Here is a 58,867-nt window from a genome sequence, read left to right as displayed (position 1 = left end):
TCTTCAGACTTTGTAGACATTTAGTTGAACACGCAGGACTGTAGTTACTGATGGCATCTGTTAACGGAAGCACGCCCTGGTGCCTACTAGATGTCGGTGCAGTAGTTTACACAGCTGCGTGTGTGTCTGCGTGTGTTTAATGTATACATTCATTTCCCTTCCTTTTACTCTGACCCAAAACTTGCCCTAAACCCAGTTCTATACATTATAAAAGAAGAAGTGAATGAATGTCTATAAACCGCTAAATTAATTTTCAATAACAACACAGGTAAACATGCTTCTACACTGAAAATGTTTGTCTTCGCTTCAAGTTGAAAATAACATAATAGCACATAACCAGCTGTAAACGTCCTTCCGATATTGAACCTGAGCGCCACCCTGTGGCCAAATATCATTGCAGAAAACAATCACTCGGGTGGAGAATCCCATCCCCCGAGGGCTTAAATCCCGCGGGGTTTTCCGTCCTCCCAAGTTGAACGAGGCAAGGGCAACCCAGGTGAGACCCACCAGGTAAAGAAAACTTCCATTTCTCTGATGGACTCTGCCGCCTTTGATTTTGTGGCTCTCTGGTCATTTTCCCTCTTTCACTCGCTATCAGCAAACCAGGACACCTTCAGCAGAGCTGGATGAAAAGAGCAATCTGTTATGGAGAGAGGGATAAAAGGGGAGAGCTGAGAGAGCGGATCCGTTCCTCCGAGGACACCAGTCGTGCACCTGTCTGCTTCCTCAAGTCATTCATTTCCCGGAGACGGATGATAATGCAATTATAAAATGGGGCAAGTAGACTCGGAGGAACAAGAGGCGATGAAGAGGACAGCAAAGCCCTCAATCATCGGTCAACACAGGAAGTTGTTGAAGATGTGTGTTCTTGTGTTTTTGCTGTTTATTTCTAAGTGGATTCTTTCACCATGGACAGAACTGGTGTTCCTTAAGCCTCGCTCTTGAAGTTGGTTTAGAAAAGAGCAGAAAGGTGAAATTACCCCTGAAGCTCTGCAACGTGGCAGCGTGTTGCCGAGCTACAGGGATCTACAGGTGTAGCTGCTCACCTGCCACTCCGATACACCAAATATCTGCATGATCTTCTGACCAGAACCGTCAGGAGGAAGCACTTCCTGTCTGCACTCGTCAGGCAGAAATCTGCGGGATTACAGTCGTCACTCTGAAATCATCAACATGCTGCACATAACAGGATTCTGGAGTTTGAAATTCCTTTTGGGTCATCGGCGTTTGTCACCATTCCAGGAACCTCCGGAGACGACAAAAAGGGGAGCGAAGCTGGACGAGTGTGAGGAGTACCATGAACCGTCTCACTGGGCTGACAAAAACGCCCTTTTAACTGTTCAAATCCTTTCAGCCACTTTGCTGAGTGCAATCAGCATCACACACACACACACACACACACACACGCAAACAGACATTCTTTTAGTGTTTAACAACACTCTGATCAACTCTGAAAGTGACATTTTAGTCTCCCTGCAGCCTCTCTGAAACTTTTGAAAAGGCGAGAGGTGGAGCCATTCTTGCCACCAGGGGGCGCTAAATACAAAAAAACTGGACATTGAGCATTTATAACCTATTGCCAGTTCCACATGGGTCATAGCCAGGGAGAAAGGGTCGGACATATATAGGGAGAGCCTCCTGATGATGGACAGCTGGGTGAAGATGGAGAGGGGGAGACAGAGCAGGGGTGAGGATAAACAGAAGAATAGAAGTAGAACTATACGTGCAAAAATCGTAATTACATGGGGGATGCAAGGAAGGTCGGAAGGGCAGAGTGCAAGAATGAGGTGGGCGATACCTGTAGATAGACACAGAGAGAGCGGGACAGAGACAGAGGGGGGGGCACAAAGATTCCTCACTTCTTTCTCCTACAGGCGTTTCAAACGTCAGGGTGTGAAGCTCTTCGCGCCTCTCTGGGATCATCGTGTGTCTGCCATCGCGGGTCTGTGACAAATTTGCTTTTGTCTGCTGTGAGCTTTAGCCAATCAAAAGGGAACCTCCAACCGCCGCCACGGGCTCGTATCCATGAAGACAAGCCCGTATAAACATACTCGACATGATGCGTTATGAAATTATAATCTGCCATCTTTGCTGATATCACAGTTTCAGGATTTATGAGCATGTTTAATCAGGAAAATGCAAATTTCAGAGGAGCCAGCTGTGTTTCTGAAGGACTACAGGGAATCTACCGGAGGAGTAAACAGCCGGAGGCTTCAAAACAGGAGCTCAATATTTAAATAACTGCGATCGTGTTGATTTTTCAACCACTTTCATTCGGGTTATTAATGCCTCAGCGACTCTGTGCCCAAACCACGGGCCTGTAAGAATAAAGACCAAAACAGCCCAGGCTTGAATGTACAGTCGCCTCTTAGCACAAAGGTTATGGGTTTGATTCCAGCTCTGTTCTACCTTTGTGGACGTCGCATGTTCTCTCATGCATGTGTGAGTCCTCTCAGAAGGCATCATAACTCCCCACATACACTTAAATCCCCTGTAGTTTATAAAACTCTATAATACAGAATAATACTGGTCCAAACTGGCTTCTAGCTGCTCCCATCCACCTCCGTCGGTCTCGTACCCAGCATAAGCTGCAACTATTCACACTGAACAATGAAATGGCGCATCCGTCATGCTGGACGTCTCGTGGGGTTCACCTGACACCATTCTGTTGTTGAAGTGGGCTGACGGGAAGTGCTGGAAGTGGTCGTGTGCACGAATGTGTCGTGGACATTATTATTTTTATCCTGGGGCTGGTCAGGGTTTTTTTTCAACTGTGTGCAGCGTTGCCAGGGTCCCACACACACATACACACACGCACGCACACGCACGCACACACACACACACATCACAATCTGATGTGGTTTGACCTCCAGTCTCTGAGCCTGCAGTGTTCATGCTCAAAATAGGTCATAGACATATTTTGAGTCATCATAATCACCACCATCCTTCAAACAATTAACCAATAATTCTGCCCTAGAACATTGTCTGTCTGTTTGGAGTCAATTAAAGAGCAACAATATGGTGAGAGGGTGGCGAGATGATGAAGACGAGCAGAGAGGAATAGCTGACTCTCCACATCTATAATCCCATTTATTGTAAACATTGTGGTCCTTGGGTGGAAAAGGATGGATTACCCAGTCCGGGGGACAGAGGACATGCTGCACCAAGGAAGTGGAGGAGGAGATGGAGAAGCATCCTGGAGATGCTGAGCTGGTCAATCTGCGTTCTGTCCCTTAGCTGTGGTCATGAGCTTTGGGGGATGATCAAGCTCACGAATACGAGTGAGTTTCCTATGTAGGAACCTCGATTGAAGAGCTCAGACATCTGAAGTAGAGCCACTGCTCCTTGGTGTTCTGAGGAGCCGGTTGAGGTGGTTCGACCATCTGGTCAGGATTCCTCCTGGACACCATTTTGAGGAGGATATGTCCATCTGGGAGGAGCTGGAGAGGAGAGGAGAGGAGAGGAGAGGAGAGGAGAGGAGAGGAGAGGAGAGGAGAGGAGAGGAGAGGAGAGGAGAGGAGAGGAGAGGAGAGGAGAGCCTGGAGAGACTGGAGAGCCTGGAGAGCCTGGAGAGCCTGGAGAGCCTGGAGGAGCCCAAGTCTGAATAAGCGGTTGTTGGACAGACGGACGATTTGACTCAGTTTCATAAACACATTTCAAATGAGGTTTAATTGCCTGAAGGTCTGTGTTGAGGGATGATGGTCCTCCTGCCTCTTCATCATTTATTTAGAAGAGTAATGACAGGATCGGGCTTCCTGCGGGAACTCACTGTTCATCATTTTCAACTAGTTATTTCTGCTGCAATGAAGTGCGATTTACTCAGCAAATTCTCCAAGTACTAGTTAAATACATCATTAATTTCATTTTTTCCTTGGCAGAGGAAAGCGTCAAGGCCAGCTTCAGCATCATTATCTCCTCTCTCTCCTTTATTTCGCCGTTTTTCTTGGGGGAAAATGTTTCTGTTTCAAGCCACCCGGAGCAAGAGACAATTAGTGTCCTAAAATCCTCACTGCTGACTGGTTGAAACTGGTGTTTGTAATTTAATGGTGCTGCATCCTCAGAGGCTCATTTAACAGGAGTGAAGCGAATCCTTTAATCAAACTGTATCGAAACTAAAGCTGCAAATAACTGCTGAACTACTGAAAATCCAAAGTCTCCAGTGATGCTTTACAAACCAATTATGATGATTTTGAAATGTCTTCAGCGTTAGCGGTGTGTGTGTGTTTACTGCTAGTTATTCTGAAAAATGTCCTCGAAGCTCCTGGATTATCAGACTTAGAGATGAAGGTCCACAGATCAAATTATTGCAGCTGATATGTTGGGAGTCAGAATCAGCTTTACTGTCCTCTGAAGTAGTTTTTATTGATGGGAGCAACGAGCCAAAGGCTTAGGCTGCGAGGATTAAACAGCCAAACTCAAAAGGGAAATCAGCCATTTTGCCAGAATTTCATTTATTGGATGTCACCATGTTTATTTCCTCTCCTACGTTTGATTTCCTCGTAACAAATATCTCTTTTGATTTCAAATTCTCCTTTAAGAGGCGTCTGACTGCCTCACCAGATCACAGGTGGTACTGCAGGAAAAGACGGGCCACTGTTGTGACTCTGCTCTCATCAGTAATGTCATCTACCTCTTCACCAAGCTTCGCTAAGAAAGGATACATCCATGTTAAAGTATTTTATTACCCTAAAATATCTATTCATAGCAAAAAAAGGAGGTCTGTGTTACTTTAAGAAACCAATTTCACTTTAAATCTCCGATCCTTATTGATTGTTTTCCTATTTTACCTCCGCTTGCACCTATATATGTGTCTCCACAAACAGGAAATCTAGCTCACCTAGTTCAGTCCCGCACTTAAATAAGGCATCAATTATGTTCTAAGTTATACTGTATTATTAAAGTGGAATTAAACAGAGTGGGGCCGAACAGTAAGCCTTGCTGCACACCTGATGTAACCAGTGTTGGGAACGGTACCATATATTGTACAGTAAAACAAAGTTAATGTTTCCAGGTTTTAACAAAAATGTAGTTGTGCAAAATGGAGGAGGAGGAACTTCCTGTCTGGTTACATGGCTAATGCAGCTACATTCAGTCTATATGACCAAACCTTTAAAGCGACCATAGCATTCTGAACTGCCCTGTATTTGTAAATGGCAATGTGGCATAACTGGTCTACAACTACTCTCTCTCTCTCGCACACACATACACACACACACACACACACACACGCACACACAGAGTTGCTTATCTCATTACCAAAGTTCCCAGGGGTCCTTATTCGATTTAGCCGCCTTCGCAAGTGCCAGCGCAGGTCTGTGGCAGCGAGGGAAGGGCAGATGGAGACGGATGGAGATGACGCAGGAGTTGAGGAGATGAGTGTTGAAAAGAGGAGCAGCAGATGAAATGTGGGGAGAGAGGAGACAATAGTGTTACTTTGAAAGGATGATATCCATGCAAATGCATGCTCCACAAACACACCACACACACACACACCACACACACACACACTGTTATGTTTGCTGCAATTGCCTTTTAGTGTGCAATATTTTCGGCCAGAGAAAACCACAGGCAGCTGGCTTCTTCATTTAGTAGAGGTAAATAGAGGTGGTGGTGTGTGTGTGTGTGGGGGGGGTGTGTGTGTAGGAGGAGAAGAACTCCCCCCCCCCGTCCCTCTCGTTCTCACTTGTCCCCCAAGGGCACCTTATTGATTCACCACTCTTTTATTTACACACAGGCACAGGAGGACTCAGCCAATTACCTATGCATTATTGACAAGGATGGTTCTCCTGGCTCCCGTCTCCACCCGGCTCTCCGTCTTCTCCTCTTGCCCCTGTTCTTCTTAACCACCCCCCCCCCCCCCATACACACACACACCATCATCGCTGCTTCCCTTAATCTCAATTGTCTCTGGAGCCATTTTACAAGTCGCACAGGGCAAATCTGACCAAAAACTCTTCTTCTAACTAAAGAGCAACACCGAAGACGCACAGTGGTGTTTCAGTTTTGACTCCTGCTGGGCTTCGACGTTGGCAGTGGAGGTTTATGTTAGAGTTCCACACAGATACACACAAACACACACACTGAGACGGGGGGGAGGTGGGTAAAATCCCAACCAAAAAGAGTCCAAACAGGAAGTAGGGACCACTCAGGTGTGTAAATTGCCGATTCTGTTGTCTGATTGGTTAATGTTTGCCGCTACGTATATGATATCATTCCATTTTACAACTCTGCCACATTCGCTGTCACTTTCTGGGGTTTTATTTTCAGGAAGACTTTAGCCTGGAGTTTCGGCGTGAGGGGGGTTATTTGGGTTCTCGCTGTGCACTTTATCATCACGCGATCTGTGTCCTTCAGAGGCAACGCCAGGGGGAATCCAGGTCCGTGATGCCAGCAGTGTTAGATGTTTCAACGTTGCACTGACATCTGACAGCTAAAGAGGAAGATGACTTTGAGTTTCTAGTCTCACATTTGGATCTGAGGTGTGTAATAAATGCTCATTCACTGTGATTCAAGAGCCTGCAGATACCAGAACTCCAGATAAGAAGGCTCAACACGGAACACTGTGAATTGGCTTGTTCAGTGCAGCTCCAAAGGACAGACAGAGTATTGAGTGCGAGACTGTATAATTTATCCTCCTCCCACTGAGCGACTCAGAACGGCGCCCCCTATAGGATGGATTTAGATCCAAACCAAGCCTTTTAATTCAGACGAATGAACTGATTAATGGGATGGCTTGTAATTGGATCGTAAAAGGAATAATGCTTTTTTTCACAGCAGTCATTCCTATACACACACACACACACACACACACACACACGCACACACACACACACGCGTGCACAAATTGATTATGTAAATTATTATCACTTAATTTAAATCAAAAGAAAAAGTTCTTTTTAAATAAATAAGGGTGGTGGTCGTTATAGATGACACACAACATAATATATTATGGAGTCACATGTTTTATTTAGCTTTTTCTCTCTTCTTCACCCAGACAATGCTTTAAAAATCCAGCTGGGAGCTCCGAAGGCCATTTCATTGAAAAAAACGAAACAAAAAAAACCCGCGTCCACTTTGTCTTTGTCTTTTGTGCATCCTTAGAGATTAAACTGAGTGATGTTACCTCAGTCTTGGGGTTCCACCTGGAAAATGACTCATCACTGGAGGTGGGAGAAGCAGAGAAGCAGAGAACCTGGGTGTCCGTCATCCTTTGTCCGAGCGCAGTGAGGAAATTGGATATTGACCCAGAGCTGCCTTCTCCAAGACGAGATTTTTGAATTCCCTGTCGAGAATGACACTGAGGTCTGAGTTTACTCGCCAGCTCTGGAGTGTAACTTTCCTGACTTTACCAACATAAAGGGTGAGACAGAGTTGCAAAAATAAAAGCTTTACAGCGCATCACTGCGGTATCCATGGTGAGTGAACGTGAAGGTCATGAAAGGATCGTCCATCCACCATCTGGCCGCCTTTTTCCCTTTACCGTTGTTTGAATGATCACAGACAGTCCCTGCACAGCGCCACCTGGCCACGCTGGAAGTCCCTGCAGGGGCAAAGGCGTCTGTATTTGGGGGAGTATCCTGCACAGCTGAAGAGGAGGGGTTCACGTTGGAGGCCGCACTCCCGTCGAAGTACCGAAAACGCTGGAAGGACGTGGTTGATTTCTGAGTCTATCATGTCGCACTGCACCTCCAACCTGAGAGATGACACAGAAAAGCAAAGGTCTCACTAGTTAAAAAAAAGAAATGAGGAAGAGAAAAGGAACATTTTGGTGACAAGAAGTGAAGGAATCCGTCAGCTCCAGCTAAATGAGGGAATAGAACACTTTCATAGCACAAAGGATATTAATTTGGAAAAGAATGGAAACATCCTGTGGAAAAGATGTTCAAAACAAAAAGGAAAAGAGCCGAGAGAAGTTTTACCAGCTTGAGCATCACAACAGCGACGGAAAAAGACACACAAAAGATGGTTGAAGGATGAAACAGGAGCAAAGAAAAGTAGAACGCTGATAGACGCCAGACGCGTGATGCTTGAAGAAGACTCGAGAAGCCCCCCCACGGGGCTTTGATGTCTCAGGGCTCCTGAAATTTCATCACACGAGGCTGAAAATTCTGTTGCAGCTTCCTGGTAAAGAAAAATAAATAACCACCTCTCCTGTGATCTAACCCAGTGTTGGATTTAGCCCAGGCAGTGGAGATTGGTTCCAACCCTTCAGAGCTACACAACCATGACTTAGCAACCCCCCCCAGCTGTGGTTGAAACAGCAAACCTGCAGTCTGTGATGGTTGTAACAGATTACCTGCGCAGAGCCTCCTTGTTGTTGATGAAGCTGAAGTGAGCCGGCTCGCAGACAAAACCAGCGGAGCGACACGCGTCCACGCAGGACTGGGCCTCCTGTGACACGAGCAGCCTGAGAGAGCTGAGAGGAGGCCAGACCGGGGGGGCCGAGACGTCGGACGACCAGCCGAGAGCTGTGGAATTTGGCAGGGGCACAAAGAGAGGCCCTGTTGTCCTGGTGCCACCAGCCGAGCCCGGTCTGGAGAAGTTGGCCGGGACAAAGAGAGGCTCCGTGGCACAGAAGTCCTGCGGGTGTAAGATGTGACGATTAGTACATTATTGTAGCGAAACAGGACGGTGGAGGAAAAAGAACTGAAACAGAAAAGTCCATTTAAGTGATTGATTTGGTTTCCCAAAGATGTCCTCATCCCGCCTGGTGGGATGTCTCCTGTATACAACTCAGATTTAACAAAAGGGAGCTTTAACTCGAGGTTATACTATAGAAATGTTACAACAAATCACACTGATTGGTGTCAAAAAGTGTTTATTTGCCCAGACTGGATGATTACATGGTTCGATAATGGAAGTGTGTTGGCTACTGGACATGGAACGCCATTTATCTGTATCCATAACCAGGTGACTTGATTCATTTACAAAGCCGTCCTTCGCCATGGCAACAGGCTGAGAGCAATATATATGAGTAAAGAGGAAAAAAATGACAGCCATACTGAAGCTTATTGCTAATACGCTTACACAACTTAATTAAATTCAAGCTTTAACCCGAGGACAATAAATGACTGATACCATCATCATCTTCATCAACACCATCGCCATCATCATCAGCTTGAACATCATCACCATCTAGTTCATCATCATTATCCCCATCATGTCTGTGTGTGTGTGTCAGCGGTCTGTGTCCGTCGGACCTCACCTGATGCTGTATGTAGGAGTGGACCTCTCCAGCATCCCCTCACAGGTGTACTCATAAGGCAGGTATGGCTCAACCTAGAGGAAACAAAACACCAGCCAGGTCTGTTAACTCCTCCATTTTTGTCTTTGCTGTCACTCTATTGTTCAAGCTAATTGCAGTCTTCCCCCCCCTTGGTAATTTCTTCGGATGAAAGTTTCTATTGTCATTCTTCAGTGTCCCTGCTTTGAAACCCATTAGGTTTTGTTTCCATATGAATGGATCGCCTCCTGCTGTGAGGCGCCTGTTTCTCCAGCACAAGTTTGATTGGCCTAATTAGATGTGAGCGCAGACAATATGCAAATAGGTTTTCAGTGTTTCACCCAAAAAGGAACACGTTAAAGACGCACAGAAACTCTGTTTCCAGACTCTCACTCTCAAATCAAAGCTGAAAAACACGTGAAATCAAACTTGGACCAATTCAAGAGAAGTAAGTATGCAGAGACATTGCAATGATAAAAAAAACCCGGCACTCTGTGATTCTGATCAAAGCTTTATGGTAATCTACTTTGCAAAGTGGAACAGAAAGTAAACATGGACACACAGAAGGAGTCACTGGATTTAAGCGGAAACTGCTCTTTTTCTTTCAAACGCAGCTCTCTCCCAGCCTTTCCAGAATAACAACAAGCCCACTTTTCATACCGTGGCCTCATTCTTCTGAAGTGAGAACCAGCTGAGTCCACTTCAGTGGAGAATTATTGTGGGGAGCAAAGCAGAGAGGCAAAGTGCAGAAAGGTATCTTCCTTTTTCCCCCAAAAAATTCAGAAAGAATTTTCTGCCAGTTGTTCACACCGCGTACATGTGAATCTATACATTTGAAACATGGCTCTGGCTATGTACTGGCTCATTTTTTCCCCCAATCGGGGCGACATTATTCCATTATTATAGTGAAACTAGAGGTTCAATTGACGCCCGGCTCAGATTTTCTCATTTATATTCATCCTCCCATTACAGTACAAGTTAATCACCCCAGTTGATTTCCTTTTTAACTGGTATCCCACTCATGGCCGCTCCCCATGTCCTCAATAATAATAACCTACAGTAAGCGTTCACAGGAAAGGAAGGAGTAGAAAGCATCAGAGATGCATGATGGGTAAATGTACCTTTGTCCTCAAGATTTCCCTGATGGCGGACTCAAACTCGAGCGAGTTGTTGTAGTCCACCGTCATGACATGCGGTCTGCCGATATACTGTTCTGCGTACGGGTGCTGAGAGGACACCTACGTAAAGTCACAGAGGGTGTTGTTGTTGGGAGTCATCACACGTATGAGGTGCGAGGAGGAAGGAGACGTGGTGAACGCACCTCTCTGGAGGTTGGCTTGCCCCTGAAAAACTCGTGATTGAGCGAGCTGTGAGGTGGCTGAAACTTGGGCTGGAGAAATATGCAGCCATTGGCGATGGCCTCCAGCGGAGCCGGGCCTTCGTACGGGAAGCCGAAGCCTATGAAGAGCTGAAATATAAACCAACCAAAAACGTTTTTTAGAGTAGAAGTGTGGGGGGGAGGTGGGGTGGTGATTTGAATGGACAGGACAGGACAGGACACAATTAGAGGCATCAGAATGTGTGGACATAAAAGTGCAGAGGATATTACAGACGGAGCAGCCAGGCAGCAGGCAAAGAGGTGATATATGGGTGTGGTAAAAGAGGACATGCAGATAAAGGACGTGCAGATGGATGGCGGGAGAGAAAACCATCCAGGAGACAGGGAGCAATAGAAGAGGATCATTTGTTTTGGTGCCCCCATAAAAGGACGTGCCTAACGTGGATGAAGAGGGAGGCTTCAGCTCGTCCCGGGCTTATTTATGGCTTACGAGACCAGACCCAAACTGACAAGTGTGCACTCAGAATGACCATGAACTATGGTGGATGAGCAGGGTGCCTCCTCCAGGCTCTTGCCTTGGCCTTGCGTAGCAGTTGTTGCAGCTCATGCTGGGGTAGCAGACCGTGGTTCTTCACAAAGGCCGGGACCTCCGGGGGTCTCTGTGTCTCATAATATACTGTGCCGTGCACCTCCATGTACCTGTGCAGGATCTGCAGGAAATCCTCCTTACCCTGCTGGGACAAGAGCAGGAACCAAGAAAGGAACAAATGTATCGAGACCAGGGGCAAAGTTCAAGGAGAGGACGATGGAATCGGTGATGCACATTAGTTCTGTATCTTTCAGTGTCCTGAATCAAATGTTAGCATTAAAGACACGATTCAGCACCTGGGCGTGTTAAACGTCACATAAACCATCCTCCACTTCCAGGAGCGGCGACTGACTGTGTCACGGCAGTTTAACCAGGACCAGATCCAGCAATAACCAGCTGAACCCGAGCACCTGGCCCACCGATCACAGCATCAGTTGACACATCAGTACATCAGTCTGATTATACACCTGATTTAACTGGCTGGAAAGCAAGCATGGTTCTAAAACATGGTCAGGTACACTTCAGCAGGAGAGAGAGGCAGTGGGATGGGATCAGATTTGAGGACTCGGGGATCTAAAGCGGCGGACGGGGTTCACCGCCCCCTGGCGTGAAGCATCTGGCTGCATATCCCCGCTCTGCGCCGTAACCCCCAGCAAACATAATTGGAGGCTGTAGCGATTGATCGCCTCCTTTGTGAGCATTTTCCCAGCCAATTAGTAGATTAGTTCAAGCTCTGAGAGCAGCAGACAACATAAATTAGCAGGAGGAAGAAGCAGGTTTGGAGTAAAGCAGATTCCTTAACCTGCGCTAACAATCCTCTGTCTCTTCCCCCACTGCTCTCACTGGATCTATTTTACATTCTGTCCTCCTTTCCCATCATTGAGATGCATTTCGAAACGTATAATATACAACATTCATCGATGTTTCCGATGCTGTGTAAGAGTCAGAAAAGCAACATATGGTGAAAATAACGTCTCTTACCTGAAGCTGATGAGAAGCCAGGCAGACGAGAGATGCAATATGTATAAAATAAAATAAAATAAGTTCAAAATCCAGGCAGACAACAGTTGTTTTGTGACAGAATTTAATCTGACATTAATTATATCTTTTTCTCTTTGGCCTTTTAGTTTGAGATGTTGCCATGTGTTGTTATTTTTATCGTCTTTCAGTGTCAATCATTGCTCTGTTTTTCCCCTTAAACTAGTTTTCATTCTCTGGAAAGACATTTTTAAAAAAAAACAAAAATAAATTGATTGATTGGATGACTGTAGATACAAAAATATGCAAAACGTTGTTTATCTTCTCAAGATTCTGCTGTGTGTTTCTCTCAGCAGTCGTGAGATCAGTCGACAAGCAGGAAGACAGACAGAAAGACAGGCAGACAGGCAGGCAGACAGACAGACAGGCAGACAGAAAGACAGGCAGGCAGACAGGCAGACAGACAGACAGACAGGCAGACAGACAGACAGACAGACAGAAAGACAGGCAGGCAGAAAGACAGGCAGGCAGACAGGCAGACAGGCAGACAGACAGACAGACAGGCAGGCAGACAGACAGACAGACAGACAGACAGGCAGACAGAAAGACAGCAGGGCAGCAGACAGGCAGACAGACAGACAGAACAGACAGACAGGCAGACAGACAGACAGGCAGACAGACAGGCAGGCAGGCAGGCAGGCACAGACAGACAGACAGACAGGCAGACAGGCAGGCAGGCAGGCAGGCAGGCAGACAGGCAGACAGACAGACAGGCACAGGCAACAGGCAGGCAGACAGGCAGACAGAAAGACAGCAGGCAGACAGAGACAGGCAGACAGGCAGGCAGGCAGACACAGACAGGCAGAACAGGCAGACAGAAAGACACAGGCAGACAGGCAGGCACAGACAGGCAGGCAGACAGGCAGCAGGCAGGCAGGCAGGCAGGCAGCAGGCAGGCAACAGACAGACAGGCAGGCAGACAGGCAGACAGGCAGGGCTGGTAAATGAGCTGCAGGCACAACATGACGTAATGGCAGGAACAGTGGGGCGTAGAGACGACCTTAGAGAGGGGTTAGTCTGTGTGTGTGTGTGTGTATGTGTGTGTGTGTGTGTGTGTGTGTGTGTGTGTGTGTGTTGTGATATTTGCACCAACCTTCCACATGCTGGCCTCTTTCCCATACACGACAACCATGTTGTTGACTTTGTTCTGCTGGATGCTTCTCTTCTCCGTCTCATCCAGCTCCTCAGATACGAAGCCCATGAAGGAGTTGTCTGGTGTGTGAGCTGAGTGTGTGTGTGTGTGTGTGTGTGTGTGTTCACAGGAGAGTGAGGAGGAAGCAGGGGTAGATGGATCAAAGGAGAAAACCAATGAAAGGAAGCGGGAAAAGAGAAATATTAACTTTTTCTCATTACTGGGCAGGACTGAGCGTCCAGATAATTCACTCACTCCGCTCAATTTTCTGTTTTTTACTGTTGTTTTAAAATATGTGTTGAAGAAAAGTCCTCAGTTATGCTGTCCACGCATCTGACCGATGAGTTTGAAGTGGTTTGTAAAGCCGGGGGGGGGGTTTACAAGACTAAAGAGTGGTGTAAAACCCGCAATAAAAGTGGACATGATAAAAGAATGGATGCATTTATAGAAGCGTTCTTCCTTTGTCGAAACTGTTATACAAGCCAAATAAAAGAGTTAAAAGATTGAATATGGGGGGTTATTTTGGCTCTGTTGAAGGGAAACAATCGGAGCCTGCAGGTGGTGCAGCAGGTCTTTAGACGAGGTGAAGCAGATAAAAGCATTTTATTCTTACGGAACATGGTCATGTACTGGCGGCGTTCAGGTTCCAGTAGCCCCAGTTGGTGCGGTAGCCGTGCAGCGTTGCGTACTCCTCGTGATTATAAGCTGGTTCCGTCCCAAAGGTGTCGATCACGCGGATGTGACATCTGTATAAACAAAGATTCCGGATTTGTTTCTTTGTTTTTTAAATGGGCCAGCGTGAGAGATCTTGGCAGGAGTACAGAACAAACACAGGCTGGGCCTGACAGGACACTGATCTGGTTTCCAGCTGAATGCATGCTAACACAACACGAAGCTCCCACAACACACTCGCACAATAAACCTCAGATTACTTGGTGTTTGAGCTCAAGTACACACTGATGGGAGGTTCTCCAGACACTTATTTCATGTAACTTGTACAATCCAACCAGTCTGAGAGCTCTAGGGATTAACTCAACCTCTCTCTCCCTCTCTCACTGCATATCAAAAGTGCCAGTAGCCCCCAAAACTAATGAACCATTTATGGAAGCGTCACCCACTTAAAAACAAGATAAAAATAAACATGCATCCCTGTTTGATTTCCCCGGGCAGCTCTCATCATTGGGAGCCAAACAGACCTTTTCGACAGCAGCGATACCTCAGGCGTCTGTGCAGTCTTGTTTTGAGCGACGGGTTCGTGTATCTTTGTGTTTTATTCATTCAAAGCCGAGCATGAATTATTGATGGCGCGGCGCGGCAGCTCCGCTCCTCTCTGACCTGTCCCCCGTCCTCCATCCACACCAACCTTCGCAACCGCATTTTGCCGTCTCTGAAATGGTAAAAATGTTTCTGGCCACACAAAAGATCCCTGAGGGATGAAACAGAGACGGGCTGGAAGTAGAGGGGATAAGTGGAGGAGCGGCTGAGCTGAATATCTATTGGGAGATCACACTTTGGGTTAAATGTCTGCTCGGCGAAGCCGAACTGAGCTGGCGACTTCTTCTCCAGGCTCCAGCCCCCCGCCACAATCCCACTGTTAAATCTGGTTCAAATGTAATGTAAATTTAACAGTTCTTCCACTTCAGGATGTACAAGAATCTGCATTCATCAGCTTTGTGGGGTGAAAATAAGTAAAAAGTAACAACGGAACGGTTGGAAGGGTGCGTAAATCAGTATTTGTGACTCATTTTTTCCTTTAAAGCGCAGCTACGTGTGGGATCGTTAGCATTATGAGACATTTTGTCAATTACGCTCCTCTGTCTTCCTTCAAAACGTTTCAATTTTCGGGTGAAAGAGGGAGGTGACCTTTATTTAGCTAGCACAACCCCCCAGAATACAGGGTGGATTGCTCCTTTAAACAAAAGGCACCCACAGAAAAAAAAAAGAAGAGTTAGTCTTTGAGTTTTTTTGTGAAGTGCTGAAATCCCGACAAGCTTCCAGAAGCATCCTGCTAAAATGAGCCTTATCTGTGCTGCTGCCATGTCGATAGATCTCCGATCTGATGCTCGGCGTGCAGCGGAAATGAATTTACCCCTTCTATAATCAGACCGGGCGTTTCAGAATCGTCGACAACAACACAACACTCGTGAACACTCGCGAACACACCCACGTCAGCAGCGATGACAAAACACCCCACAGGACAGCCACATCTTGTCCAGACTTAATAAATGAATGCAGACGTTGGTAGATACATAAAACTGAATTAATTAAACCGGAGTTGAAGGCTCCCAAAGCTCAGAGCTCTTGATTAATGATGCCTTTCAGCACACAGGGCTCGGTCGGACTGATCTAAGGCCCGACAAAGCACCAGAGAGGAAGGAAAGATAGAAATATGCATATGTCAATGTCTGAAGATCAATGGATGCCTCACCAGAGTGTAATAAAGAGGAACATGAATGTGACTTTACTTTCTTTTAATATCGTACCGCACACACGCGTCGCGCACAAATTCTGCCCCTGACATTTTATGTTTTTAACTGTAATGCTAAAAATACCCGGAAAAGTCCATCTGGGGGCTCGTGGGGAGGGAACAAAAGGCTGCATCTCGCAAACACGCAAAGTCAGATTGTGTTGGGGGAGGCAGAAATCAAGACGGCGCTGTAACGACCGACTGGGCTGCTGACATCAGCAGGCAATTAGGTGTCTATTGCCGACAGAGTGGCCCCCTATTCCAGTGGAATGGTGTGTGTGTGTGTGTGTGTGTGTGTGGTGTGTGTGTGTGTGTGTGAGAGAGTGACTTCCTTAACAGGTTGTGGGCTGGAAAAACAGCTCCAAAAAACTGCCCATGATGCATTTCTCTCACTCATTTTAAAAATACATGGAGCAGCCTCCTCGATGTGGTAGCGGCGCTACTTCCTCCTAGTTTCACTCCGTTTGTGCGCTCTCCCATTTTATTGACCGGGACTTCTTTTCACTCGAAAAGAGAAAGGAAATGATCACAACCCACTGCTGCAGTCGTCGAGACAAAGATGTGATGATGGAGGAGAATGAGAGTGGGACAGAGGCGGAGACAAAAAGCTGGAGACTCTTATTCTTTATTCGTTTCTGCTGTAGCCTGACGCAGATAACGAAATCCTGCAGCGTTGCCGCTCGGCCTGGTACTGCAGGTGTCTTTTTTTAAGCACAGCGGCAATTTCCTTTTGTCACTGCTGCGCTTAATGGATGTCTTTGACCTACTTCCCGTGTTTTTAGCAGTGCCAGAAGCTGATATAAACACGGCTCATTTCCTTTACACGTCACACTAATGACTCTCGCGCCGCACACTGCAGTACTTTCTTTTATCTGCGCCCTCTTCCTGCCCACTGACGCCACAGAAGAAAAGAGCAACAGATCCATTAAAGCCTAGCGGAGAGCCGACTGGACCGGCGCCCTCCCTGTCCCTGTCTGTGGTGGGCTTTTTACATGCACCATCGCCAAAATTCCCCCATAAACACATCCAATAACTTTAAGCAACTGGATTTTTGCTGGCAGCACCCGCTTTGATGATGAGAGAGAGCACAGTTCTGGTTCTGTGCGTGTTCCCACTAACTTGTGTTTTCTTGAGCGAGAGACCCATGTGTTGCTTCATCTGCTGCAGGCCGTGATAGTCGGTGTAGATGAGGTCAAAGGGCAGCGGGCCAGTCAGTGGACAACTCCCTCTGCCGGGCGGCACACCGAGGAACCTGCGACACACAAACACGCACAAAGACAGCTGAAAAACAGCGCTCAGATGAGCAGACGGACGCCAACGAGGGTCAATTCAGCTGGAAAACAATGGCGGGCTGCTCTGCTACCATGTTATTAAAGTGGCTCCAATTCCCTGGGAGCTGCATCAGAGCGTGAACGAGACTCAAAGACTCAAACGAAAAGACAAAATGATGGATACTCATATTCTTTTATGCTACCAATCAGATTCGTGGCATTAAGTAATTCCATCCTTTCCAGCTGAGCTACTGCAGGTGGATATTGTAGACTCGCCTTCATTAGTGTTAAATATAAAAAGCATAAAATGGATGAATGGGTGACATCTTTGCGTGAAAATATGTCAGGAACAAAATTCTTGCGCTAAATTGCTTTTTAAATGACAACACGACTCCTCATGTTGTTGTTGTTGCGCCTCTAATTGGCAGAGTGATGGAAAAAAGATGCGTGGGCGGTAGTCCTGAGCAGAACCGGCTCAAAATTTAACAGCTTAAATCATTTACAGTTAAAAAAAAAAGGTATTATTGATTAAGATTTTTATAAATCTAGTTTTATTCTCATTTACATCTTTGCACATGAGCACACACCATCAAATACGTCTAAATAAACTAAAAGTAAACCCTCTGCAATTAACACAATATAAAATATAGCACACGTAGGAAGCAGGGTTTTTTAAAATAGCAGCATTATTAAAATGCAGCGCGAACCTCAGTGCAGGAACAGTGAATTTTATTCAACAGTGTTAACACCAGAACAGCCGAGCTGCCAGCATCTGTACAGTGGCAGCGTTGGACCGGCGACGTAGCAGCGAGACGCAACGAGCGGAGGGTGAAAACACCCGAGAGGAGCCCTGAACATAACCCAACAACGAAGACAAACAAGTGTGAAATAGAGAAGCTGAGACTTTCACATCGGAGCGAATGTTCTGACCCCCTCAGGCGAAAACAGCCCAAACGATTGTTTGAGTAAAACTTGAATTTAAAGTGCTCCGTTGATTGGAGAGCGTCACCTGAGTCCTCCTAAATTCAATCAGCGCCAATCCGAGCAGATACCTGGGAGGCCTTCCGCTGAGCATAATTCAAACAAACAGAAGGAAGGATCTGAATGCGTAATGACCTGCCTGTGGTAGCGTGAAGCAGAAACATCAACAACAGATGGTCTAGTGAGGAGAAGCTAAAAAAGGACGAAAAAGGGATGAAAAAGGACACGTAATGGTGGTGAGTCACCTTATTTAGAACCCCGCGTGTTGATCATTCACTCCTGATGTGCTGTGAGATCTAAATGTCAGCTAATAGATGTTCTCCTACTTCTGCCCTGAAGACTTCGGTGATTATAAGATGCTGCCCACACACACAAACACCAAAGTAAAGAGGAGGCAGCATTTGGTGTCTGGAGATCGATCGAGGGCCTCGCCGTTACCACGCTGACAGATCTCTGCTCTTGTTTCAGTAACAGATGAGGCCAGAGGCTAATGGAGAATCTAATGTAATTTGGAGCCTTTGTGAATTTCATTTGGCTTCGCGAGATTTGCATCGGAGTCTTTTTGGCTGTGCTGTCGGACTAAAACGCCGTTTAATAGCGTTTGCGGTTCTAATGGGAAAGCGGCTGGCATCTGCTGACCACGTCAAAGGGCAAAACAAGGCTAACGGAGTGAAGTAATGGATAAAGAACGGAATAAATGCAGGAAAAAGAATGTGCTGATGAGGCTGACGGGCAGCCGGAGTGTTTACTGGATCGGCTGTTTCTTTCTAGTGCGAGTTTATGAATGACTTCTCTACAAAAGCGGGAAAACGTGACGTCAAGGGCCTGCAGGCAAAAGCTTTTTGTTCAGGCTTTTTAATCTGATCTTTGAAGGACACGAGAGGAAATCTAAGTTGGCTTTGGGGTTTATTTGGGGATCAAAGTAGCGTACAGAAAGAATATAGTTTGTTCGGCCCAGACCGACACAAACATCCCTGCAGACAGGGTTATGTTATTACAGGCTTCGTGAAGTTTATTACCAGAAGTTGGGCTCGCCGCTTCCATTTCATCCCCGGGCAAGTGGTCCTCCACATCTCCACGCCGCAGCTGAAATCTGTATCCAAGCATTAATGAAGCAAATGCCACCATGTGTGGTTTGAAGCCTCACTTTAGATCCTCATGATGGGGTTTGAAAGCGTTCACTCTGCCAGGAGAGTGGCGGCCCTCATCAACCCCCTGGCCAGTGACATCACCGCGTCTGGCCGCGTCTTCACAGATAATGAGCACTCTCGTGGTCAAAAATGCCTTTTCAAAGAGTCCAATGATGAGCCATTAACATTAACCTCGTCACAGTTTTACTTTAGCTCCATAAAACGTCCCCCATCACCTCGGGCTGGGCCGACACGTGAGGCTGCTGATGCCACAGATGCGTAGCTGTATTGTTTGATTTGCTGAAATAGGCCTAGCTAAACCTCGCCTACACACACGTGCGCGCACAAAAAGGGCATGGCAGCCATCCCAGACATAATCCCGATGCCGTGTAGAGACTCCACACAGGAGTCCAATTACCCATTGTTCTGTGGGCTCCTGACTGGCACACGGTGGATGAGCCCTGAGAACAAACACATGGTTTAAAAAGCTGGTATGGGCTGCGTCGGCCTGTGATTCCAGCCGCTCTCGTGTGCGTCTTCAGCATAAAACTGGGAAAGAGTGTAAATAAAGGTCTTATTAGCTGAAGAACCGCAGCGTTTTTTGTTTTTCTTCCACATTGGAAATGTCACTGGGGGGGCAGAACAGCCCACTGCTAATAAAAACATGTCGACAGGGCGATTTTGACTGATGGCAGGAGGAAAACTGGTTAATTAGAAGAGGAAGGGAGTCGATGGCACGACCAGGGGAGTGTTGCTCCACCAGAGCCATCAAGCAGAGCCAAAGGTTTTGGTGTACTAAATTATACATCACTTTTACAGCTTGTGCAAGATGTTATCTTCAAAACATTGTTGCAGATCCTATTCAATACTTAATTACATAATCACCTATAGCTTTGCTGCAGGACTTCAGACTTTCTGTGAAATATCTGTAAGTTGTGCGTAGCTCGCTGTTATTACAGCTCTTCTATTTCACGCCAAAATGACTGTATTGATCTCCAGAGTAGCATGTTGGTGGATGCATAGAGGCACAAAATGAGCAGTAACATTTACAAATCTATTAATATAGAGTGCATGTGTGTGTGTGTGTGTGTGTGTGTGAGAGAGAGAGATTTGAGTGTTTGATGATGAAATGAACTGGACCCAAAGATCAAAACCAAAAACACTAAACCTAGAACCCCCCTCGAACATTTCGGCCCCCTTGCACCAGGGTGACCTTGAGAAGTTTCAACCAATACAGGCCTGAATTTGGCAGAAAACCCTATCAACACCCCATAACGCCCCAAAAGGATCCTCTTAGGTGAAGATCCTGCGGGCTGTGTGATCCTCCCGTTTAGAGATGATCTGACTTGACAAGAGTGATGTTAGTGCTGCGGGTGCCGAGGGTCCCTCAAACCACCAAAAAGTAATATTTTTTCCAAAATTTTCCATGTTACTGAAGAATTCATGGATTACAACTTCCTACTGTAAAACTGACCCAATTAAATCTCTTGATTCATAAAGAATCTTCATCTGGAATGTGGAGTTTAGGCCCATGGAACGACGTCACATCTTCAACGGAACTCTGGAGGTCGGAAAGTAAAATCCTTTCATAAATCCTCCTATTGGTGGGCGCTTAATCCAAAACACTGATAAAGTGACATCCACCTCATCCTCTCTCTCTTCCACACACACACAGGACTCTACACCACACACACGTGCATATGCATCGGCATATGGTGGGACAGGTGTGCGTGAACAGATTCTCTGAGTTATGTGTGCCGTTATGTTCTCACCCGTGGCAGAGATCAAATAAATCCACTTTCCAACCTGCCCCGGGCACCCGGGCTGAAATGAGGCAGAAGCAGAGCGCGCCTGTGTGATACGCCGAGCGGACGCATCCCTCAAGTGTTGAGCGTGTGCCCGGGTGGGAGGATATCGAACATTTGTGTCAAGTGCTGACCGGGGCCATCCCGCAGCCCCACGCGAGCGTATTAGCAGGGGGGGTGTTGCTGTTAATGTTGCTTTTAAAACCAAAAATGAGCATTATCATGACTGACGTGCGGCTGGTGAAGAGTTTGTGCCCTGAATGATGCTCAACAGAACACGTCAATGTAGTCCGTGCAAAAAAAAAGGAAAGGGCGCTAAAAAATAGCATTTTCTGGGGGAAAACCTCACAGAATGTCGCTTTACAAACGGTTTTATTATGCAAATCCTTGATTAGGCAACTCCTGACATTTCCAGATGTGCCTGCTCTGCGGGTTCTGCATATTTATTTGCCAGCCGCGGTCACGCATCGCCGATTTACAACAATTAAGAGCATTTACGAGGTTTGTAATTGGGCAGGCAAGGAGCCATTATATTTCTGAACCCTGGGTGAGTTCAGGGCCTCATCCTGGAGTACGTTTTAATTCGCCATCCCGATAAAGCAGTGTTAAAAATTAAAATTAATGCACTCAGAGGACATTTTCAAAAGCAAAGGCACAGCTTGACTGACACAAATGAGCTTCATTACTGGTACTTAACAGCTTTAATAACTGCTACCATTGTTTTGTTGGCTTTTATACAGATTTACATTACAGAGAGTATTTCTGCGTGTTAACTTAACCACATTCTCCTGACGTGCAGCGATAATGCTACAGTGGAACTTCCTGGTCAGTGCTCTTGGTGACGGCACTGGGAGATAAAGCATACATCATAAAGCTACATTCATTGGTGAGTTTATTTTTAGATGTGATTAATAAAACATGGTGCCGATAAGACGGCGTTCACTACCGGCCCGGACGACGTCGCGACTGAGGGGCTGAATGTCGATCAGTGGTTGATTGCATTGATTTAACAGGAGCTCAGTGTTCCCAGGATCTGTTCAAACCCTGGGGAATGGGGAAACACACACACACACACACACACACACACACACACACACACACACACACACACACACACACACACACACACCTCTACTGTAACAGAACTATGATCCAAGTGACACGTGCTCTGAAACCTAATCCTAATAATCCCACAGGGCTTCAGTTCCTTTCTAAAACAGACCCATCAAACGCTCCCGTCGTAAATCAAACTTTTAATATTTCAAGTTTGACACCTTCACACTCTGCTTTGAGGAGAAAAACTATTTCTGAAGCACTGAAGAAAGTACTGAAAGAGCTAATCGTCAGACAGCAGGACAGGAGACAGGCATTGTCGGGGTTTTACACAGACATCTGTGTACATTACTTGCCGGTTCTCTGCAGCTGATGGTGCATTCAGGTCACGGACAGCCTCTCTAAAAGGTTCACTTTTCTGACAGCAGAAGAGCAGCAAGTCAAGCTAGCGAGGGCTTCTGGGGGGGGATGGACAAGGAATGAGAATTGTGGGAGTCAAATGCAGAATGCCAATAAAACAATATCAGCATCTTCCAAATGCACCCACAGTTCAGACTCATTTCTTATTAATTTGCCTTCTGAAATGAATGTGTGGAGAGACGACCGATCTGGGTGGGTTTTAAGCTTCGGAACGAGCTTAATGGGCACACTAATTGGCTTAGAGCGGTGGCGTTATGGTACTGCTGATTTTTCTTTTGCCGCTGACTAATATGACCTCTGCATAGAAAAAAGTCTTTAACCTCTGACTCACAGGCTGCAGAGGGAATACCATCATTTAACGAGGTCAGGAAACTTCAAACACACGCTGAGGGAACTGTCAGAAAAGATCATCTGGGAAAACCGTCCAAGCTAACGTCCAAATAGAGCTCTACAGATGAAAAACTGCCTGCAACTGAGAGAATCTCAAGGCCAATCCAATTTTATAGGTTATTACGTAACCTCAGTAGATAGCTCCTCTGGCATTAATCTCTTAGGTTATACAAGGCCTTTCTGGGCCAAGACACTTGGATTTGAACCAGCTTGTGATGTAAGCTAGCTTCAGTTTTTTCACAACTGGCTGGAGCGGGAAATGTGCATACACAAGCACATATGTGCCCTACTGCTTCATCACCCCCCCATGCAGGATTAGGATGTTTGCTCATCTGGTTTAGACATGAAGTGAAAGCATGTTGGTAAAAGTTTATGGTCATTTGCTACAACTACAACACAGGGACACTCCCAAAACACACTTAGCAGAAATGGACAAATGTTAAAACATACAGCTGGCCTGCTCAGATCTGTCTCTTAAAATGCTTTGATAGCGCCGCGGCCGCTAGCAGACATGCACCTCAGCCTCCAGCTACTCTTGTTTATGTCCCTCTTGGATGCCTGTCCGACGAGTCTCTACATATCTGCCTACACGTCACGGATAATTAAACACAGACAATGTGGTCGGTACTTTTCTTTTAATGTCGCTTCAAAAACGATATGAGGAAAACAAATTAGTCACTTAAAAGGCCTTGCTATTACTTCAATATTGTGTTATCCATCCAGCCATCCACCCAGTAGTTTGTGAAGAAGGCCAACTTTTTAATGGGTGTCCCGAGACACCAACACAGTGCAAGTGATCCAGCCATCCATTAAAGGCTGACAACTGAACTGACCCTTGTGGGCATATCTGCCATCTCTCAGCTATATTTTAAGTATAAAATGGCTGTAGATTTTCCTGCTCTCCGCTGTTCCCCGCAGAGGTGTTATATGTCAACAAAATGACTCCCGAAGGCTGAGGGGGGTCAATAAAAAAATTCTTCTGTGATTTGTGAGAGCCGCTGCAGGTTGCACACAGTTTCTGCAGCCTGGGCACGGTTCCATCCTCCATACGTGTGTCATAGCAGCGATAAATGGCGGCAGGAAGACAAAGACCACAGCAAAATTGGCCAATTACACAGCGGCTCGGTTGGTTCTCAATAATTTTAGTGATTATCTTTGTCGGGAGTGACACTTGCAAAGACAGAAGTCTGTGTGTTAGCATGTGCGACTCTCAAGATGCATCAGTCAGCAGAAGCACGTGCGCGTGCTGACGCAGGGGATTAAGAGACACACAGCGACGCAGTGCCACTGACTCACTTCAGAGCGAGTAAATAAAAGATCAATACAGCGATAAATGAATCAACGGGACATGTTAGGGCTGGGATGACTAATCTTTAGGGTGAATAAAGATTCCACGTGGAACACCTGGTGCCTTTAACATGCAACATTAGCATAAGATGGTGATTACTGTATTTTCTGGACTATATGTCGCTCCGGAGTTTAAGTCGCACTAGCCAAAAAATGCATAATAAAGAAGAAAAATAGATATATAAGTCGCACTGGACAATAAGTCGCATTTTGGGGGGAAATTTATTTGGTAAAATCGAGACCAAGAACATACATTTCATCTTGAAAGGCAATTAGCAATCCATTAGCATGGATTAGCAATAGCGTTACGGTATGCTAACGTAACAAATTCAGCTACATGACCCACAACGAACTGAGTACGTGTCTGCTTTGTTAACGTAACATATTAACAGTTATTCAGATAACTATAGCATAAAGAACATCCGAGCAAGTTTACCAAACAATCAAGTCTAACTCCATAGACGAAGCACCGCTTCTTCTTCTGCGTCGCTAAAGGAACTCGTTCCTCAGGTACACATGCCTAGAGCGCCTTCCTGTGGTTGTCAGTGTGAAAATAACGAACATGTGAAATTCTGTAATAATGTATTTATATAAGTCGCTCCGGAGTACAAGTCGCACCCCCTGACAAACTATGAAAACAAGTGCGAAAAAAAATCCTAAAAGAGCCGAATGTATTAATATCTTTAGTATCTTCGCTCATGTCTGTGTAGATTCTCAACCATCCAGGTCATTGTATCCAAGGTAGTTTTCTCTGTCAACCCAGTCCAGTTGACAAAGAAAACTACCTTGGATATCTTCGCTCATATTTTTCAGGCTAGTTTCTTTTCTGATATTCGCACCACCAGTATAACTGTGTCATTACCTTAACAACAACAACCCAACACCGGTTTGGACTCACTCTGGACCTTCCACTCAGAGGAACTCACCCCTGCAGCTCCTTCACGGACATGGAGATCTTGAGGTTGTGACCCAAAACGTGGAGAGCAGTGAGGATGTCTGCCCACTGGACCATCTCTCCCAGAGGACCCCCCTTCAGCACTTTGGGGCTGAAGACATCTCCAGACTCCTCCGTCAGGAAGCCCACGTGGATCAGGATCTGAAGAACAAGGACACATTTGGAATATCAACACTGGAAACCCAAACAAGGAAATATGCTTAAGATAAAAACCACTTCCAACAGGTGTACAAACGCAAAGTTTCCCGTTATATCGACGCGCATTCGTTAAAACTTTCTGATGACAGAGCTTCAAAGCACATTCAACGGAATCTGGTTTGCATTATTTTATTGACGTTTGCAAACGCTGCGTAGTTAAGCTCTTTGGAAGCTGAGCTCCCACAGTCTTAATGAGTTCGAGGATTAGAATGATTAGAATTTCTGATGCTTTCGTATGAAAATTAGGCAAACTGAAAAGTAATTCTTCGCCTTCAAAGAATTATCGCTTCATGCAGCAATGAAATGGTGTGTGTGCGCGTGTGTGTAGCCACCGCATGGGTGTGCAGCACATCGCTTTCAGATCAACAATAAAAATTAAATTGAGGAAATAAAAAAATAAAGTCCCTTTTCTTTGCTATCACGTATTCAGTGGAATGAGTTCAGGTGCTGCTCGATCAGCCCCTCGTTACCCTAGCCTCCTCATCAAGGCAGTTTGGCAAGAGCAACATGTTTGCTTTCAGAGTGGATTAACCACGGCCGTGTCTAAGTGCTGCTCTGCCGAGCGGTCAGCGCCACAGCATGAACGCCATCATGCTACACACAGCTCCAGGCCAGATGGAGAGTGGGAGAAACTTTGTTGCTGCTATTCCTCTGCGCGCGCTATATTTAAAGGCACGTACACTCTGTCCTAATTCTGTAATTAACAGGATCAACCAGCAGAGATGTATCCGCTCCTAGTGGCTACCCCCCCCCCCCCCCCAAGTCGTGTTGATTAATGGTTTTCTTGGTGCTCTTTGAACAGACCATCAAACATTAACGGTCAGAACTTCCCGCTGCAGGTTGTGCCGTGTCTGAACAGATGACAACACAACCCTCCACTGGTTCTAAATGGACCACAAATGCCCGCAATGGGCCGCGGCTCTACCAACACAGCATCTGGGCACGGGCGGGAGATGTTTCCTTCTTTTTGGGATGTCGGCATCACAGCAGGAGCTGAACATTCCAATTCACTGCCAAAGACTTGAATCCTTTGGCTGCACCATGAAATTCCAGTTAGTGTAACTGGTTAGTGTAGCTCCGTGACTTAATACAAGCAATGGGAACCTGCTTCAGCGGTACAATAATCAAACGGACGTGCAGGCGCCTCCAGTTCCAGGTTCCCCTCCTTTTCCTCATTTACACGAACGTGGGGGCTGAGGCGGGTTGGATCCAGTTTCAGAGACCAAAAAAGCTGTTTTGATGTAAGCAGGCAGCTGGAACGTGATAGAAAACAGTTTGAAATGGTCCAGCGAGACCAAGAGCCGGCACCGTTCCTGCTGTTTCAGTGGGTCATTATTCAGATGCAGCTCTGTGATCACGCACGGGCGACTTCTCACCATATATGTTTAATAACATCATTCGGAGCTGCACTCAGAGCCAATTTAGTAAGCGCGCTCTATGCATAATGTCCGCTTGGTAAGAAAAGATAAGCGAGATTTAATTATACTCTGGGAGGCAGATGGCGAGACTAAAAATCTTGGCGCCAACATTATCCATTTGCTTGGCTTTGGTGGGTGTGGACCTCGCGAGCGTGTATCATAGAAACTGGCAGCTGTGTAGATAAAGAGACGGAGGAATGGAGTTTCACACACTGGCAAATAAGGGGAAAAAAGGGCAAAATATCACCCGGTGCAGCCGAGCTGAATAACTGTGAGTGGGTTCCATTAAACTGGCATCCACACAGACACAAATTAATGAGGAGAAAGGTTAGGATGCTCTCCAAAAGCACATAAGGTAGCAGCTCTGATCTACAGTGCTGAGAAGATGATTTCTCTCTCCGAACAGTGACTGAATCAGAGCAAAGTTCAGTGCTGCACATGGAGATTAAGGTGGGGAATTAACCTTTTGCGTGACAAAACGGGAATCGATAGCCAAACGGAAGAAAATGGAAGAACCTGGTTGAGCGGCCGTGTGAAGCAGAGAGCCGAACAAGCGGAACTCTAAAGCTGAAACGCTTTTTTCCGAATAAACCACCCGCGGTCTTGCGCTCAGTGGACTCGTGCGAACTCTGCGTGCGTTCGTTGCGGATGCTCCTTTGCTTGTCGCGAGCTGGAGGGATCCTCAAAGGCATCTGGCGCGACTCTCTGTTAACATCTCACGGGGGGGGGGGGGGGGAATCGAGCGCAACGCTCCGCCAAACCCGAAGAGACAGACGGAGTCACGCTAACAACGCGCCCGCTTTCGAAGCTCCCGGTCGCCCTCGCGGCGGCCCGCCTGCCGGCGCCTGCCAGCGTCCCGATTCTGAACGGGAGCTTTCTTGGCCGTTATCGGGCGGAGATAAGCTGTAAAAACAAACAACAAAAAGCAATTGTCTTCAACTGGCTGACACTTTGTGCAACTTGAAATGTTTGGATGCTGCCGGCATATGGGAGACGCCCGTGTCCAAGCCAGGGCGCCGCTTTACTCACTCAGAACTAACAGGGTAACAACGGTGAATGCAAACGCCCGATTCAGCATCTGCCAGTGTCACGCGTATGTGTTTACTGAAGCACCAGGGCCCCTGTGAAGGTCACAGCTGTCTGATGCTAGGCCACAGGTGGCTACACAGACGGCTGCTGCCAACCATGACGACTCTGCCCTTACTTTCACCTTCCCCATCATCCTGCTTTTATGCCTCCGCGGAATATTCCCCTCCTTAATTCCCCCTCGAGTCTCCTCATTGACATATTCCCGTACGCATTTAATCTTCTTCATCACGCGCGCTCGCTCGCACGCGCCCACGCCGCCTCACTTTGTCTCCCGTGTCGTTATTCAACAGCGTTGTGTGAACTTCGTCAGTCAGAGGTCAATTAACTCTCAGGAGCAGCAGTCGGAGCCAAGCATCTGCTGACAAAGGCGCGGGAGGACGTGCACACGCGCGTGCGCTAAAGTCACACAAGCTTGTCAAAGTGAAAGGGAAGTTTTGACTGCAGCCATTGCAGATGCTCCACTAAGGATGTTTTCTTTTTTCTTTTCCACACCTCCGGGAGTGACTCCTGCTGCCGTCGCACCTCCCTGGAATTTCACAATCATTTCTCGTCTTCTTCTACTGCTTCTTTTAGGCAATGAGTGAATTTTGCCTTCAAGTATTGGCAGCTTTGATTTAAAAAGGAGGGGGGCTTCGAAAGAAACACGGAGCGCCTTTTTTTCTCAGGAAAAGGGGGCGGAAAAGCGAGTGAGTGTAAAAGATCTCGGCGGTATCCAAGGCAGGCTCCCCCTCTCTTGCTCAGCCTCTCTCCATCCACCCTTCCCTCCACGTACTTGCCCCTGCTCTGGTGTATTTTCTGAGGAGACATCCGTTTTCCCTGCACAATCCAAGTGGGAGCTTGGTAGGGAAATGGAGGAGAATCAAAAGAACCAGAGCGGGATGCTGAAAAGAAACAAACGGGCCGACAAATTTGGAGATTTCCGCTTTGATTCACTCATTTTAGGTTGTTTATTTGGCTCTTCGAGCGACCGAAACGCACACTTACATGCGCGCACGCATCTTTCCCAAACACGGGGACATCTGCTGACTGCAGCAGCAGCACATTTCAGGGGATATTGGTTCTTCAAGCAGCTCTGGAGCTGTGATAGAGGTTAAAAAAAGGTACCCTCGGCGCACAAAAACAAAGGACAACATCAATCTCTGTGACAGGACGATTTCCACCCTGTTAAATTATTTTAGAGGGAGATGAGGGCTGAGAGAAGCCTTTCGTGGCGGAGAATGTGTGCTCAATCTGCCTTTTCACATTAACGCATTCATTTATCACCATTTTCTCAGCTATAAAGGATCATCCATTCAAAACAGATAACTGATGTGAGAAATAAGCGCCCCCGGCAGACAGAACCGAAGGGTTCCATGCAGCAGAGTTTCTCAGAATTTCACAAGTTTGATTAAAAATTGCTGCCAACACATTTGGAAAAGTTCGATTTTTGAAATCAGACCATCATATATCTGGAACCCCTTCTCATGAAACAGCCACTGCTGCCTCAGTAGTTCCTCATATCCTATGGCTGCACCTCCATTATTTCTTTAATAATCCATATTCCACTGTACCTTTTGCTCATCCGTCCCCTTTTTATCCACCTCTTCTCATCTCGTTCTTCTCCCTCTGGCACTCACACATGCTTGGCATCTCTTCATCATCAGTATTTCTTACCTCCTTTCATGCTCTTCTACCTCATCCATCCTTTATCTCTATCCTGCTATTCACCCACACTAAGCCTACTAAGCCTGACGACAAACACCCCCATCCTACACCATCCAAATGTAGATTCAGGAGTTTGAAGTAAATTATAGGTTGGACTGTTTGGACTGTTGGGTGAGGGACATTAAAAAAATGAAATATATTAAACCAACATCGAGCAGTGCAGGACACTGTGGTGAATGAATTGGAAAATGGTCTTTTATTCAGAAAACAGGAGGATTTTGACTTGAAATCCTTTGTGAACATTATATGGCCATCCCTTTAAACTGAGGTTCTACAGGGTCCCTGCGATGTAATGCTTTTTATCAGTAAGTCATAGAAGCGTGACTACAGTGTCTTACCCTCAGAAACCCTGGTCTTACCTTCTTCTGGTCCCTCCACCGTTCCTCCAGTTTAGCATCCAGGCGGTTAGCGGCTGTCGTCCACTGTGGAGCGAGGCGACGGATTCGACGCTTCATGAAACTAAGCGACTCTTTTCCTGCTCCAACTTGGTCCAAAAGTACCGAGAGGTCCGTGCGGAAGGCGGCCTGGCAAGGACAGCAAAAAAAAAAAAGAGTATGGACAGAAGTGGGCGGGATTGCATAGAAAAAGTTACATTTTGATAGGAAAAATCAAGACGTTTTAAAGGTGTTTTAGCAAATTCTGTAGTGGAACATTTTTCATCTGCAGGGAAATATTCACAACAGCCCACACTCCTCCTACTCTGACAAAAATCAATGTTTCCCCCTCAAAAACAACCTGGACTAAACCCAGTTTACACTGCAGACTGGGGGACTCTTTCTGATTCGCTGCTGGACATTTTACTGTTGGCACAGGTAAAAGAATGCATATATAAAAATATGGTGACTGCCCTGACCTGTCTCTTCGGGGCTTTGGGTTGGTGCGTATGCTGAGTTGGGGGGCTGCTGTGATTCCTCCAGGCCAGCGGGGGGCAGAACCACTCCACTTCACTTAAGTAGATGAGGAAGGAGCAGTCCGAACCGTCAACACCGTAGAAGGCATAGCAAGGGTCGGAGGTCCAGCGTGCACGCATCCACTGAATGATCAACAGAGAAGCCAAACGTTTGAACACTGTAACTAAATCAGAATCTTTTTAATAACAGTGTTTTTTTAAACATCAGAGTCACAGATAATGAGTAACATCCATTGAGGTTAGTTGTAATATGATCTTTTAAGCAGAAAGTCCACTTCTCTGCAGAATATTCTGAGATTATATTTAAAATTGTTATAAAAAACTAAAATAATTATTTATTTATTTTAAAAAAGAGAGCCAATTGTTTTACTTACGTCCACTTTTCCGGGACATTCTGGATACCGTGGGTCTCTCGGTACTTCACACTGGTTTGATGTCCCGTCTCTCAATGCTGATAAAACAGGGAAAATGTGTTTAAGTAACTCTTGTTACTATTTTACAATATCAAATTGCACAAACAGGTTTTTTTTTTTTTTTTTTTTTTAAAGTAAAACAGGATGTTTTGATAGAAATAATTACCCTCTAAAAAAAAATCCTACATTAACCATTGTCATAAAATGTTAGCAGCAAACAATAAAGGTTAAATTCTCTTTAAAATGTAGATTTCATCTGTTTAATGACATCATTTCTAGGCTTTGGGAGCATACTCTAACATAGCAACGCCCGTTTTTCATATTATAGCTGCAGCGTGGACGAGCTGACGATGCCTCAGCTCAAATTGCGAAGTAAAGAACGGCTTAAAATGCATATATTTGTGTTTACTAATGACTAATGTGTGTTTTTCTCTGCACCCCACGGCTCCTCATCCGTGTCAGTGTACTGCAGTGCCCATTATTCATAGAACAGCCTTCTGCTTCACCGACAACCTGCTCGCTTTGACAGCACTCACTACATTAAGTGCTCCACTGACTCAACAGGATTGAGGGAAAGGCTTTGGACCAGCACATTTGCCTTTTCTCCTTTGCTCTTGGTTGTGTCTGTTTCCATTTCCCTAATGAAAAAAGAGACAATTCTCCACATCAGTCTTCGCCTGGGCTTTTTCTCCACTGACAGCAAACACTCAGCCTCAGGAGACATCTAGCTTAGCATTGCGAGGGCAACGGCGGCGCCCATAGCAATAATTAAAATATGGTTAACTAGAATAGAAACTTGGCCTGTATCCCTATAAGACCTTTACCTTAGTGCATGAGGGGACGTCTAAGCATGTTTTTGCTGTTCCCTCTCACGTGCGTATGGCCATGAGATTAATAAACTGCCGCTGAGCTGTAGGGTAATAAAGTCTGATGCCGGTGTTTCAATTTATCTGTCATCAGACAAAGCAGCAGTGTTTTCATTTTGGCATGAGCAAGTGTCCCTGCAGATACGGAGAGGAAAAACAAAAGGAGATCCTCATTTATTCTCTTGTAGACTTGGGCAATTACTGTGTGTGTGTGTGTGTGTGTGTGTGTGTGTGTGTGTGTGTGTGTGTGTGTCTGTGAGTGTGTGTGTACCTGCAGTATTGCCACCAGCATTGTTTAGGTTTTGATTAAAAATGCACAAGATGCAGAGAACAGGAAAGAGGGCTGAATAAAGCAATGATGAGGTATTCAGAGGAGGCCACAGCGCTGCACATGCACACTTAATTGCGCTCATTCATGTTCTTGCTGCTAGGAAATCGCTACCGTTACGGCTCCAGATGTAAAGCTAACAATGTAGCCCAAGACGCTCAGATTGTAATGATCCCATTTTTGGAGTTGTCTTTTTTTTATTATTTAATGTTAAATCTATTGCATCAGGCAATGTTCTATTAAGTCTTTGCTTTGGAAAAAGTAAATAAATAAAAAAATAATTCTTATACTTTACCAAGATTCTCCCCTCCCTTCAACACTTAAAGTTTGGCCCCAAAACAAATGGTGAAAACCCAAAATAACCTTAAAAAATCAGCGATATACAGCGAAACACACTTATGAGGTGGTGTTTGCCGCTGTACCTCTCCCTTGCACCGCGCTGTTCTGCAGAATCTGCTCCACTCTGATGGCCATGTTGGACACATTCTGGGCGATAGCTTGGATCCTCTCCACCAGGCCGGCTGGCTGAAACCTGTGCACACAACACGCCCAGAAACACGAATGAAGTGGAAATAAAGCCAAAGCAGAGGATGAGGTGCTAACACAATGCTGTCACAGATTGGAGCTTCCCGTGTTTGTCTTTGAATCCATGCCGGTCCCAAATAAAAAAATATGTCCTGCCTGACAAAGCACAGGTCAAACATTATTAAGTCCTTTATTCTGAAACCCTTTGCTGCCTATTGAATGTCTTTCTAGTGCCGATGGCAAATGCACATGGTGATTTGTGATTTTACGGCTGCTAATGTGAGCTGGGAAGCGCGTTAACTCAATTCATTGCACAGGTCACGATCTTGCACTGTTTAGTCCATTAAAATCCATTAATTCTGTTTTAACACACAATCCGTGCAGCAATTAGACAGTTCTGTAATGATGTCCAGAATCAAACCACTTCACAGTGTAGGCTAATTTTACAGGGTGGGTGTGTGTCTCTACTGCAGGAGTCTCCATCAATGGGCCATTAACAGGAACCCAGTAAAGGTTCCTGCTCCAGGCAGACAGAAAGCGCGCCTCAACTCCCCCCATGATTAGCTCCTTCCTCACGTGTTATCGTACGACGAGCATCCGGTGATCGAAACTTGTGATGTCACCGTGGAGACACGACCATCGAGAGGGCCAAGTGAGAGGAATGGCTCCCGTAAAGTTCCTGCCTCCCCAAGGATTTACCGGGAACTCCCTCAGTGGAAAACGAGCCTATAATGAGCCCTGAAAAACTAAATTATGAATGAGATAATGGGCCACTACCACTAATGTTCCAACAAACAGGCGACAAAACGTCTCCGACAGAGGAACAAATTACTGCAGCCTGTTTGCGTCATGCAATCCTTCGAAGTTTGCTTATTATTCCCATCTTTAGTCTGCACCGATTCTCCAGCAGATCTCTCTGTTCTTCGGATATTCTCTTCCTTTCCCTCTGATCTGGCTCTCTTTGCTCTCTGTTTTGCATCTCAACAGTTGCGGAAGTGTGACATGTAAATTGTTAGACACTTGGTTGGAGCGTGAAATGGAATGAAACCTGTGTTGTTAATGCAACCACTTCCCAGGGGTGAGAGACTTTTAAAGTCGGGGGGAGGGGGATGTCGTGCTGAGCCCAGAAAGTTTGTATCACAAATGCTCATTAAGTCCATTTAAGTGACTTGATTTCACTTCGGCAGATGGTCGAAACTCCAGAGGCTTATATCTAGCATGGAACTCCTTGGAGGAGGAGGAGGAGTGGATGATGATGTCGATGGGAATTGGTCACTGTGCGCTTCAGATTTGCACAGCTTGGCTAAACATTAAAAATCAAATCTCAGCGCAGCTTGTAAAAGCACCATTTGTAACCATTACTAAGCCCAGTTTAGACCTGTGAGCTTTTATTTAAGGACAGATGCAGCTGTGTAGAATACCGAACATTAGACAGAGCTGCCAAAAAACGGGAATGTTTCAACGCTTTTAGCCGCAGGGTGGAATTAGGGAAGCCTTAGTGGGAGCACGAGGAGATCTGACATGTGCACTCAAAAGAGTCAGCTGTGGTGGTTTAGGCACCGAGTCAGGACGCCTGCTGAGAGTTGCCCTAAAGATGAAGCTGGAGAACCAGGACGCGCTGGAGGCATGATGCAATCATTACAGATCTACATAAACGTGCATCCTCTCTGGATCTCAGGTGGCCAATAAAGGTTGGATTACTTTATTATCGCTTGTAATTAACACAAGTTATTTGCCTGAAGCAAATAAATATTTTCTAAAAGGCTGCCATTAACCAAATATTGAAATTAAAGTTTTTACATGGCACAAATCTGCAGGCAAAACCTGTGTAGTTTAGTGAGAATTCCACTTCTACACACAGCCCTGCGAAGCATTTTCATCCCTTCCTGCATGATTCAACTCTTGGCGTTGGCCCAGGTCTCGTACTGTAATCACATATGTAGCCTTGAATGTGCTTGAAATGGTAAATTAGGGGCATTTTTCCTCTGGGCCATTTCCCCAGGGAAGGGTGACATGAACATCAGAGGTGGCATCAATCAGCGACCACGAGGCGCTGGTAGTTTGGCCTCCAACATCAGCCCATTTTAAACCGCAGTGTCGGGAAAAAATAGGTCCTGCTTTTATGCTTCTATGTGTCTTATTTTCATCCTTTCCAGTGAACGCATGAGGCAGAAATAACACCTAAACAATAATATTGAAGGAAAATTTGAATGTTGATTATAGGTTGACTTGGTGGGAGAGCAAGAGGCTTTTGAGTGACAGCTACAGCATCAAAACATGACACAAACTATCATAATTAAGGATGATTCCAGCCGCACGGCACCGGTCCGTCCCGTTTTATACCTGAGTTATACCTGTGTCTCCTGTTACTGAGCGACAGTGGTCGCTGGCCTCCGCGTGACCTCACCAGATAAGCCCACCTTGAAGAGGCAGGAAGCTTTTCGCTGAAAGGCGTGCTTTGGAGAAACGGGATGAAACGCAGAGATGGGGGAGACGATCACACAATGACAGGAGGAAGATGAAGGAAATGAGGAGGAGGAGCGAGCGGGCCAAGGCAAACGCGGCAAAATCTGATAAAATGACGAGCCGCTCGTCGTCTGGAAGGCAACAAAACAGCTTGACTGAAACAATAAAATATTTAGATCGATCAAAGAATACAGGGATACGCATATTTGAGGGTCCACGGATTTGTTCTCCTTTTTTAAAATGGGATTCAGATAACTGGCAGAAGATAAATCACCGTGTTTTCCTCGTTTCTCGGCAACACCTAATCAGCTTAGCCCCCTAGAACATCCCATAACCATGTAAAACAGGCGCAGCATGTGGATTTTTATCTTAACGTCCTTTCATTTTGCATGTGTGTGTGTGTGAGTCCTGAAGTATTTTACCACTGTGATCTTAAATCAGCCCAATGATTTTTTTTTTTTAAACTCAGAAGAAATCAGGGCTGCAAAAGAGAATCTTGGGCCAAAAAACATCTCCAAATGCAGATCAGCGACTGCACGTGCACACACACTTTATCACACTTTACAGACGGATGTGCAAGAAAACGTGTTATTCTGCTTTTGTCATCTCGGAGTCGACTAATTAGGCGAAGGTGTGTTCTGAAACAAGGACTGAGAGTGCACCACTCTTTCTTCTCCTCCCTCTTTGTCGGCCACACCGTCCCCCCCCCCCCCTCTTGTTATTCTGGCTCCCCTTTCTGCTCTAACGAGTGGCTGCCCCACGGGCGAATTCTCAGTCTTGGTCCTCAGACATCAAGTCCCATTCGCTGATATGCAGGAGAGTGTCAGGAGCAATGAAGCTCAGAGGGAGACGAGACTCCTGCACAGTCAGTGTGCGCACGCCCGCGCTGCGTTTGTGGACTGTACTGTCTTTCAGGAAAAGTGAGCGTCAACACACGTTCATTCCCTGCTCTGTAAATACACATAGTAAGTAGGAAGTGTGTGTGTGTGTGTGTGTGTGTGTGTGGGAGGGAGAGATAGAGAGAGAAACCTTAATCCTGCAGGGTTTAAACTTGGACAGAGGTCTCTACCCTGGTCCGATGCCCAGATCGGGTTTAACAGCAGTTCCCTTAAATAAACCAGCGCCCCCGCCCCCTCCCTTAGCAACAACACACGCGTTATATTATCATTACAAATGTACCTGATTTAAATGCACTTCAAAGGTTCAAAGGTTATAGTGGTGTAAATGTTCACACTGACTAGAAAACGCTCCAGAATCTGTCATTTGTCCAGTGGCACATAATTACAGCAGGACAGTCACCAAACATCGATTTCAGCTACTATTTGACCTTAACCCCCCCCCCATCCATATCCAGCCACATTACCTCCTTCCTGCAAATATTGACAAATCTAATCGTCCCACATATACCTGTCTGTTCCTGAAGTTCTGTAAAACAGGGATGGCGACGCCGAAGGCATCGCTTCCCATCGCGGCCTGAGAGCAGAACATTTCCCCCACATTGAACAGCCCATTACTGGACATTGATTGCAGTTAACACCGACGTCAGGCCGCATTAATCGCTGCATCCTCCCGCTTCAGCGCTGCGGCACTGATCAGAACCTCCGCGCTTATCCGGGATCATTTAACAAGGTTTGAGGAAGTGAGAGGATTTGTGTCAGGGCGCATCACGTCAGCGCCCGTTTGGTCAGGGCGTTTGAAAATGACGGGGAATTAAAGCGACAACCTCGAGTAGAGAACACAAACTGGGGATTTTAGCGCTAAAGAGCGCCTGATAAAAGCCGCCGCAAGGTCACCCGGGACTTTCAGATAATAGACCGTTGCAGAAGCATCTCCAGGGGGTGGAAATAGGAAGAAAAAAAATAATGATGCAATGCCTGAAGAGACAACAGAAGTCAGGTCAGCAGCAGAGGGACATCAAGGTGTGGATGGAGGTTGAGGTCGCGGAGAGGGAAAAGTCAGCGTACCTGCTGATAGCGGAGCTGAGCTCGTCCAGGCGCCGGGCGTCGGTGGTGGTGTTGTCCAGTTTTGACAGGTTGTCTATCCTCTTCAGGATCACCTCCAGCATGTCACTGATCTTCTTCAGCACGCCACGTGACTCCACGCCTCCCAGCACTTGAAAAGGGGGGGGGGGGGGACAGGAGATGAAGAATGAGCTGACGAAGAGCGAAGCGCTTTACAAACTTGTAGGAAAAGCACGTGCATTAATCACGACGCTCGGGGGCCGTTTCTGGCCTGCTGCCGGGGATTTTGTCCCTTTTCGCTTCACTGCAACAGAACTCCAAAGCAGATTTCTCCGGGACAAATGTCCCGAGTACGAGCCGTGGACTTAATTAACTCGACTTGGGCTCCATTAAAGACAAATATATCAGCAAATATCACCAAACAACTACTTTTTTTCCCCCCCAATGCAAGTATCAAAAGCAATTTTTCTCTTTGCATGCCACATATCTCACATGTGATATATTATTCATAGCAAATGTCGAGTCGAGGCAGAGGCCACATTCGTATTGGTATCAGACGTCTCATTCCCAGGTTGGAGACAGGATTGGAGGTACTAATGCACCGGGCACACAAAATATACATCCATCTAAGAGAAAGGCCCTCATCTAAATCCTTTTGGCCACCAAAACGGAGCGTTATCTGCGTAGAGATATACACACACTGCAGCCAAGACGTTAGCATTAGAACGTGAGATGGTCAGAAAGTTGGGGGGGCAGGACATGGAATGGAACATGGTCTGGCTGGATAAAAGGTGTTCCAACCCTCACTAAGATAATCACGCCCACGTCTAGACGCAGACGGTCGGCACTGCTTTCAAGACTGAGGAAGTCGGAGGCACAGGAGAAGCGCTCTTATTTAATGGCCTTGCAGACCCAATTTACAGAATATGTTTCAAATGGCCGTTTTAAAAAGCCACTTATCATTACAGGGTCATTGTGAGCATGATAAAATAGGAGCACTTATCTTGGATGCTGTCAGACCAGCCGTTTCTGTCCTGTCCCGAGCTTCTGTCTTTGCATAATTTGAAGCCAGTGACAATTCTAATGTTCTTGTTCCCAAATCTGACTCCTCAGCAATAGAATCATTCATCCATTCATTCAACCATTCATTTGTTTGGTTATAGAGGAGAGGTTTGTGAAAGAGGATGATTCGATTTTAGCCGCTAATTCATAATAATGTGTCACGCCTGTGGGTTAAGTTGGCCCTTTTTTGTCCTGTCTCCGTGTTGGTTTTATTTTGAAACTAACTCTCCTCTCGTTTCAGGTCACATGCTCTTCCTCATGTGTCACCAGTCCGATTGTCTTCCCTGATTCCTGATGGTTTCCAGCTGTTCCCCATTACCCCCCCACCATGTGCTTATAGTCTGTGTCTCCCTTTTTGCCCCTTTTCTAGATTTCTTTTAGTTCAGTCGTTTTTTTGTTTCATCCCTCCTTGGAGGCGTCTTGAGTTTCAATAAAGACTGTAACTTCCTGAAACTCTGCGCTCGAGTCCTCCGAGTGAGTTTTGTCATAATGAGAATATCATCTGTGTGTCTGTGTGTGTGACATTTTAGCTTTTAATCATGCAACACTGAGCTACACGCTATGTTTTGTGGCCCGCTTCAATCAGCACAATCCACCACATCACAACAGGAGCGTCGCTGGGCGGCTGAAACGGCGCCGTCACACCGGGTTTTTCAAACCGTGTCATTGCTTTGGGGCTCCCCGAGACAGCGACGAGCCGCCGCTGACCCGACTGCACCTCATTTTAAGGCCAACACACCCAGAGGCCCTTAGCCGTGCAAAGTAAATCCACTAATTAAAATACCGTGGCAGGATGTGTATCTCCGGAGATCAGAAAAAAGCTGTTCTAAGGCCCCTGCCTGCTCATAAACAGGCTCTTTACTGTCGCACTGCGTAGCGGTTGCTTTTGTACTTCTGGAGATGAATGCAGAAGGTGAGCTCAGAGTCGTTGCATTTCATGGCATGTTGGCTTAAGCCGGTGGCCTCGGGCGAACATTCACACAGTCGGCTTAAGCCCTTCTGCCTGGGCTCAATATTAGTTGTCACAGCACATCATGTTTCTCTTGAGGACTGTAATGTGTGAAGCGTGAACAGAAACCCTCGTTAGGTTTCTAAAAGCGCCACTGAAAACCGGGAGGGGGGGTCGTTTGTTCCCGCGCACGTGGGTTGTGCGAGGGGAGAGGAGAGACGGTAAGCAACGAAGTTTGCAACTCTTAAATCACACCCAATTATCGGTGTCGGGGAAAATCCATATGCAAACCTGCCGTTGAGCAGAATTCAAACGGCACGGCTGTGGCTGAGTCTGTAAAATGGCTTAGCATGTCCGTCATCTGCAGCTTTGCAGTAATGGAAATGACAGCGCAAATAGCTTCGGACTTGCATTAAATCAGTTTTATCATCGCCGTAAATGTCAGAAAAGCATATTGCGATCCCAAAAAAGTGTCTCTATGTGTCGCTTGCCTCGCCATCAAAAGTGACTTTTCATATCTCTTCAGAGCGTGGTGCATATTAGGGGAGATGAGATCATATGTAGCACGTCACGCCATTAGCAACCTCCGGTGTGTGCTCACGCCCTTGTGCACCCTTCCCCATTTCTTATGGAGAAGCATTGTCAAAATAAGAAATAAAAAAGATTTTTCCTCAGTAGCCTACAGTTGGGACCTCAGGAGGACAGCTGGAACCCAGAATGCAAGAATATATATGCAAATGAATCTTTAAATTGAAATATCACATGATCATAAGCATTGTTGGTGAATATTCTCCGTCTTCCCGGTGAAGGAAAATCTTGGTTTAAGAGACTGGACATTCAGGTGTCATCTGTCGGCTTTGGGATGGTTCTGCATCATCTTCCGAGTCCATCTTCCATGAAGATGAAGAACCTGGACGGCACCTGAATGACCTACATGGCTGCACCCACCAAGAGTGTGAACACATCCAAAAATTATTAATTTTTTATTTTAACACGAGGCCTTCGCCATAAAAATTTCAAAGGGCGTGAATACTTCCTGTACCCACGATGTGCAGCTTACGCTCAGCCCGTGACTACAAACATTCACACATCTGTGTGCATAAACTATTAAAGTCTGTGTTCCAGAACAGGCCAGTCTGCTGAATGGCTGCTGGAAGAAAAAGCCCGCATAAAATATGAAAAGAAACCCGTTTGTGGTGGGTCGGATGACGCTGCTGCTGCCCTGCTGGATAAGAAATCCTGCTTCTTTGTCTTCTTCTGGCACCAGAGACTAGTTAAACTGACAAAAACCGAGACGTTTCACATAATCAATAGAACAAAGGTTAATTAAAATGCTCAGAACGTCAGTATCAAAGCTTTCCCATCCCCTCCTCGTGGCCCATTTAGCTCCATTACCCAAATCTTGAATCCTCCTCCTGATACTTATAAACTTCGCCTGGTCTGCAGTAAATTCCGCCCGCTAAAACTCCTCGCTCATCCATCAGCGGGCCGGCCCGAAATAGCAGACTGGTGCCTAATGTTCTGCTTCCAATCTCCAGCACGTCTCCTCTTCTCATTTGCACTCCCACATCCAATTACTACAATTACATGCAGTTTAATTATTATGGTGCTACTGGTCATTAGCTAAGGAACGGAGGGAATCCTGAGCAGATGGAAGGAAAACATATAGCAACAGCAGGGGTTTCAGCCATAAGGAAATGCAGAAAATGAAGCATGAGATGAAATACGATGCTGGCAATAAAGTAAATACTGCATAATAACCAATAATGCAGATGGCAATTTAATAACATGCACAAACATGCCGGGACAATGGGAGCGGCATAACATGCAGCAAACACAATAAAATAGAATCCGGTGCTGATGAGAGAAAAGCCGCTGCTCTGGGTTCCACTCTGAAATATTTATTTCTCATCCGATGTGACATTTTCCCACCATTCATTCAGCGATGTCAAAGCAAACTGGATTTGGTGAAGGCGGATTATTTATAGAGGGGACATCAAACACCCAGAGAGAGAGACAGCTACAGCCCCCGCTAATGCTTGACAAGTTCTTTCAACATGGTTCGATGGGGATGACGGCATTATTCCACCGCATTTGAGCTGCGAAGTTGGGGTTTTTGAGCTGTCCTGACCTTTTTGACCTACATCTCTGTTTCCTTTGTCTCCCTCCTACCTGAAATCTCCTGATTTTCACATTCTGGCAATGATAACACCCACCCCCCCCCCCCCCCCCCCAAAAAAAAAAACAGCCGCTACAAACAAACCGAACGGCAAAATGAGACATTGAAAGCAGAATTCCTATGACCCGGCATCTTCTTTATAAAATAAATAGGAATTAAATGTGAACAATGCAGCCGCACAGCTTGATTCCTTCCACACGTGCACCATCTACGGAAGCATTCACATCACATCCATGCGTCATCTTGACAGTCTTGAACTTGAACTCAGAAAATAGCCCTCCCTCGGTTGAAAACTGTACGCCACGCCAGCTCAGAGAGACATATCTGGCAGGGGCTCTGTTCACCACACAGGCCACGTCCGCCCGCGTTAGTGTGTCAGAACACACACTTTAGCAAACGAGACGCCGCGCCGTGAAGAAAACGCGCTGCTGAGAAGAGGAAGAAAAACGTGTTGGATGTGACCTTTCACTCCTCTGCCTCCACAGAAAAAAAGCGTCGACATTTGGTTGACTTTTTGTGAGTTTTGGTTTTGGTTTCAGGCATAAAATAACATTAGCGTTCCCAGTACAAGCAGCCGGGACACTGAAACGTGCCGTCTAACTGCGCTGTATTTTAACCCTGTCCTGACGCATCCATGTGTCTAAACAGGAACAAACTCTCCAGGCTGCAGACGCCCTCAAAGATTTCCTTTTTATCAGAGAATCTTACATGTTAGCATAAAAAAAATGTAAAATTATACATAATATTGACATTAATGCTAATTGTGTCCATTTCATTTCTCTTTTTACGCATCTGTTCAGTTGTCCTATAACCGGACCAGTTCTAGGTCCAGACAAAACATTTTACAAGCGTGTATTTTTCATCCCACTCTAAAATGGGACTCTGCAAACAACCAAACACCAACAGAAGTGTCAAGCTGTTCACGACTGAAACAAAGCAGACGGCATCCTTGGATAACAAGCTCGCAACAGCTCGCTGCTCTAAACCAGCGCTGGCCGTCCCTCCGTCTGTCCGCGGAACACTTACTCTAACAAACAGGATGAGTTTAGGAGCTGGAGAGCAACGCGAGGAACACAAACAACAGCAAAGATGGCGACTCAAGCAGGAAACACCAGTCACCTCCGATTCCAACCGACGCTCACACTGTTGTGTAACCTGCAACAAGCATTTGACTGCTCACACACACACATCCACACACACTGATCTGTCCGCTGTCATCTTAATCCGGCTGCCATGTCAGCCCTTCCAACCCTCCGTTTGCAGCCCTGCCTAATTGCAATATCGTTCGGCTGCCTCGGACGCGCGTTTCATTCTGCGAAAGCCGACGCCGGGCCGACGTCCCGCTGACAGTGTCGCACTTGGAGACGAGGGAGCGTTTAGGAGAAGCGGCCCAGCAGGGGGCGAGTGGACCGCCGCGGTCCCACCGTTGCACGAAACAAAAAACCATCACAAGAGTGCGTGAAAACGACACATTAAATCCCAACAAACGGCTTAGCAATTATCCAGTCCCGGCGTCGTGGAAGACCTCGTTTGAAATATTGACGATGCTAGCTAGACGGGGACACTTGGAGGTTGTTTGTCCTTGTGAAATGTGAGTCGTCCGCGATGGCGTTGTGCATCTATCTTATAATGTAGCTTAAATGAGTCATATTTCAGCAGCTAGTTGGACCCAGAGAGCTGTATTTACACTGAAAAGGTAACGATTAAAATGGCGCCGCATGTTTCCGCTGCACACTTGTTGCTGCTCGTGGATTTGTTCTGTTTTATTAGGGTGGAGTTCAAGATGAGGCGGCAAGTTAATTGAAAGGTGGACCTAGAAAGAGGGACGGCATCGATTGAAGGGAGAAGGCTCGGGAACACTCGGCTGGCGAGATTTTCTTCTGAGAGAAGATGGTAGGAGCTAGTAATTCGCCAAGCTACTGAAGAGCACTACAGAAAAAGAACATTTGGACGACGACAACATCATCACCGGTTACTTAGCTGCAACAAATGGCGCCTGGTCAATGACAGCGGTTACAGCCATTGATCAGGTAATGGTGTGATAGTATTGATTTGTCCTGCTGCAGACAGCAGTCTGAGCATTTAGCTTAAAGGCAGGAGCATTGTTATCCTTCACACAGACCCAACTAATAAGGTCCAAATGGAAGAAACCATTTTAATGTTGATTTCTTTCTTTTTCTTTTTTTACTTTAACTCGACCCCTTAAGATCAACGGGTAAAATACTTGTTTTTTCAAATCTCATGTGGTCATTTCTTGAATTCCAGTCAAACAAATAAGCTTCTCAGAGACTCTTGAAGGTTTTCCATCCATTATTGCATTTAGGTGCCGTCCATGCAAGTCAAATATGGGCCATATTGTCCCATAATTAGAAAAATAAATATATGCATAGAGACAAAGCCTTCAATAAACGCATTTCTTTGCAATTACATTGCATTGCTGTCAGTCAAGTCTGGATGAAGCCACCCAGTAAATTCACATTAAACTCCTGTATTCAACAGAATCCTGTTTAGAATATATGAAATTAAGTTGACCTGTTATAAACAATAAGAGATGTAGCTTTGTATGCATAATTCCTCCTTTATCTTCCGTGTTTACTCTACGTCTCCTGGGTTTAAACCATTATCGGATGCTAATACAAATGATGAATATAGAACAGGGAGCTGGTGTAATGGTGTCTTTCACTGGTAGCCAGCTTTGTGAGTCTCACAGTGCTGACAGATGTGTGCGCACTGCTAATATTAACACAACCGCTGTGATTTCTGGTGTCACATCATTATCGCGAGCAAAGGAACGCTTTCCTCTGTGGCGAGCGTGCGCGGCAGATGGTGACAAATACAACAGATGACCATAATTTCTATCGACTGCGTGGCAGCGGTGCCAGGAAATAGAGCTTATATATATTCTGTATGTATATTGCGCGTTAAAATTCAAAAGGGAATGATGCGGACAGGATGAAGCACAAAATAAGTGAAGAAGCTTGTGAGAGCTGCGCGCCGCAGGAGGCCTCGGCGTGATATTTCTGTCCGCGGTCACGATCCAGCCCTCCCAGCAAGTTCGCTATAATAATAACAGGTCTGGAGGTGACAAATTGCTGGTGCACATTTCTCAGAAAATTGGTTCTTGCTCTCATTTAGAGACGACCCCTTCCATCGACAGAGGTCAAGTCAACCCGTGCTGCGAGAGCCGAGATGGATGCACAAAACAAGCGCGCGTGCACGTTGGACAGGAAGGCAGAGAAAAGCTTTACATCGCGCAGCTTTAGGAACCGGACGGGAATCTGCACTTTATATATCGATATATATTAATGCGTTTGTTTGATGCCATCAAAAGTACATTTATTTTGATCACTTTAATGAACAAATACACAAAAAGGCAACATTAATGTCAAAAATCAGCGTCCTTCCTGTTCACCAGAGGCAAACCGGGGACATTAATCTTGTGATTTTACTGTCATTTTATAAACAGTGCTGGTGATAACTGTTGTTTTTTTACATTTGCTGTGGAGCAGAAGAGGAACTGCTATAAATCCAGAGGCTGCATGTGCACCAGAAGACGTGTTTGTGCGTGTGGTCGTGGAAGCCGTTCACGAAACCGCTAATCTGCTAATCATCTGTTTTTGGACGGATGATGCGCCGCGCAGCTGACAAACAACTCAATTCCCACCATTCGAACGCCAGCGAAACATTTTAACAATAGAGCAACGGACAAATTGCTTTTAGAAAGAACCCTGTCTCCTTTGTTTTCTCCTTATCTGTCGATCTATACCGCATCCCCTCTGCCCTGAGAGACATGTCACTTCCTCCTTGCAGCATTTCCTGAAATAGCTCCAGAACCCTCACAGGCATTGCAATGCAAAATACTCCCAAAACAGTGAATAGAATATTCTTTCCAATGCTCAAACCACTGCTGGTGGCACTAGCTTGAGCTTGGGTTTGATCTTTTTACCACACCAGGAGCACCTAAATGTTAGCAAGGGATTGGAACTTTACAGCAGGTGGTTGGGAAATGCCAAAAGGTGAGGATAGGTGCAGGTGAGCGATGCCATCGTGCAAAAAGCTGCGCGTCCGTTCGGTCGTCCCTCCATTAGCCAGTTTGTGTAAAGTAACCGAAGCCCTCCGCAATGCAGCAAATGCAGCAGTCGGCATTTAACGCGAGGAAATCCTGATCGACGATCTTCAATATCAGACGAGAGTGAGTGGGGAAAGGGAGGTAAGCAGAGGTGAGGGGGGAAAACCCAACGCTACCATATAATTATTCAGTCTCCCACCGAAAACTTAATATATTCTTCTCAGAGGAGCAGAAATGAGGGTGCAGAGACAGAGAGAGGAAGGGCTGCAATAGAAGATGGGGTGCTTTTATGACTTCATTAGCCCTGGAGAAACCAAAGCAACTGAAAACAGTGCAGTCCTCACATTTTTCCACCTAATATTACCTAATATTATTGGTGCAAGGCTGCAAAAAGAAGACCCAAATAAAGAGTTTCTAATCTATTGGAGAACTGAGGATCTCTTCTGAGGGGGAGGAGGAGCAACTGAACAACTATTATAACAAAATATGAAGAAATTGTGATTGGATAGGACCAGTAACACCAGTCAACATCACCTGGAAACCGGAAAGGCTTCCTTGTTAGCGTGTGTTGCATTGGAAATTGCCACATTCATCCTGTTGAGCTGGGCATTAGCAATCAAGCTCGTTCTCCAAAGAGAATATTTATTATTATTATTAGTGCAGCTGGTGATTTACTCTCACTCCCAGTTCTATTTCGGACAATAAGTTCCTAATTTGCTGCACATGGAGGCGCGAGGCTAAAGCAGGTAACACTAACAGCAGCGAACCGGCGCCGCTGTTGAGTTGAGCCGGCTGGAGTTGGATAACCGCCAGTGATTAATGTCTTTGAGCAACGGCGCCCTGTGACGCCGTGGTGGGTTCATTATTCAGAGCTGGGTGAAGACGAGCAGCAGGAAAGGCCAGAAACACCAACATCCCACAATCACGATGTGAGGCGTTACTACAGCGCAGCCTTTTACATACCAGTATATTAATAATGAATCTAATTAGCCAACTACTGTACATTAATATCATTGACACGCAAATATAATTTTGTACTGCAATTTATCCTGACATCCTGCTGAAGTGTATTTAAATGCCCCAAGTGTGATGATGATGATCCATTTGGGAAATATGACTAATATTGATTTTAAACTGCAGCGATATCACATAAAATGATATTGGAATAAGGAAATTCCCTCCTGAGCAACAGCCCCCAAACATGCCTAGAAATTATTTTATGCTTTATGCCTAGAAATGGTGAAGGCGTCCAACAGCAGAATGCATCCTGACACGCCACCGAAGACACAAGCATCACCGCTCACAGCCAGCAGACGAGGAGAGAAGGGAACGAGGTGCCGCACACACACACACTGTGACGGCCCACTAGGTGGCCTCACGTCTGGGTTTAATATTTGGGATATGGTGTCTTTGGCTGCGCCTGGTCTGGTGTTGTGCTTGGCCTGCAGATGGAGCTGTCTGGACCTGTTTGGGAGGCCACCACTCCAGGTGGGGCTCATTAACCTGATGAACCAGTGATGGCTTAAAAACCCATGTTCAGGACGGAGATGGGGCTGATCGGGCCGAGGGTCAGCTGCTGCCGAACGAGATTGGAAACCTTGCCGAATGCGTCCACTGGAGAGTGCCAGTCCCGTTGTTAAAGCCTCGTTGGGATTATCCTCGTTGGATTCTGATTATACCCTGTTGCACCCTACTGCTTTCACCGTTACCATTGACTGTTCACTTTACTTTTCAATAAATCCCTTTTTGTTAAAAGTGCTTGGTCTCCCCGTTTATGTTGTGGTCATTCGGAGCCAAGTGGTCATGACAACACACACGCACACGCACACGCACACGCACACGCACACGCACACACACACACACACACACACACACACACACACACACACACACACACACACACACACACACACACACACACAAGAGAGACAAAAGGCTGACAAAGGAGGAGAGGGACAGTTTTCACCCCAGGCTGTGAATACTTTGAAAAAGTACACCAAGTGAAGCAGGTCACCATGTCCGTCCAAGGAAAGGACGGACACGACAGCAGAGAACGTGGGAAGAGCTTCCTCATTAGTGGGGAGCACAGAAAAGGAAACTATCTGAGGCGAAGGTTTAGAACTGAAATGTTCACACAAGTCTGGAGCAATCCGCTGTTGGACCATCCCAAATCCAAAACCAGCTGGAAAAAGGAGAAGAGGGAGGAAAAGACGATACAGTCCCTCGTTCCCTACCTCCGTCTTCCTCTACTCTCTTCGCAACGCCGCCTCCACCTCTTCATCCCCCCCGCTCATGGCTCTTGATGAGTTTGTGAGCCGCTGAGGAGAGACGAGGATTTCGGAGACAAACCATCGTGCTGATCCTCCAGTGGAGCCTGATAATCCATTGAAGCAAGAGGCGGCACAGTGACAATCAGCTAATACCTAAACAACTGTTATCAGAGAGAGCATCCTCCTGTCTGGTGACAAAGCCCTCCACAAATGTGGCTGTGATGTGCAAAGAAAACATCGGAAATACAAAGAAATGGACGGGTAATATAGAGAAGAGCCTCTTGTCAACATTTGCTCGAGTTGCCTCGTTGTCCCTGATGATTAAAATAAAAAAAATCCACAGAAAAATGCAAATTTAAAACCAAAACAACACCATAAAGATCAGAGAATTACTGTTGTGTTATGATGTCCGTGCAGTTGTAAATCAGATGTCACGCGAACCTCCCAGCAGCGCTCGTTAGCATAGCTGGCTTCCACTGAGAGACTGGTTTTAAGAGGAGGGAATCAAACGCTTGCTGTGACCAGCCTGGGCCAGAACAGAGAAATCATGGCTTGGCAGAGCCCAAACTGCAGCAATCAGCACTACCAGCCAAGGAACACACTCTCACAAGGTTGAAATGGTGAAGGTCCACCGCGACAGACCGATTTATCTGCTAGCGGGACATAATTAGAGACGGTTCTGAGTAATTCGACTTTGGTGCGTCAAGTGTCCCCTATCTCAGAGCAAAGATCGGCCCGGTGACTCTAGCTTTAACCATCAAAAAGAGCCGGCGGTACTAAAAATCTTAATTAGAATCTCCATGGCTCGACCTTTATGTCAAAATTATTTATCCTCCGGTGCCCCCCCCCCCCCCCCCACCGGATGCGTGGTCCCTGGCTGCAATGATGACACGGCGTTCTTCTGGATACCCGGGCCGTCGGCCGCCGTGGCGGCGAGGTCAAGGGTCATCGGCGGCGCGTCAACTAAGGGTCGCCCTGGTTTTCCTTGGTTCTTGCATTGTGCCACTCACAACAAGTAGTCGTCTGCATAATGACACAGCGTCGTGGTTTTTCCGTGCGTGCGTCTTGCCGTGCACGTGGGGGTTTCGTGTTGTTCTTGGAGGACCCAGATGGATCAGCCTATGTTCCATTCCCAATCTTTAGAACCCTCGCGTAGCACAGGCATAGACAATCCAAAAAAGGACACGCTTCAGACACACAGTAGACAGGGGGGGGGGGGCGTGCACGTGCATCCACATGTGGTTGTAGAACGTTTGTGCGCTCGCTCCCGATGACTCGCGCTGGAAACATCAATGATCTGCCTCTTGCTCCCTCAGCCAGCTCTGATGCCGCAGCAGTTATTTATTCTCATTGATATTTATCGCTTTGTTTCCATGGTTCATCTTCCGGACCGTCAGACTACAGCAAACATCCCATATTCCCCCGAGAGCTGACGTACCCTTAACCCACTCCCGCCGTCGTTCGGTTGCTCCTGCGCACGCTTCGGCGTGGAGGCACCTCTCCCAGCGCCGAGCGGTCATCTTATTTTTAACTGGAGCGGTGATTAGAAGTGGCTGGCCTTCACAAAATGACCTTTGACCTTCACTCTTGGCACCGTGCCGAGCAGGAGATTATAATGGAGTGCCTTTTTTCATTCCCCACCCTGCCGCTGGCAGTCAGCCTTCATCAGGGTCGCGCTTATACTGTATCATCAGTCAGCCGAGGCGTTTGTGGCATTTCACCGGTGAAACGGGGGGTTCAGCTGGCGCGACTGCAACACCCTAACAACCGCCAGTGTGCAGGGATACAGAGCTTCGCTGGTCGTTATTTATGCGCCCATTTGCTCATCAAATCCCATTTCCATGGAATTTTCAGCAGTTGAGAACGCGTCACCCTGAACTCTGACGGAAGAGAATTCTGGAACAGGAACACAGTTATTTCCCTTCTCCTGCCAGCAGTTTTCATGTTGTGGGAGACTGGCGTGAAGCATCACAAGCCCCTTTTTTTTTATTTTCGTCTCTCTCAGGTGATCCAATCCCCGTTCAAGCCTTCCTGACTCTGCCGGTCAGCCGTGGTCTTTGTCAGAGAAAACGGCTTTTGCCGGCGGCCGCCATTACCCTTCTGAACTCGGCTCACCCGCCAACGCAAACTACCGCAAGAAGAGTTGGAACATTCACTCACGGCTCGGATTTTTCCGGCTTGTGGGTACAACAAATGTTCTTCACCGGATCAGCCTGGAACCGGTTTCAATGGCCAGATTGATTTCAAGGAGTAGCTGGAGATTTAAATAAATAAAAACACCAAAAACAAAGCAAAAACACACTGATTCTGATACTGTCTTTGAGGTCTTTGAAAAAATTAATTTTCTCAAAGACCTTTTGAAGGTCTGAATGGCCTCCTCACCTAAATTGGATTTCAAGCTGCCCCTTTAACCACGTGCAAAGTGATCTCGGATCATCCGGAGCCTGGGAAGCTGAAGCTGACGCAGTCAGATGAAATAGTGGTGGGAGTATCTCGAGCTTTTATCCATATTTCACATCATCTTCCTTTTGCTTTGTGGCTATCTGCCAGAAAACAAATCTGATTTGCTGCTGTCTGAACAAATATTAAGAGGGCCCAGAAAGGGTACCGTCCCTCAACATTCTGCTGCTTAATTCTTCTGTGGAGGTCTGTGCCACGTTGTCAGCCACCGGCCGTCATGCCTACGAGTATTCCCATATATCACACCAACATGCGAGCAGAATGTTTGACCCTAAGAGAAAATAAAGCTTTCCATCACCGCACGACGCCCGAAAGCGACAGTATAAGCTGGACCGCCATTGATCAGAGCATCTCGATAGCCTCCGAGCTGCATCGTGGCCTCACATCCCAACCGCTTCATAAATCCTCTTCTCCTCGGCCCGCTGATTTAGCTTTCATCGCTCGACTTCAAGTGGGAGAAAATGAGCTTTTGGTTTTAAGGCTAACGACGACAGCGGGTAAAATTGACTGAAGAGGGAGGAAATTGCAGTGGGAGTTTGGCGAGTGCGCGGGAAAACATACCTTCTGTACGGATGGTGAAGGGGGAGTCCCCAAGTCTCTTGGCTGAGAACTGTCCCCCCAGAGACGTCATTAGAAAGCAGAGGCTGAAGAAGCCTATTCCCACCACGAATATCCTGCAACACAGAGGGAGGAGAGAGGGAACAGAGGGAAAGGGAGGGTTAGGCAGGTAGACGGATTTCATCTGGAATGGAGATAAAGAGATATTTTAGGAAATGATCTGGGAATTGGGCAAAAGCAGGTGGCAGGGAGTGAAGATGAAAGCAGAGCGGGGAGGCAGGAAATAAAGCGACTGCTGTCAGATGGACAGGAGACGTTCAGGACAGAGTGACCCAAAGAAGTGAGAATGATTACGGAAAGAGAGGACGGAAGACGCTGGTCGAGAAAGAGCCATTCCTAAAGCCGATGTGATTTTTAATGCCACATCAAAGGCAAAAATCAATAAAGAGAAGAAGAGGACAGGGGCCGGCACGAGTATGTGTCATTTACAGCGAAAACAGGAGCGTGACAACAGATGGCAAAGATAAATGGGCCCTCAGACTGGTGCGGCTCCAGCCAGAGCTTGATTAAGGGCACAAAGTTGGCTCCATCTAAGGACAGAAGGAGCCGCTTCCTCCTGATCCACAACCCATTTACGTCAGTGGAAATCAAACGCTTCCCTCGCTCAAATGTTTGAATCAATATTTAATGTCTGATAAGACAAATTCTTTCCTGACCAACATGAGACCTCCCGGAACTGGAGACGGGAGCGTGCACGACGGCGGGCTCAGATCTTTGACATGAAAGACTTGCAGTTTTCGAGCGGAAAATCTGCTCCCGGTTAAGCTCATCTCTGCAGCGACGCCACAGCTCAGAGGTTATCAAATGATGACAAGGCTTCTTCTGCACCCAGGGCGGCAAACGTGTCCGCGGGTCGGCTCGGCCCGGCCCGGCCCGGGAGACAGAGTGACACCGGAAGATCGGTATGACAGAAGGGGGCTGAGACAGACACCACATCCCTCTAAATATTGTCATCCTGGCATTTTTAAAATGGGAAACAGGGCATTTTTCATGCTTCCTAGTTCCAGGCTTGCCCCCAACCTTTAACTCCCGCACCCGAAAGTGGCAGCCGGGATCTGGACATAACAACCGAATGAATTATTCATCACTCACTTCAGCAGAAGGGAAAAGCTGTTTGCTTTAACATAGGGGCGGCCTGAACCCTGACAGCACTTCCTGGAAGACTAACATATGTAGATCTGGTCACGCAAAGGGAAAAAAGAAAAAGAAAAAGCTCTCAGTATTTATGAGGACATAATAAACGAGCTCCTATCAACGGCCGCTTAAACTAACATTTGCTGAAGAGAACTGATTGACCCACAGGGATCACAATGTTGAATAATCCGTTTAGTATAGAGCCGCGGTGGTTTGGCACCATCCCAGGGCGACCCTGCTCCGTGACGCAGCCAATGTGTCTTTTCCCGATTTGGAGCCGTTTAGCTTTCAAGGACAGCGTCGCCGTGGCGATCCGTGGCCCCGGATCTCCCTGAGGTTCCTGGCCATCCCGAGAGCAGGCGACTGATGACATCAACTGCAATGTTACACTGAAAAGAGTTCCTCACAAACTGAAATTAGCTGATTTTTGGGGGGTAGTTAGTGCCAGAATCTGGAATTTCTTTAGTGATTTAGCTTTTTTGACTTCAATGTGTGTTGTGATTAAGTGTGTAATTAAGTGTGTGTGTGTGTGTGTGTGTGGAGGGGGGGGGGGGAGGGGGTCATACGCATACAAGCTCATGGCGTCCAGACTGAACTTCTCCAATCCCCATCAACCATCATCACGCTCCTACACTGACAGCTCTCGTTACTTCAGCCCCGATCCATCGGAATATTGCCCCCATCTGTTCCAGGCACATTGCAGATTTAATTGTAGCAGCTGAGGACTTCAAGACAGCGACATGTTGATCCGGAGGGATCCATGGTGTCAAGAATGGGAGCAGTGCAGCGGTCTTCAAGCTGGGAGCGGTTGGTGCTGCACAGAAGAGCAGAGGAACGCTTCCTCCTTCATATCTTTCATCAGAGAAAAGAGAGGCTGCTACTATAGTCGGCAGAAATGGAAAATCTGTAACCATGAAGTTATCTAATCTGCATAATCTCACTCGATAAAAAGATTAATGCACCATACAGTGTGAGTGTGAGTGTGAGTGTGAGTGTGTGTGTGTGTGTGTGTGTGTGTTCACACACTTGTTTCTCTCTTTAAATGGCGTTCCGTGTGTGACATGAGGGGATTAGGCTTTGGACCTGCCTGAAGAGTCTTTAATTAACAGGCTTAAAGTAAATGTTTTGCACTGTATAATTGGATCAGATGGACGGTTCTGCTATCAGCTAATTGGCTTCCTTAAACATACAGACTTATCTGATTTAGCCCGAAGGTGGGTGGTTTTGAAGCAAGAGGGGTTCCGTCAGGCGTGGAAGAGACTTTTTCTGACTCACTTAAACACTTTCAAACTGTTTGGATTCTGCTGCCCTTGGCAACGATTTGGAAAATCAACACCAACCACATCCAAGCAAGGAGAATATCCCACTTTAACGTCTCGCATAAGGACCCGAGCCGTCATTTAATGAGGACCAACCTGTGATTATTCTAAAATAATAAAGATAAATATGGTGTGAACCTACTGCAGATACTGGATCGAGTAGTTTTTTAAAGCTGCTTCTGCAACGTTGCTCCCAGGAACCTTGAGCACATTCAGCGATCTGAAGCGGGAGTTAAGCGTCCCTGTTGCTGCAGCAGACGCTGGAGGTTCCGAGTCAATGAATTGGCAGGAATCATTTATTTAATTTATGAATTTGCAGGAATCATTTATGCTTCTACAAACCTCCGTTCGACTGCAGCTGGGAAATAACCCGACCCGGCAGCCACGGTGACGCCGCGCAGCAGGAAACTTAAGTTGGCGCCGCAGCTGCGAGCATTTTTCCTGCTTTACAGCTGCGCTGCTCGTTTATGCGTGCGCGTCTGCGCTGGGTGCATCGTTTTCAGGGCGTGTGCGCGTTCGCGCAAGCACGAGCCCCCTGTTTGACAACTCGCGGCGTTCAAAAAAACGAAAAAAAAACCAAAAGCACAGATATCGTGGGTTGTCGTGCACGCGCAGCGCGTGTTCGGGGGGGGGGGGAGTTGTCTCTTACCTGAAAGGCTTGAACGTTAACAGACTTCTTCTGGCCATTGTTTTACCGTCGGCGTCGCCAATGATCATTTTCCAGAAGCAGCGACCGCTGACATCGTTGCTAACCTCCCATCACGGAACTTCGGGCGGCCAAACATGTTCACCGCGTCCCGTCCGACAGCGGTGCACGGCGCCGCGCCACTGGGTTATGACGCACGGACGCGCATCCCGGGGATAAAAGGAGACCAACTTTTATTCAGGGTGTCCGGGCTGATGTCTCAGGAAACGCGGTTTAGTGCGTTATTCCATCCTCAGACAAACACTCTGATCATGAGCTTTAGTCCAAAATTCTGAAGTTGTCTCTTTCCCTCCCAAAGAAAGGCGTTGTTGCTTTCCCGCATGCTGGTAAAAACATTTTAAATCTCTTAAACCGGTAGAGAAGGTGCGGGCCCATTCAACTACACCAACAAGCAAACGCGATTGGGACAATTTGACGGCCGCGTCTCGTGGTCGTTCAGGTCTAGCAACTAAGCTAGTCAAAGTAAAGTAGCTAACATCCGGTAGGTAATTTCAAAATAAAATCAATACGGAGATAATTACCACGGATATTAGTGTTTACAATGACCAAGCCAGACAGTGTGATTTTTTTAAATATACAATGTTCCCTGGCTGATTTAGTTAGCTAAACTCACTTACGAAAACCACGTTATTGAAACTATTGGCATCTTATTTTTGTAGCGAATTCAGACCGTTTCCAGTTTAGCTGCCATCAATCTCGGTGATTTGACACTCGTTGACGAAATGAATGCCAGCCGCTTTCTGTACGGCAAAGGCATCATCATCATCATCATCAGCATCATTAGCATCATCAGCATCATCATCATAATTGAGAGAATACTACAAAAGAAATTATGTACAGTGAAGAAGAAAACAGTGACAAGGACCGATTTAATCCCTCAATGAAAGCTCGCAGTTGTTAGTGACCAAAATCTCTTGAATAATTTGCTTTTTAAAGTTTGACTGTTGCTGTTTCTGCAGCGAGAAGAGAGGGAAACACTGCTCATGCGCCTGAAGCCCAGGTGATAATTTCAGCACCACGGACAGCTAATCATGGAAGGGTGAAACAAGCGCCTCCCAGCGACAAGTAAAGGTACAGCAGCTGGGTAAATATGACTTCATTCACGTAGTTGTAATCATGATAATTATAATAACGTAAACAATGTATTCGGGTTGAAATATACTGAGAGAATTGTGTTGCAGAAATGGGCAAGGACACCTAGTGGGAGTCTTGTTTAGTAAAAAGATTTGCAGCCAGTCCTGGCACAGATTATCAGACTCGGTGTTCAGCAGAGCATTGGAGCATAAACTGAAGCAGCGATGGGCGCAGGACCTGACTGGAGATGACAGTGAATTCTCAGACTCCCTTCTTGCTTCACTCGCACCGGTGCGTGTGGATTTGAGTGACAGTCCACCGCCCATGTTGATGAAAGAGCGGTGGGCACGAATCCATTGGACAATAGGGTTTTCACACCTCGTGTGTGCGTGTGTGTGTCTGTGTGTGTTCAGTAACATGTACATGGAGGTCCCATGTAGTATAAACACTCACACGTTCTGACCAATGCAGTTTAAAAAGCAATCTGGAGCTGGTTGAAGCTTTAAGAGCAGACTCTATGCTCCTTTTCATGTTGGCTATATTGTCTGCTGGTGAATTAGTTAACAGTTAATCGTCAATGTCTGAGCCGCTACGAAGCTTATCAATACTGGCAGTATCGACCAGCACGATAACGCAACAGCACAGGTGGGAGCAGATCCACACTTAATAGCCAGAAGAATGTCCTCTGTCAGCAACAGACAGATGTTGATCAAGTGTTTCAGCTGAATACAGTCCCAAGGGGCAGGTGGTTATTTATCGCTCCCATTTAAAAACAAAGATCACATTAAGGTCCAATATAAATGACATCACATCATTAGAGTGTTCACCTTACATAAGACCAATTAGTTTTGCTTGAAACCCACAGGCTCGTGTCACACATTTTTGATTTCCTATGCGCTGTTATCTCCATAAATAGGAATTAAAAGGACCAGCACTTCAAATGAGATAACCAGAGATTGTAGAGGACAGAGAAGGAAATCCCAAGAATTTGATGAAGCACAATCGAACCAAACAAGGCGTCTTAGGTGCGATAAGGGTTTCCCCTCCAGCCATCTCACTTAATCTACTACCTCAGTTTGAAAAGACGCTTTTATTTCTGAAGAAATAAATACATCCTGCAGATAAATGGTAATGAAGATAAATCTGCTGTTTTTCGTGGCCGTTAAACAGAAGAGAATAGAAGTGCCGCCTTGAGCCGGTTATCTAAACCCTTTTCTGCCATGCTGGCCATCTTTAATATAGAGGTACGAACATTTTGAACCCATGACATTCAGCCCCCTAAACAAAGATTGCTTGGCTTAAGACACGCACACGCACACCTGTAATGGAAAAGCCCGGGCCGTCCGTCATTCCATTCAACAGCTCCACTCTTCGTCACATCCAATTATTTCTCAATGACCAAAATCTCCCCCCGCGTTGGACACAGAGATCAGGGCGACAGGCGAAAGAAGGGCGAAGCAAATTAGACACAACAGCGAGTAACGACCAAAATCAGCGGCGACACCAGGGAAAGAAATTAGCGGGAATCTGATTGAGCCGTCGGTGATGAATTAGGGGAAACGGCCCGGTGCTGGAATAATCGCCCCGGCGACCGCGGGCTCGTCTGTGTGAGCTTTAACGCCGGTGGAGAATTGTGAGGCTGATTGTCAGAGCTGCTTGACCTGAAAAAGACAATTTGCATTTTCATTAGACTGGAGATTGTTTCATTTCTCCTGTGTGTTGGACACACACACACACACACACACACACACACACACACACACACACACACACACACACTGGGAGTCCTGGGAAGGTGATGCTGACATCAACCTTTTAACAAAAACAAATTAAAAGAAAATGTGCCAAAAAGGTAAAAAAAGAAAAAAAAGAAAAGAGGATTATAATCAATCGCTGTTACCTGAGCAACCTGCTCCAAGGAGAGATGATCACAGGATCTGTAGCATGAAGGACATCCTTTGCTCCCCGGAAAGAGGAGAAGACGTGTGGAATTCAGGAAGAGCTGCAGACTCAAGGCTAACAAGCAAGTTTAATGAGCACATCATTGAACTTTTACTGACAATAAAGCTGATATGAGCGCGTAATATTGGACAGTTCACCTTCCAAAGATGTGCTGGAGGAGGACAAGAGACACGAACTTAGCTACCACGCGAGAAAGATCAGAGGATTAAAAAAAGTGATGTCTGAACAGATACCAGGACGCATTTAAGGTAACTGTAGGACTCACTCACAGGTGAAGAATTTGACATGAATTAATAAAAGGGTTTCAGGACTTCAGGGCTGCACAAACCTACCAAAGCTCCAGTCGTTCCTTGTTCTCCTCTAGGCTGCAGAGCACGACTGGGAAGCAGGAAATTCCCATCTCCACGGCTGCAGTCCCCGTGGTGAACGGCATCCCCCGCCGTCCCAGCAGATGGGGGGGGGGGGATGCCTGGATGCTGACTCAGGATCTACAAGTGGGAGCAGTGGCTGTTTATTTGAAATATAAACAGTATTTACATATTAGCCAGCTTCTAAAAGCTCTGCTGTGGATCTGCTTCTGTGGAAGTTGCACCTGGATCCGAGCTAGCGGTGCTCTGCCAGGAGATTCCGCTGCCCACAGTGAATCTGGGTGTGTGTTTTATCTCCTGGAGGACATTTTCACAGGCTTGTCATCTATAAATGGCCTCTGATCCGTCGTGCAGTGTATCGGTGTAGTGTCAGTTGCCTCTGCGGGCTTTTTTCCCCTTGGTATGCTCGCGCGAAGGCAAACTCAGAGAGCTGCTCACTGTCAAAACAAACCACTTGTGTGAAGGTGTGTGTGTGTGTGTGTGTGTGTGTGTGTGTTATGTCCAGACAAGGCCATTTGGCATATATGAAGCCAAACTAACCTGAGCATGATTTAGAGCCCGGGGCCCCGTACAGGCAGACAAGGTCTGTCACAGCCAGCGTTTCTGTACAGGAGTCACAAGCTGACCCCTCCACGTGCACGCGCACGGTGACATTTTGCTGACTGGGACAAACAACCTTTAGTTAGAATTGGAAAATAATGCTTGAGTGTTGGGATTTCTGGTTTGTGTCTGTCTTTGGCCTGCAGGGGGTGGTGTTGAGCACAATTGGGTGCAGCTGGCACTGCAGGTGGGCGCACCTCAGAGTCCAGGGGGACTGCGTCTGGTTGGGGACTCGCCGATGGACCTGTGACGGGCGGACGCTGCCTCCCGATCCCCCTGCGGTCCAGGAGGACTGTTGGCGGCAGAGTTCCCCCCTACAGTGTAAAACCCTCCACCCAATCAGAAGCGCCCGTCAAAGGATCGAAAGGACCCCTCTGCATCCCATGAAACAACAGGTCAGGTCACTCAGACGCAGGTCAGCCAACTTTTACCCAGAAATTTGTCTTATATGGATGATTCCTTTAAATTTAAACGCCGTCCCGTTACCCAGAAATGTTAGCACTGTCGTATAAGTCACTGACGTGATTCAACATATTCCCCAACTCTGATGCAAGCGGAGGACACCGGACACTCGTGGAGCGTGCATGTGATGTATAAAGAGAAGGAATATCAGTCGTGACATTTGATAGTTCCGCCCTGAGGATGCAGCACAAACATTAAAAGCAAAGGTTCGTCTTTGGAGGCCCAGCCAACAGTGATATTCCAGGACAGGAGGTGACAGATGGTTGTGTCCTAACCAGCTCTTTTGGCACAAAAGGAAGTAGTAAAGCGAAGTGTGTCTGTGGGCTTTTATTCTAGATTCAAAGTTATTGTCAGTCTTCCAGGATGTGCCCACTACGCCCCGAGGGAAGGCTTTCAGGCAACGTTTGTGCTTATACCCTTATTCTAAATGCTGCGGAGAGAGATTTTGATGAATCAAAGCCTGTTTTGGTTTGGGTTTGTTCATAATTCAGTGTTGATTCAGACTGAAACGGATTATTTCCATGGCTCCTTTACACGGAGACCTGAGTCGAGCCGTGCCGGCTGGTCTGGACTAGCGATCGCAAGTGATCAAACCACAGGTGCAACAGGCTTTCCCC

The 58,867-nt window shown here is 46.5% G+C and overlaps 1 pseudogene; it reads right to left on the bottom strand.

Annotated features, from left to right (window-relative positions):
- Positions 1 to 7,109: 7,109 nt before the first annotated feature.
- On the bottom strand, positions 7,110 to 54,206 carry LOC101073759 (alpha-1,6-mannosylglycoprotein 6-beta-N-acetylglucosaminyltransferase B-like; annotated as a pseudogene).
- Positions 54,207 to 58,867: the final 4,661 nt, after the last annotated feature.

Source organism: Takifugu rubripes, chromosome 17 (genome assembly GCF_901000725.2).
Source record: "Takifugu rubripes chromosome 17, fTakRub1.2, whole genome shotgun sequence".
Taxonomy (NCBI): Eukaryota; Metazoa; Chordata; class Actinopteri; order Tetraodontiformes; family Tetraodontidae; genus Takifugu; species Takifugu rubripes.
Note: the sequence above shows the minus strand (reverse complement) of the source record. Positions and strands in the feature narration are given on the sequence as shown.